The sequence below is a fragment of the Pan troglodytes genome, chromosome 9 (genome assembly GCF_028858775.2).
Source record: "Pan troglodytes isolate AG18354 chromosome 9, NHGRI_mPanTro3-v2.0_pri, whole genome shotgun sequence".
Classification (NCBI taxonomy): domain Eukaryota; kingdom Metazoa; phylum Chordata; class Mammalia; order Primates; family Hominidae; genus Pan; species Pan troglodytes.
In genome coordinates, this window is record NC_072407.2 from 3,692,776 (window position 1) to 3,764,864 (window position 72,089).

A 72,089-nucleotide genomic window follows, 5' to 3' on the forward strand; every position below is an offset into this window, starting at 1 on the left:
ATAACATCACATTATACCTCCGTAAATACATACAATTTTAATTTGTCAATTAACATTTTTTAAAAGAATAGTGTGGCCAGTTGGGGAGGTAGTTTTTTTTTTTTTTTCCTCTAGTCTCTACTCAGTCTCCAAGATCCCATTCCCCATAAAGTTCCTGTCACCCAGGTGGAGTGCAGTGGCACAATCATGGCTCACTGCACCCTCTCCCTCTTGGGCTCAAGCGATCCTCCCGCCTACAGGTACATGCCACCACGCCCAGCTAATTTTTGTAGTTTTTGTAGACATGGGGTTTCACCATGTTGCCTAGGCTGGTCTCGAACTCCTCAGCTCAATCAATCTGCCCACTTTAGCCTCCCACAGTGCTGGGATTACAGGTGGGAGCCACCAAGCCCAACCCATAAAGTTCCTAACTTTTTATCTCCCTGGGAGTGCACAGCCTACACACACCAGTTTCTCTTTAGAACATACTTAAGAGTCTTGGCTTAGCATCCAACAGACAGAACTTTAACACTTCTACGGATCTGTGCACCTGTCTATGGTGTGGGGTTTTTAAGATCTCTTTCTAATGACACTTTATTTTGCAAAGCAGGACAGTTTCATTCCCAGAAGAGCAGGTATGGTAAATCCTTTGTTCCAGTAACGAAGACAATGATCCAAACCCTAAGCCTCAGAGAAGCCCAGAAACCCTCCAGGCCTCCATCTCTCTGCTCCTAGCACCTGCCTCTCTCTTGACATCAACATCATTCTCCCCTCTCACAGCCCAGCTCCTTCCACAGACCCAGGGATTAGGCACCAGCACCTCAGACTAGATTTTAGAGAATTACCATTCAAGAGGCAATCCTCTTCCCTTGGTTCCAATTTCAAGGTTCTCAAAGACTGGAACAGGGCTAGTTTGAGGCAATGTGCCCCATCGCATAGCCAGAAAGAACCTTACAGTGAAAAGGAGAACAATTCTTCCAAAGTAAGGGGGTGCTGATCCCCAGAGGGAGGACAGATGGGCAACCAAACAGTAACCGGGCCACCACATGCTTCACACTCACTGATCAAGGATTTCTAAAACCACTTTTCTTTTCTCTGAATTTACATAGGACTTTGTATCACTCATAAAGGAATGTCTTATAGGCTGATAACACCTTTCTATTCATGCTTATACTTAACATTTAGGCTAGGATAATTTCCTAACCTCAGTGTCCTCACTATAAGATGGGAATTATTATAATCCCTACCTCATAAATTGTTGGGAGGATTAAAATACTTAGTAAAGTGCCTGACTAATAGAAAGGCATTCAATAAATGTTAGCTATTCATGGTGTCATCATCATTATATTTACCATTATTACTAATCTCCTGTATTGCAAGAATTACAGTTTATATTTTTGTAGACCATCACTGTAGCTAAAGGGTCTTTGGGCCATAGGTGATATTCCATAAAGGTTGGTTAAATTGATCTGTGGTTTTTGACTATGGAAACTCAGAACTCCCTCAAAATGTACAAAACAGATTTACCTGCTAAATAAATCTCTTCAAAGCTGACCCCAGGTTTAATTGAATTAATTCCAATGAATTTGTCACAATGATGGAGAAAGGAAACTTAGAGGGCCCCACAGTTGTTTGCTGGTAAAATGAGAAGTTTGGATTAGATCAATGTTTCCCAAAATATTTTCCTCAGAATGTTAGTGCCCCTCGAATCCTGCACAAAGCAAGAGTTTCATGACCAAGTAACTTTTAAAACTCCTGTACACTCTACTCCCATTCTTCACAATGCACACTTTCATATTAAAAGTTCTGAGAGGTCCTCAACAGAAGACATCACTTAACTTTTTTTTTTTTTTAAGACAGATTCTCACTCTGTCACCCAGGCTGGAGTACAGTGGCCACCACTCCTGGCCTAAAATTTTTTTAACCTGGTGCTTCCCAATCTAAACTCACAGGGACCAGTTTTCTTAATGAAAGAGAATCAGACTAGCTTGTAACCATAGCTGGTGACACTCCCCTGCCCCATTCCTTGTATGTCCTCAGTGGACTAGGTCAGGAATAAATAAATTTTCCTGATTCTCAAGGGCTGGTCACTCCTTTGCACTGAGCTCAAAGCTTCTCTGTAGCATGGGTCACAATGAATGATAGCCCTGATAGCCTAGAGTAGCCTTTCAGCCTTCTCTGAGCCTCTAAAGACTGAGGATCCCTGGCATGAAATGGAGCAACTGATATACCCTTGCTTCCCCTGGGGACTCTCTTGCTCTCAAAAAGGAATCAGCCATCATCTCCATCTAGAGAATATACTATCTGACTCAGCTTGACCAGCCTGTCCCAAAATGAGAATCTGGGTAAAATAAGCATTGAAACACTTCATTCCTTGTAGATTCACAAAACATATTAGCATATTAAAGACTATGAAGTTCTGCAGGAAAAAAAAACCTATTTAGCTTTAATCCAACATTGCCAAGTTTTATTTGCCCATGGAAGATTTTTCCAAAACACTTACAAACAGATCAAGGACATTATTCTTTCATGAAACACTAGATCCCCAGGGTCCTCTCCAGCTACATCATTCTGTGATTTTCTTTTTTATTTATGATGCATTAAAAGATTAATCTCTATCAGACTTCCATTTAGAAATTCACCAGAATGTGCAAAGGCAGCAGGTAAAACTGCTGAAGGGTATTATAAAAATACCCTCCAGTTATTTTTGAAACTTAAACTGAAATATTTATATAACTATATATTTCAGTTTGTATATTATATATATATGTATATACACACATATATATGTATGTATATACACACATATATATGTGTGTATATATATGTATACACACATATATATGTGTGTATATATATTGGTGTATGTATATCTATATCTATGTATATATGGCATTATATCCATTTTACAGATGCAGAAACTGAGCTTTAGAGGGGGTGAGCAATTGGTCCAAAGCCACACAGCACACAGGTAGTCATTGATAAAGGTAAAAACAAGAGTTGAAGCCTGAGGTGTAAGGACACAGAGACAACTACACAAATGTTTACAAGTTACACATATGACACGTGCCTTTAACATGAATTTCTTGAACATTCATTTAGAGGCCTTACAATGAAGACATCAGAGTGGCAGCAAGTTCTGTTGGAATCAGGGGAGCGTGTTCTTCTATAATCCCCTGGCTAACAGGAAAGCACACTGATTTGGCCCATGGTAGTTATACACTCCCATTGAGTCAGGGGCCACTTCTATGCACACAGGAGGTGCTAAAAATATGCTGTTGACTCATTGCCTCTAAGAGCAGAAGAAATGCCAAAAGTATAGGACAAGAGGCAGAAAAGCACACGGAAAAATGTCGTAGGGCAGTCCTCTGAGGAAGTGTTACATCCCTTTGAAATCTGTCCAAACACTTTCTTGTGCTGGGGAAAGTCAATTACATATTTCAAGCAACCCCACATGTCATACGAGTATCTTGTACGTGTTTGTGTACTCGTGTCTGTGAACTTACATCTCAGACTTCAACTTCTCGCTCCCCACCCTTATCAATGACTGCCTGCATGGCCTTGGGCAAGTTGCTTTCCCTCTTCAAAGCTCAGTTTCTGCATCTATAAAATGGACATAATGCTACCTACCTCATGGGGTTAGTGATCACATTTAAGGAGCTAATATGTGGAAATTGCTTACACAGTACCTATCACACAATAAGGGTTTAATAAGTGTTTGATGTAATTGTTTTGATTATTACTACTATTACTAAAATAATAATTACTACAATAATAATGATTCTTATTCTCTATATTAGTATTATCTTTGAAAATGGGCATGGATTATGTCTATGTAACACTTTTGGCACAATATCTAGCATTATATCACACACAAATTAGAGAATTCATGTTATTAAGGATGAAAAAATATTTTTACTGACCCTTAAATTCTTCGTAAGTAACTGCAAAAGAAGCCATTATCCCAACACATGAAATAAAAAAAAAAAAAATTCAGTTCCTCTGGAGTTTGTTTTTGGAGGTAGCCACAGGATACCTAATTTTTTTTTCTTTTCAGAGAGACCGAGGGGCTCACTAGGTTGACCAGGCTGGTCTTGAACTCCTGGTCTCAAGCCATCCTCCCACCTCAGCCTCCCAAAGTGCTGGGATTACATGCATGAGCCACCACATCCAGCCTACCTAAAATATTGAATGCTGTTAATAAATCTCCTGAGGCCAGCATAAGAAGGTGATGGGCAAAACTAATGCAGGTATGTTTTTCTGGCTTTTTCATGTATTGGGCCAAACTTTGAAAAGCACTTACTATTAATGGCTAACTTGCAAAATTTGTGATTTATTAAAAGCAGATTTTAATTGTTTTACCTAAAAATAATAGGCCTCTGATCTGCCAAAGATGAAGATTTAATTTCTAGGTGTTCCCCACAATACCTAGAAACATCAGTGGAATCGAGTATTAAACACTTTAGAACTATTCTCATCAAAGTTCTTTAATATATAATACAGCAAAAGAAAAGTTTCTTTTCTAAAGGCTTCTCTATACTTTTCTTAATAGTTGAATTTCATTTCTGAAGGCTCCTAAAAAGAATAGAATTTAGATCTTTATTAAAGAGGAAATATATTTTCCATGTTTAATTTAAATTACATTCCATCAGTCATTTGCAATCTTAGCCTACACGGAATTTCTTTTTTTGGTAGTTTTTATGTTTGGGCTTTAGGAGGGGATTCCCAATAATCTCTATATAAATATTTCTAATCTCTATATAAATATTTTAACATTTCAATGTAAATTAGTTTTTTAAAGCTATTTTATCCATAAAAATAATAAATTTGCATGGCTGAGGGTGAAATAATGTGTTACCAGGACCCCTCAGTTTTGGGGGTTGTGAGTAGATCCCATCTTCATGTTCCTCCAGCGCAGCCCAAGCCTGGCTCAGGGCCTCCTCCCCCATTTGCCAGGAACCACCATCCCCAGGGATTCTATGTGCCCTGCCTGACCAGTGTTCTCCATCAGAGTTTACCAATCTTTTGTTCATTCCCTCAGAGCACAGCTAAGCAAGAGTACACTAATTTGAAAATTAACTCAAGCAAATAGAGGAACAATATCCCCAACACATCGCATTTTAACATAGGGTTTCCTGGACACACTGTTTCAACCCAAGAGTTGGGCTAATAGTAGGAGTTCCATCTGCTAAAATACGGCTGTCAGCTTCAGAGGGAAATTCATGAACGTCTTCGTAGTTTGTTTTTACGTTTCACTTGGCACTGTTTCTAAAATTTCCTCTGAAGCCAAAAAATAAGTTATTTCCCAGCACACTGGGCACTTTTCATTTATCATTGGATTGATTTTTGTAACTTGCAGTAGGAGCTGAAATCGACCAGGGGGTTCTTATCCAACAGACAGCAGCAAAACTCTTTGTGTATCTGCGTTCCTTTCAACAAGCGTGACTTCCTCAATGGCATCATTCGTGAGCGTAACACAGAGCTCAGCAATAACGTTTCTTCACTAACCCTACCAGGTATCCAACATAGGATGTTACTTCCTTTCACTGTTTTCCGACTCCTGGCAGATATTAATCATTGGGATTTGGGAACAAGGAAATAGAATTTCTGAGAATGCTTGGGAATTCCCAAATTCATATGATTTTCATAACACTTCACTTACAAGTTTTTGAAAAATAATAAGTGACTATAATAACAAGCAAATAGTCGTTTTTTTCTGTAACAGGATTATATGAAAAGTTTTAGTAGTCTTCTGTTTTTAAAAGATATGATAACAAATGATGATTTCTTATTATTAGGAGCCAACATATTGTAACAAGATTATAAAATCCAATAGCATTAATAGAGAAAACATTAAAAAGAAATGAATATTATCACAAAATAAATGCTAAAGAAAAGTCCTTTAAAGATTGAAAGGTAACACCACAAATACTTAATGCTTTAATCGTTGTTTACATGACATTGTTAAACAAGGCATCAATCATCCCCTCCAATACCATTTAAATAACATAACATTCTGATCTCCTGGCAAGATGAATAGCACTAGAAAGAAGCAACTGTCAAAATTGCCGATTTAAGGGCATATTTTGTTTCTAAAACTTGGCATTTCTTAGAAAACCTCTCATAGGATTTGTAAAACATATACTATGCCTAGGAACACGTTAATATTTATTTGCAGAAATGGTTCACTGTTAGCAGTGGACAAGGCCATGAACACACACTTGTAACACAGCAACAGATACAAGAAAGTCTGACTGAGGCTCCTTTACTGCTCCTGTCCTGTTCACCTTAACTTTCATCTCCACATGTCAGTGCTTCCTCATCTTGCTTGACTTGAAGTCAGTGCATTTCTTCAAGCCAGTAAGTTCTCTATACTGACTATTAAGCTGTAATTTTCACAGGAAAATTAGAATGTTCCTTCCCATTTTCCTAATTTCTCAACTGATTTTTCTCAGAATTCAGAATCCATAAATATTGAAATGCCAGGAGAGAATTTCCAAATGGAAATGCTGTTCCCTTAGTCCATTTTCAGAAGAAACTGTAGGATAGTGTTATCCTTCTCTTCTCCAATTTTTTTTTTCCTGCAAACTTATGGTTATCACCTCTTTAAGTGAGTAGCTCATAATTTTGCCTCCCCTGCAAATGGTCCCAAAACAGTGAAGTGGGTCCTCTTTAGCTGTGTCTTTAGTACATAATCCTGCATTTCTGACCATATGCAGGGAGTGTGACCCAGGGAAGGATCCCTGACTCAATGGGATTTCTCTTGCTGTCTCTAGAATTTGAACACCGGAACCCAGACGTACAGAGGCTGGGAGCCATCGTGGTGTGCTATATTGATGACGGCAGCAGTGGGTGGTGTGGGGGCAGTTAATTGACAGCTACCTGTTGCTGACATCCCAGGAACTGCCTGAACCTCCTCTTTCCCAGTCATAAGATATCTAAGATTCTGCAGTATTCTTCATTAAATCCTAGCATGGTTTAAGCTAGCCAGAATTAGGTTCTGTTGCTTTCAATCAACAGAACCTTAGCTAATACGTTGTTATTTCCTGGTCTTTGTTCCTTTAATTTTCCAGGAAAAGAAGGGAAAATGGCTTATTGGTTTTAAAAAGAGACAAGGGACAACATACCATTTATGCAAAATTTAGAAGCACTCAAAGGAAACTCTGGAAAGTTCCTGAGACATATATATGTAGGATCAGCATAAAACTTGAACAGTGTATCTAGATCATGGTTGCCATGGTTGCCTTGACACAATGAACATCTGTATCAAGATCATATTTTCTTGGTGGGACAGAGAGAAGCACAAGGCGGGACTCACATTTACAGTAATCCTTGTTTTCCAGGGACCATACAACCCAGTTTGTCCAGAGCTGTTCATCTTAAGTTTGTTATCCCACCATAATTATAAATAGAACCTCCTTTTTCTCTCAAGAATATCCCACTTTGGATGATAATTTCTGTGACTACCCATTAACAATATTTAATAACTATAGGAAACTGCTTCTCTATATTTTTTGTATGTTTGAAACATTTTATAACAAAAATATCTTTAAAGTTATCACCTACACAGAATATAGCTGCCAAATGCTCCTACTCTGCTATTCTAACCATGAATCCCTCTGGGGCCCCTTCCTCCTACGGCGCTTGTGAGGATGAAATGAAATAAGCTCTATGAAGTGCCCAACAGTGACCAACACTGAATAAAATACAGCCACCATAGGTGGCCTTCCCTTATGTTCACCAAACTCCTGATAAGTTATTCGGTGATGTTTTAATCTTAATATTTTATGTAGATTATACATTCATCTGATTCAAAATGCAAAAGGTACAAAAGCGTATACAGTTAAAAGTTTCCCAACCCACTACCATTTATCTCCCTGGAGGCAACTGTTTCCAGATTTTTGAATATCCTTAAAGAATATCATATGTATGGAAAAGAAAGATTATATATTTATATGCATCTGTGTATGCATTTTCCTATGAGAGGCTCACAAAGTCTCCTTGAAGAGATATCATTATTACAAATACCCCTCAATTTACAATAGGGTTATATTCCAATAAACTTATGAAAATATTGTAAGCTGAAAATGCATTTAATACACTTAACCTACTAAACATCATAGCTTAGCTCGGCCTACCTTAAACACTCACATTAACCTACAGTTAGGCAAAATCATCTAACAGAAAGCCCATTTTATAATAAAGTGGGCTTTGAATATCTCATGTAATATAATGAATACTGTACTGAAAGTGGAAAACAGAATGGTTGTATGAGTACTCAAAGTACAGCTTCTGCTGAATGTGTATTGCTTTCAAACTATCTTAAAGTTGAAAAATCGTAAGTCAAAATATTCTAAGTCAGGGATTGTTTGTACTTCTACTTTACATGATGAAATTGAGCCTTGAAAAGATTAAGTGACTCGCCCAAGGTCACACTGGCAGATAAATAGTGAAACTTGGATCCAAATTGTTCAGTCACTACATGTATTGTCTTGAAATTTGAAAAAGTGGAAGAGGAATTAAACTACTAAGTTGAAGGACTATTTTAGGCATAGAAGAAGCAGATGCCTTCATGTCCAAGTGATTGTGAAAAGCCCACTTGCCCCAAAATATGTCTCCTGGTCATATGAAATTCCACCATTTCAGATGTTTACCTGGGGATTTAGAGTAATCTGCTGTTTTCCTAGAGCTCCCCTAAAATAGAAATAGAAAATTTTGGAAGGCTAAATATATGCTAACATTGGAAAACTCATTTTCTCCCCTTCGTAAGGCAAGGTACTGAAGGAGGGGGCCCTACGGGCCGTGCAGGGACATCCTGGAGGCATGGGGAGAAGAAACTGAAAGGCAAGTTTGTATGGAACAAAGAATACCGATCTCAGGATTCTCCCTTGAACCTGCCCTAACTTTGTTCAAATAGATTTAGCCACTGACCTGCTGTCAAAAGACCACAGCCAATCTGACTTGTTTTCAATATAATGATGAATATTGATTTGGTCCCTTCATCCAAAATTCTCAGCTGGATCTTTTTTGACCAAGGATATACATTACTAGGTGAGTACAGGCAGTTAATTCTTCCACACGGGACTTCGGAGTTTCTGAGTTAACCAGAATCACCCACCTTAACATCTGCCAGTTTATACCCCAAGTCCTGACCAGTGCCCCCTACCTGCTATGCCTCATGTTTTCAATAGAGCATAAAATCAGAAATGAAAGATGAAACATCATAGCCAATATCACAGAAATACAAAGGATCCTAAGAAACTGCTAGGTATAATTACACACTAACTAATTGGATCATCTAGAAGAAATGGATAAATTCCCAGACACATAAAACCTACCAAGATTGACTCATGAAGAAATTTAAAAATCTGAACAGACTAATAGCAAGCAAGGAGGTTGAATCAGTAAGAAAATGTCTCCTATCAATGAAAAACCCAAAACCAGATGGCTTCCCAGATTAATTCTACCAAATATTTTAAGAACTAATACCAGTCCTTCTCAAACTCTTCCAAAAAGCTGAAGTGGAGGGAATACTTCCAAACTCATCTTACAGGGTCAGCATTACCCTGATTCCAAAGCCAGACAAGAACACTACAAGAAAGGAAAATGACAGGCCAATATCCTTGATCTACATAGATGCAAAAATCCTCAACAAAATCCTAGCAAACCAAATTCAATAGCACATTGAAAGAATCATTCACCATGATCATGTCATGGTTCAACATAAGCAAATCAATACATATAATATACCATATTAGAAAAATAAAGGATAGAAACTATATGGCCATCACAATAGATATAGAAAAAGCTTTTGACAAAATTCGAAACCCTTTCATGGTGAAAAAAAAAAAACACCCAACAGATCACGTATTGAGGGACTGTATCCCAACAAAATAAAGGCCATATATGACAAACCCATAGCTAACACCATGAACAATGGTGAAAAGTTGAAACTTTTCCTCTACCATCAGGAACAAGACAAGGATGCCCACAGACACCACTTCTCAGGGTAATTAGGCAAAAGAAAGAAATAAAAGGCATCTTAATAGGAAAGGAAGAAGTGAAACTGTCTCTACTGACGGCATGATCTTGTTATATATAGAAAACCCTACAAACTTCACTAAAAAAAGGTTAGAACTCAACACAAAGAAGGGAACAATAGACACTGGGGGACTCCAAAGGTGGGAGGGAAGGATGGTGGGAGCAAGGGTTGAAAAACTACCTATCGATTACTATGCTCACTGATTGGGTGGTGGGATCATTAGAAGCCCAAACCTCAGCACCATGCAATATACCTGTTTAAGAAACCTGTACATCTACGCTCCTGACTCTAAAATGAAACATGCAATATTTAAAAAACAAAAACAAATACATAAAATTTGAAAACTGTTAGAACTGAACTGATAGGTGATATCAGTAAAGTTGTAGGATACAAAATCAACATATAGAGCCTTGAACACAGCAACATCCAGCTGTCTGACACGAAAGTCTCAGGGGCAATAAAACCTCTATATGAACTCAGAAACAATGAGCTAAGTTGTGTTTATGTCTGAAAGGATGTTAAGAACTTCATTCATGTTACATCAGAGCCAACAGAAAGAACCAACAGGAAACCTGTACCCAACAAACAGAAATGACAAGATGAAGGGAAAGCAGAGGTAAGGGCTTTCCTTAGAAAGGGCAAGTGATTAGCTCAATATACAATACAATGTTTGCTCCTGAGCCAAAAATTTGTACAATAATTTGGATATTACTTGCACAACCAGAAAAATCAGCCACTCATTAGGAAAATGTGTTTCTGTAGAAGTCTTAGGACTCAGCTATCTATAATAACATGAAAAGACAATATTTTCATGCAAAATGAGTATTTTTGTTTGTCTTGGCTTGTTATTCTAACGTCAACAGCCTCTAAATAAACTGTTGAAGTACATGATATAACCACCTCTTTCTCCATCTTTCCCATTGCTCCCATAGGGTTTCAGTTGTGCAATTTCACCATTAGCAAAGCTTTTTGCTGAAATCTGGCTTTTCAAAGGGAGAGTATCCAGAAACAGAAGATGCTGATCTGGGAGGCTCTTCCTAATAGAACTGCTGCTTCAGTTTAACTTGAAAAAGCCCACACCCAGTTCCTAATGACAAACATCTGAACACCAGGTCTTCCCCTGAGCAAGACCATGCTATGCCTCTTGCTCGCTCTGTTCTATAAGCAACCCACAGATTGCTCCCTGTGAAGAGGAGCCTGCCAGGGGAGCAGCATTCCACCAGACCCTGATTTAGCAAGATATTTCCGTATCATTCCCCCAACCAGCTGGAAGTCCTCCACTGCTCTTGTGTAAAAATCTAACTCATCTCGCTGAATTTCCTGATTTAAAAGTCTAATTCATTTCACCAAAAGTGTGACAGAAGGAAACCAAGTACACCATCTCTCTCTTACCAAACCAAAGCTATTGCATGTGCATTCTGGGGGGAAAACATGGTCCAAATATGTTATGGAGGGGGTGCCAGCCCAGTGTCATCCTCTTACTATTGCCATAGGATCTTGGCTGATGGCATCAGAGGAAAAACAAGTTTATCGATTACTTTCAACCATTAAGCTCACTCCTCCATGAAAAATAGGTCACAAGTCCAATGTCTCTTATTAAAATAAGCACTGCAAAATATAAAGGAGTCACAGTTTTAAAATGGGACACACGTTCTCTAAGCAGTGAACCATGTTAGAGGTGCACTGTTTACATTGTATAAAGTCCCCTGGAGCCAGGGTTAGGAAGCGCATCTGTTCTTTGGTGTTCTGGGATGAAGGAGAAAGGAAAATGTGCTGCCAGAAGTGAGTGGGAAGGAGCCCATGAGATAAAGGAAGTAAATCCATTTGCTGATTGCAATAATAATGGTAATACACGAAGCTATACATACATACATACATACATACATACATACATGCAAATTTTCACATTTTTTTAAAAAAAGAACTTAAGGCTTCCACTCATGTAATCAGCCCTTATGAACTCTCCTGATTAGCTGCAAGGAAAATCTTCCTTTCTCCTCTTTCTTGCACCATCCTGGGCTCCCTTTTGACTTGTTTTTTTTTTTTTTTAACTTATAAACGATCAGCTCATATTCTGAAGTTTGTAGTCCCCTCCCGCCCCCTCTCTCTCTATACGGCTCATTTACATTGGCAGCTGTCGTGCTGCTGGGCATCCTCAAACCCACAAGTTTCCCTTTAATGTTTGAGCAGACAAACATGATCATGCACTAGGCATCACTGTGCCACTCAAAATGCTTTTTTGTTTTTTTTATTGCATCTGAGAGAAATCTCAAGGTTGCAAACCTGGAGTCAGAATTGTCTCCATGTGTCTCAGTGGGAAGAGTATCGTGTGAAGAAACAAGTTGATTCTACTAATCAAAAGGAATTTTTTTTGATATCAGGTCATCCTCCGAATGAATTTATATTACCGAGTGGAGGGTCACATGAAGAAAATGGTCAAACAGCACCACCTAGAGCAAGAGCTGAGAAGTGCAGTGGAGCCGGGCTGTGTCAGGAAAGAAAAGCAAGCTGGGGCCTGGCTCAGCGCTCTCCCCTCTGCTCCTGTCTGCACGGAAAGATTAGGATGACAGTGGCAGGAAGCCTGTGCACCTAGTATGCATCACTTGAAGGGAACACACAGATTCCAGTAAACAGTTGGAAGGAAATGTTAATACCAGGCTCTGCTAAACAATATGAAATGACTCCTAGATGAGACAAGCGACTTTCATCAAAGTTCCCTGATACCTGAAAAGACAGCCCAGGGGATCCTGCACTACATGTGGTGTATGTAAATTAAGCGGGTTTTTTTCCCCTTTGTAATCAAGGCTCATACACAAACAAAATCACACTTTAGAAACGGCCTATTTCAACTTGTAACTAGCTTGCTTTCAGGGGCTCCAGGTCAAAAAGAAATAGAGCACAAAGACGCTTTCTCCTTAGGGATCATACACAAATTCACTCTGTCCGTTTCTTTCCCACATGGAGCAACAAAGCCGTCAGACCTCTCCATCCACACATCGGGTCCTTCCTGATTAAAGTGAGATAAATCACAGCCCTCTCTCTCTAGATGGCAGGCGACAAGAGGGGGATGCTTGCCTCAAGAAGTCCTCCCCATCCCTCTGCATTCATGCAAGCCCGAGCGGAGAGATGCAAGAAATTACGGATGCAATTTAATTCCCCAGACCCTGCAATTAAAAATGGAAATTTTTTGGCCACGCCTGTTGGCTCACGCCTGTAATCCCAGCACTTTCAGAGGCCGAGGTCGGCGGATCACCTGGGGTCAGGAGTTCGAGACCAGCCTGGCCAACATGGTGAAACCCTGTCTCTACTAAAAATACAAAAATTAGCTAGGAATGGTGGTGGGCACCTGTAGTCCCAGCTACTCGGGAGGATGAGGCAGGAGAATCACTTGAACCCGGGAGGCAAAGTTTGCAGTGAGCCAAGATCGCACCACTGCACTCCACTCTGGGTGACAAAGCAAGACTTCATCTCAAAAAATGTTTTTAAAAAATGGAAGTGTTGTTCTTTCATTTGTAAATGTGTTTTGGTAAAAGAGGGGCAGTTTAAGCAACCCTTTCTATTGTCTACATTGTTAAAATTCATCCGACATGGACTCTTGACTCCGTTTTGCCTGGGCAGACCCAATTCAAGCATTTACAACAGCTATAACCTCCTCAAATCAAAAAGAGGAATCAGCATTATTGCTAAGTCCAAATAAGGTCTTGTTTTATTTCATTTTTATTTTTGAATGCAGCCATTCCTCCATGTGCTGTCATCAGGTAAGATTGTCAGTCCTGATTAGGTAAAGGTATTATTACAAAATGCAATTCTTAAACATTCAGTGTCTAACTACACTTTTAATAAGCCTTTCCCCTTCCCCTATGTATTCTCCCTTAGACACCCCTTCTCAAATTTAAAATCACAGAAACTAAAATATGATGCCTAAAGAGAGCCTAGCGACTGCCCAGTCCTCTAATTTGATGAGTGGGAGTACTGAAGCCCAGAGGAGGTCAAGTAATTTGTTCCCAATGTCTTAGATAAGAAGAAAATGACCAGCTGGGAAATCCCACTCATGTCAAGGCAGAGGCACAGGGCCACAGACTGTGGTTGAATTGTGCCACACTCCTACATCCTTCTTTAGGAATCACAGAACATTCCTGTGTTGAGTCGGAGTCACTGACTTCGTTTTCAGGCTGATTGAGTTCTGTCCTTACAGGCTGCGACAAGAAGTTTTGGTATTATGCTACACCAAGACCATTTATCTAGTTCAAGAAATGCACAGTCCTTCGAGCCCAGCAACTTTCCCCATGTCCAGTAAATGTAGCTTCTCCATTAGAAGCTGTAAGAATGGAGCCTTCTGGCTCATCTTGATTTTGATTTGTGCAAGAATGAATGGTTGTGCTAAGACAGCTTTCCTAGCTGATAGAGAGCGAAACTTTTTTCTCATAATCTATAAAAAAATTAAATTAGAACTTTTTTCTCATAATCTGTGAAAAAATATTAAATTAAATCTGGCTCGTCTTGATTTTGATTTGTGCAAGAATGAATGGTTGTGCTAAGACAGCTTTCCTAGCTGATAGTGAGCAAAACTTTTTTCTCATAATCTATAAAAAATATTAAATTAGAAGCATAGAGTTTATTTCATGACTTTTATCTTCCTGCAATTTTCTTGTGGGCATAAATGATTTGTTTTTATCCTGCCTGCCCCCCAATCCCTTTTCCAAGAGACTAAAAGAGTATCTAGTGCAAAGTGGAGACTCAAATATTTTTTAATAAACAGTGATCCCAGCCACCCAGTGCATGTTGCCAAATGCCAACCCCATAAATAATCAAACACATCATCTCATTCAGCCAATCAAAATCAAGTGCTACCTATTTTTTTAAGTTTTCATAGACCTTGGGCATCTGCTTTCTCAGCATTTCCCAAACTTGAGTCATTCTCATCCTGCCTTCCTAATTTTGATCTGTCAATTACCTCTACTATTATTTATTTCATATATTTTTAAATAGACCCACTTTTGAAACTTAAATACACACCTTTTAAAAGGAAGCTTTCTTACTACTATACATCAAAAGCCATTATTACTTGTTCTAAGTACTCATAACAAGATGGTCACAACTATTAAAATTTACTAATGTGCATCCACATACTCTCTAAATTCATGGAGCATCTGCACACACTTTAAGAAACAATTCTGCATTACTCACTCAATTTTCTTGACATCCTTCTGAGGCAGGACAAACCTTGGGCCCAAAGAATTGAGGTAGGAGTCCAAGCAAGTTGCCAGCCACATAAAGGCAAACCTTGGCTCGGAAGTCAGGACTACCAGCCCCTAGGTTATGGTTCATGCTCTTTCCTCTGCTCTCCAGAACCTCCTATCTCCAAGTGTAGTTAGCAGCCCAGATGCAGCAGCATCCTCTAGAGACTTGTTAAAAATGCAGAAGCTCAGGCTCCACCCCAGGCCTATGCAGACTGAATCTGCATTTTAACAAGGTCCAGGTAATACACGTGCACATTAAGTTTGAAAAGGCCTGGTATAGATCAGCGGTTCTCTAACTTAGCAGCACATTAGAACCATCTGTAGAGACTTTAAAAATACCAGTGCCTGGGCTTCACCTCCCAGAGAATCTGACTTAAGTGTCTGGGGTTTGCCCTGAGTCTAGGTATTTTTAAAAACTCCTCAGCTTATACAAACCTGGCAGGGCCGGGCACAGTGGCTCATGCCTATAATCCCAGCAGTTCGTGAGGCCAAAGTGGGCAGATTGCTTGAGTCCAGGAGTTTCAGATTAGCCTGGGCTAAAACTCCATCCCTACAAAAAAAAAATACAAAAAGTAGTTGGGCATGGTGGTGGCACATACCTGTAGTCCCGGCTACTCAGGAGGCTGAGTCCTCACTTCAACCCAGGAGGTCACGGTCTGGTCAACAGAGCAAGACCCTGTATCAAAACAAACAAACAAGCAAACAAAAAATGCTAGCAGCTTACCAGCTAGGGAGGCCTGTAGAGGCAAGTTTTCCAAATGGGGCTACATTAGTTGTTCCAGAACTTTAGCTGCATCAAAACCACCTGGATGGCTTGTTCAGCTACAGAGGGTCTGGCCATGCCCCTAGAGTTTCCAGCTGAGGGTCTGGAATGAGGCCCGATGATTTGCATTTCTAACAATCTCCAGGTGATGCTGATGCTGTGGGTCCAGGGACCACATTTTGAGAATCTATGCTAAATGAATCGGAGAAGACCAAAGCTCAAACTTATTACAAGAACTTTTCAAGGCCCAGCTGCAAGTTGTAGTGGAAGTAAGCATCTAAGGGTGCAAAAAAGTTTCACTGTAGACTAAGGCCTTTTACCTGAGCTCTCAAATGTTCACATTTCTCTTATCCACCTAAATAACAAACAGAGAGAGGCTCTCCACAAGAAAAAGATATTGGTTTGGAAACAGAGCCTTGCAATAGAAACAGGCAAGCCAGAGTAAACTATATGCATATTCACGGAGGTAAAGGAAGACAAAAGAAAAAATGAGGAAGATTATATGATCATTTGGAAATGATTATCCTTGGCTACAAAGATCAATAACAAAGGTGATGCCAGGCCCAGGTTGGACAGGCAGTTGTTGGGCAAATATCCTTCAGAAGCATTGTTGTGTGCAACGTTGCAATGGGCTTTGTGCAAGATTGTGTTTTTTGCAGTCTTCTGTGATAAGTTTTTGTTATCAGGCATACAAGCCCAAGAATCCTTTATTGTATGGCCTTCCCTGGCTCTATTTGTCAGGGTTTTGGTTAGGGGAGGGGTATTTTTAACACTCTCAATGTAAAAAAATGCCATAAGGTAGGTACCCCAATTGCTTGTTTCGTCTTCATAAAATAACTTTTCCACCCGAACAAAGTCTACACATAAATTGTAAAAATACCCTGGCATGCAGTCCCTGGAAAAGTCTGGAGTCATTCTCGGGGTTCCCACCCAGGTGGGCAAGCGTAGCCACCACAGATAAACACAAAGTAGGGGTCCCCGCTGGGGTTCAGCGGCAGGCAGTGGCCCTGGTTCTGATATTTGGCTGAAAACACAGCTCCTCTTTGTCACCCTCAGGACATTTCAGCTATTTCCTAGATAATAATCTCACTTCACTCTGCACAAAACAGGCACATGATCATGTCACTCTGACCTGGTTTGAGTCCAAGGAGAATTTTGTTTTTAAAATAATTTAGGTTAGTAGTTAAAATATGAACTTTGGGCCAGGAGTGGTGGCCCATGCCTATAATCCCAGCAGTTCGTGAGGCCAAAGTGGGCAGATTGCTTGAGTCCAGGAGTTTGAGATTAGCCTGGGCTAAAACCCCATCCCTACAAAAAAAAAAAAAATACAAAAAGTAGTTGGGCATGGTGGTGGCACATACCTGTAGTCCCGGCTACTCAGGAGGCTGCGTCCTCGCTTGAACCCAGGAGGTCACGGTCTGGTCAACAGAGCAAGACCCTGTATCAAAACAAAGAAACAAACAAACAAAAAATGCTAGCAGCTTACCAGCTAGGGAGGCCTGTAGAGGCAAGTTTTCCAAATGGGGCTACATTAGTTGTTCCAGAACTTTAGCTGCATCAAAACCACCTGGATGGCTTGTTCAGCTACAGAGGGTCTGGCCATGCCCCTAGAGTTTCCAGCTGAGGGTCTGGAATGAGGCCCGATGATTTGCATTTCTAACAATCTCCAGGTGATGCTGATGCTGTGGGTCCAGGGACCACATTTTGAGAATCTATGCTAAATGAATCGGAGAAGACCAAAGCTCAAACTTATTACAAGAACTTTTCAAGGCCCACCTGCAAGTTGTAGTGGAAGTAAGCATCTAAGGGTGCAAAAAAGTTTCACTGTAGACTAAGGCCTTTTACCTGAGTTCTCAAATGTTCACATTTCTCTTATCCACCTAAATAACAAACAGAGAGAGGCTCTCCACAAGAAAAAGATATTGGTTTGGAAACAGAGCCTTGCAATAGAAACAGGCAAGCCAGAGTAAACTATATGCATATTCACGGAGGTAAAGGAAGACAAAAGAAAAAATGAGGAAGATTATATGATCATTTGGAAATGACTATCCTTGGCTACAAAGATCAATAACAAAGGTGATGCCAGGCACAGGTTGGACAGGCAGTTGTTGGGCAAATATCCTTCAAAAGCATTGTTGTGTGCAAAGTTGCAAAAGGCTTTGTGCAAGATTGTGTTTTTTGCAGTCTTCTGTGATAAGTTTTTGTTATCAGGCATACAAGCCCAAGAATCCTTTATTGCATGGCCTTCCCTGGCTCTATTTGTCAGGGTTTTGTTTAGGGGAGGGGTATTTTTAACACTCTCAATGTAAAAAATGACATAAGGTAGGTACCCCAATGACTTGTTTGGTCTTCATAAAATAACTTTTCATAAAATCTCTGTAAACGTGGAAATATCTACACCGCTATCTCTGTAAATGTGTAAACATTTACAACGCTATCTGTATAAACATGGAACTATTTACACCGCCGTCTCTATAAACATGGAAATATCTACACCGCTATCTCTAAAAACATGGAAATAACTACACCGCTATCTCTATAAACATGGAAATACCTACACCGCTATCTGTATAAACATAGAAATATCTACACTGCTGTCTCTATAAACATGGAAATATCTACACCTCTATCTGTATAAACATGGAAATATCTACACCACTGTCTCTATAAACATGGAAATATCTACAATGCTATCTCTATGAACACGCAAATATCTACATCACTGTCTCTATAAACATGAAAATATCTACACGGCTATCACTATGAACATGGAAATATCTACACCGCTGTCTCTAGAAACATGGAAATATCTACACCACTGTCTCTATAAACGTGAAAATATATACACCGCTATCTCTAAAAACATGGAAATATCTACACCGCTATCTTTATAAACGTGGGAACATCTACACCGCTAACTCTATAAACCTGGAAATATCTACACCGCTATAAGTATAAATGTGGAAATATCTACACCGCTATCTGTATAAACATGGAAATATCTACACCGCTATCTCTATAAACATGGAAATACTTACACCGTTATCTGTATAAACATGGAAATATTTACAAAGCTATCTCTATAAACATGGAAATATCCACACTGCTATCTCTAAAAACATGGAAATATCTACACCACTATCTGTAAAACATGGAAATATCTACACCGCTATCTGTATAAACATGGAAATATATACACAGCTATATGTTTAAACATGGAAATATCTACAAAACTGACTGTATAAACATGGAAATATCTACACCGCTATCTGTATAAACATGGAAATATCTACACCGCTGTCTCTATAAACATGGAAATATCTACACCGTTATCTGTATTAATGTGGAAATACCTACACCGCTATCTGAATAGACGCGGAAATATCTACATCGCTATGTCTACAAATGTGGAAATATCTACACCGCTATCTGAATAAACATGGAAATATCTATACCGGTATGTGTATAAACGTGGAAATATCTGCACTGCTATGTGTATAAACTTGGAAATTTCTACACCGCAATCTGTATAAAAGTGGAAACATTTTCACCGCTATCTGTATAAACGTGGAAATATCTACACCGCTATCTCTATAAACGGGGAAATATCTACACCGCTATCTGTATAAACGTGGGAATATCTACACCGCTATGCCTATAAACGTGTAAACATTTCCACGGCTATCTGTATAAACATGGAAATATTTACACCGCTATCTCTAAAAACATGGAAATATCTACACCACTATGTCTATGAACATGAAAATATTTACACCGCTATCTGTATAATCATGGAAATATGTACACCGCTATCTGTAAAAACTTGGAAATATTTACACCGCTATGTCTATAAAAATGGAAATATCTACACCACTATCTCCATAAACATGAAAATATCTACACTGTTGTTTGTATGAACATGAAAATATCTACACCGCTATCTCTATAAACATAGAAATATCTGCATTGCTGTCTGTATAAACATGGAAATATCTACACAGCTATCTGTACAAACATGGAAATATCTACACCGCTATCTGTATAAACATGGAAATATCTACAAGGAAAGCTGCATAAACATGGAAATATCTAGACAGTCATCTCTATAAACATGGAAATATCTATACCGCTATCAGTATAAACATGGAAATACCCACACCGCTATCTGTATAAACATGGATATACCCACACCGCTCTCTGTATAAAGATGGAAATATCTGCAACGCTATCTTTATAAACATGGAAATATCTGCAACTCTATCTGTGTAAACATAGAAATATCTACACGGCTATTTGTGTAAACATGGAAATATCTGCACCGCTATCTGTATAAAGATGGAAATATCTACATCACTATCTGTAAAACGCGGAAATATCTACACCGCTATCTGTATAAACAAGGAAATATCTACACCGCCATTTGTATAAACATGGAAATACCTATGCCGCAATCTGTATAAACATGGAAATATGTACAATGCTATCTCTGTAAACATGGAAATATCTACACAGCTATCTTTGTAAACTTTGAAATATCTACAAAGCTATCAGTGTAAATTTGGCTATAACTACAGCGCAATCTGTGCAAAGATGGAAATACCTACACCGCTATCTCTGTAAACATGGAAATATCTACACCGATATATGTATAAACATGGAAATATCTACACTGACATCTGTATAAACATGGAAATACCTACACCGATTTCTCTATAAACATGGAAATATGTACACTGCTATCTCTATAAACATGGAAATATCTACACCGCTATCTGTAGAAACATGGAAATATCTACATCACTATCTGTATAAACAGGGATATATATCCACCGCTATCTGTATAAACATGGAAATATCTACACCGCTATCTGTATAAACATGGAAATATCTACACCGCTATCTGTATAAACATGGAAATATCTACAACGCTATCTGTGTAAACATGGAAATATCTACACAGCTAACTGTGTAAACTTGGAAATATCTACACAGCTATCTGTGTATAAATGGAAATATCTACACAGCAATCTGTGCAAAGATTGAAATATCTAAACTGCTATATCTGTAAACATGGAAATATCTACAAGGCTATCTCTATAAACATGGAAATATCTATACTGCAGTCTCTATAAACTTGGAAATATCTCCACCGCTATCTGTATAAACATGGAAATACCAACATCGCTATCTGTATAAACTTGGAAATATCTACACCGCTATCTCTATAAACATGAAAATACTTACACCACCATCTCTATAAACATGGAAATATTTACACTGCTCTCCCTATAAACTTAGAAATAACTATACTGCCATCTCTATGAACATGGAAATATCTACACCGCTATCTGCATAAACATGGAAATATCTACACAGACATCTGTATAAACAAGGAATTATCTACACCGCCATCTCTATAAACATGAAAATATCTACACCGCCATCTTCAGAAACATGGATGTACCTACACCGCCATCTGTATAAACATGGAAATATCTATACCACTACCTGTATAAACATGGAAATATCTTCACTGCCATCTGTATAAATATGGAAATATCTATACCGCCGTCTGTATAAAGTTGGAAATATCTACACCGTGAGCTGTATAAACATGGAAATATCTACACCGCTATCTGTACAAACATGGAAATACCAACACCGTTATCTGTATAAACATGGAAATATCTACACCGCTATCTCTATAAACATGAAAATACTTACACCACCATCTCTATAAACATGGAGATATTTGCACCGCTATCTCTATAAACATAGAAATAACTACACAGCCATCTCTATAAACATGGAAATATCTACACCGCCATCTGCATAAACATGGAAATATCTACACAGACATTGGTATAAACATGGAAATATCTACACTGCCATCTGTATAAACTTGGAAATATCTACACTGACATCTGTAGAAAGATGGAAATGTCTACAAAGCGATCTGTATCAACATGGGAATTTCTACAACGCTACCTGTATAAACATGGAAATATCTACACCGCTATCTGTATCAACATGGAAATAACTAGACCGCAATCTGTATAAACATGGAAACATGTACAATGCTATCTCTGTAAACATGGAAATATCTATACAGCTATCTGTGTAAACTTGGAAATATCTACACCGCTATCTGTGTAAATTTGGAAATACCTACACCGCAATCTGTGCAAAGATGGAAATACCTACACCGCTATCTATGTAAACATGGAAATATCTACACCGATATCTGTATAAACATGGAAATATGGACACTGCCATCTGTATAAACATGGAAATACCTACACCGCTTTCTCTATAAACATGAAAATATCTACACTGCTATCTCTATATACATGGAAATATCTACACCTCCATCTCTATAAACATGAAAATATTTACCCCGCCATCTTCAGAAACATGGGTGTACCTACACCGCCATCTGTATAAACATGGAAATATCTACACCACTATCTGTATATACATGGAAATATCTTCACTGCCATCTGTATAAACATGGAAATATCTACACCGCCATCTGTATAAAGATGGAAATATCTACACCGCAATCTGTATAAATATGGAAATATCTACACCGCTATCTCTATAGACAAGGAAATATCTACACCGCTATCCATATAAATATGGAAATATCTACACTGCCATGTGTATAAAGATGGAAATATCTACACCGTGAGCTGTATAAACATGGAAATATCTACACCGTGATCTGTATAAACATGGAAATATTTACACCGCTATCTGTATAAACATGGAAATTTCTACACCGGTATCTGTATAAATATGGAAATATCTTCACCGCTATCTCTATAAACATGGAAATATCTACACCGCCATCTGTATATACATAGAAATACCTGTACAGTCATCTGTGTAAACATGGAAATATCTACACCACCATCTGTATAAACATGGAAATATCTACAATGCCATCTGTATACACATGGAAATATCTACACGGCAATCTGTGTATAGATGGAAACATCAACACCGCCATCTGTACAAACCTGGAAATATCTACACTGCTATATGTATAAACATGAAAATATCTACACTGCGGTCTGTATAAACATGGAAATATCTACACCGGTATCTGCATAAACATGGAAAAATCTACACCATGTTCTGTATAAACATGGAAATTTATACACCGCTTTCAGTATAAACATGGAAATACCTACACCGCTGTCTCTATAAACATGGAAATATGTACACCGCTATGTGTATAAACATGGAAATATCTCCACTGCTCTCTGTATAAACATGGAATTATCTCCACCGTTATCTGTATAAACATGGAAATATCTACACCGCGATCTGTATAAACATTGAAATATCTTCACCACGATCTGTATAAATATGGAAATATCTACACCGCTATCTGTATGAACATGGTAATATCTACACCACCATCTATATAAACACGGAAATATCTACACCGCCATCTGTATAAACATGGAAATATCTACAATGCCATCTGTAGAAAGATGGAAATATCTACACCGCAATCTGTGTAAACATGGAAATACCTACACCGATATCTGTAAAAACATGGAAATATCTACACCGCTATCTGTAAAAACATGGAAATATCTACACCGCGATCTGTATAAACATGGAAATATCTACAGCGCCATCTCTATAAACATTGAAATATCTACACTGCCATCTGTAAAAACATGGAAATATCTACACAGTCATCTGAATAAACATGAAATATCTACACCACCATCTGTATAAACATGGAAATACCTACAATACCATCTGTATACACATGGAAATATCTACACAGACATCTCTATAAATATGGAAATATCTACAACGTCATCTGTATCAACATTGATATATCTACACTGCCTTCTGTAGAAAGATGGAAATATCTACACCGCTATCTCTATAAATATGGAAATATCTACACCGCCATCTCTATAAACATGAAAATATCTACAATGCCATCTCCATAAACATGAAAATATCTACACTGCCATCTCCATAAAGATGGAAGTATCTACTCTGCCATGTGTATAAACACGGAAATATCTACACCACCATCTGTGTAAACATGAAAATATCTACACCGCTGTCTGTATAAACATGGAAATATCTACACCGCCATCTGCATGTCCATGGAAATATCAACGGCGCCATCTGTATAAACATGGAAATATCTACACGGCCATGTGTGTATAGATGGAAATATCAACGCCGCCATCTTTACAAACATGGAAATATCTACACCGCTATCTCTATAAACATGGAAATATCTGCACTGCCATCTGTAAAAACATGGAAATACCTATACAGTCATCTGTATAAACATGGAAATATCTACAATGCCATCTGTATACACATGGAAATATCTACACAGCCATCTGTATAAACATGTAAATATCTACACTGCTATCTCTATAAACATAGAAATATCTACACCGCCATCTCTATAAACATGAAAATATCTACACTGCCATCTCTATAAACAGGGAACTAACTACTCCGCCATCTGTATAAACATGGAAACCTCTACACCGCCATCTCTGGTAATAAGGACATATCTACAATGCCATCTGTATAAAGATATAAATATCTGCACCGCGAGCTGTATAAACATGGAAATATCTACATCGCTATCTGTATAAACGTAAAAATACCAACACCGCTATCGGTATAAACATGGAAATATCTACAACGCCATCTATATAAACATGGAAATACCTACACCGCTATGTCTATAAACATGGAAATACCTACACCGCTATCTATATAAACATGGAAATATCTACACCGCTATCTGAATAAACATGGAAATATCTACACCGCGATCTGTATAAACATGGAAATATCTTCACCACGATCTGTGTAAACATGGAAATATCTACACCACCATCTGTATAAACATGGAAATATCTACAATGCCATCTGTATACACATGGAAATACCTACAAGGCAATCTGTGTATAGATGGAAACATCAACACCGGCATCTGTACAAACTTGGAAATATCTACACTGCTATATCTATAAACATGGAAATATCTACACTGCGGTCTGTATAAACATGGAAATATCTACACCGTTATCTGTATAAACATGGAAATATCTACACCACGATCTGTATAAACATGGAATTATATACACCGCTATCTGTATAAACATGGAAATATCTGCACCGCTATCTCTATAGACATGGAAATATCTACAAAGCCATCTATATAAACATGGAAATACCTACACAGTCATGTGTAGGAACATGGAAATATCTACACTGCCATCTTTATAAACATAGAAATATCTACACAGCCCTCTGTATAAATATGGAGATATCTGCATAGGCATCTGTATAAACATGGAAATATCTGCACCGCTATCTGTATAAACATGGAAATATCTACACCGCTGTCTGTATAAAGATGGAAATATCTGCACCGCCATCTGCATGTCCATGGAAATATCTACGCCGCCATCTGTATAAACATGGAAATATCTACGCGGCCATCTGTGTATAGATGGAAATATCATCACCGCCATCTGTACAAACATGGAAATATCTACACCGCTATCTTTATAAGCATGGAAATATCTGCTCTGCCATCTGTAAAAACATGGAAATACCTATACATTCATCTGTATAAACATGGAAATATCTACAATGCCATCTGTATACACATGGAAATATCTACACAGCCATCTGTATAAACATGTAAATATCTATACTGCTATCTCTATAAACATGGAAATATCTACACCGCCATCTCTATAAACATGAAAATATCTACACTGCCATCTCCATAAACATGGAAATAACTACTCCGCCATCTGTATAAACATGGAAACATCTACACCGCCATCTGTGTGAATAGGGACATATCTACAATGCCATCTGTATAAAGATATAAATATCTGCACCGCGAGCTGTATAAACATGGAAATATCTACATCGCTATCTGTATAAACGTAAAAATACCAAGAATGCTATCGGTATAAACATGGAAATATCTACAACGCCATCTATATAAACATGGAAATATCTTCACCGCTATGTCTATAAACATGGAAATACCTACACCGCTATCTCTATAAACATGGAAATATGTACACCGCTACCTGTATAAACATGGAAATATCTACACCACGATCTGTATAAACATGGAAATATCTTCACCACGATCTGTATAAACATGGAAATATCTACACCGCTATCTGTATAAACATGGTAATATCTACACCACCATCTATATAAACATGGAAATATCTACGCCGCCATCTGTATAAACATGGGAATATCTACAATGCCATCTGTAGAAAGATGGAAATATCTACACCGCAATCTGTGTAAACATGGAAATGTCTACTCCAATATCTGTAAAAACATGGAAATATCTACACCGCTATCTGTATAAACATGGAAATATCTACACCGTGATCTGTATAAACATCGAAATATTTACACCACTATCTGTATAAACATGGAAATTTCTACACCATTATCTGTATAAATATGGAATTATCTACACCGCTATCTCTATAAACATGGAAATATCTACACCGCCATCTGTATAAACATTGAAATATCTATAAAGTCATCTGTGTAAACATGGAAATATCTACACCACCATCTGTATAAGCATGGAAATATCTACAATGCCATCTGTATACACATGGAAATACCTACACGGCAATCTGTGTATAGATGGAAACATCAACACCGCCATCTGTACAAACTTGGAAATATCTATACTGCTATCCGTATAAACATGGATATATCTACACTGCGGTATGTATAAACATGGAAATATCTACACCGGTATCTGTATAAACATGGAAATACCTACACCACGCTCTGTATAAACATGGATTTACATACACCGCTATCTGTATAAACATGGAAATATCCGCACCGCTATCTCTATAGACATGGAAATATCTACAAAGCCATCTGTATAAACATGGAAATACCTTCAGAGTCATGTGTAGGAACATGGAAATATCTACACTGCCATCTGTATAAACATAGAAATATCTACACAGCCCTCTCTATAAATATGGAGATATCTGCATAGGCATCTGTATAAACATGGAACTATCTGCACCGCTATCAGTATAAACATGGAAATACCTACACCGCTGTCTCTGTAAACATGGAAATATGTACACCGCTGTGTGTATAAACATGGAAATATCTCCACTGCTGTCTGTATCAACATGGAAATATCTCCACCGTTATCTGTTTAAATATGGAAATATCTACAGCGCCATCTCTATAAACATTGAAATATCTACACTGCCATCTGTAAAAACATGGAAATACCTACACAGTCATCTGAATAAACATGGAAATATCTACACCACCATCTGTATAAACATGGAAATACCTACAATATCATCTGTATACACATGGAAATATCTACACAGACATCTGTATAAATATGGAAATATCTACACCGCCATCTGTATAAACATGGAAATATCTACACTGCCATCTCTAGAAAGATGGAAATATCTACACCGCTATCTCTTTAAATATGGAAATATCTACACCGCCATCTCTATAAACATGAAAATATCTACACTGCCATCTCCATAAAGATGGAAGTATCTACTCCGCCATGTGTATAAACACGGAAATATCTACACCACCATCTGTGTAAACATGGAAATATCTACACCGCTATCTGTATAAACATGGAAATATCTACACCGCCATCTGCATGTCCATGGAAATATCTACGCCGCCATCTGTATAAACATGGAAATATCTACACGGCCATCTGTGTATAGATGAAATACCAACACCACCATCTGTACAAACATGGAAATATGTTCACCGCTATCCGTATAAACATGGAAATATCTGCATTGCCATCTGTAAAAACATGGAAATACCTATACAGTCATCTGTATAAACATGGAAATATCTACAATGCCATCTGTATACACATGGAAATATCCACACAGCCATCTGTATAAACATGTAAATATCTACACTGCTATCTCTATAAACATGGAAATCTCTACACCGCCATCTCTATAAACATGAAAATATCTACACTGCCATCTCCATAAACATGGAACTAACTACTCCGCCATCTGTATAAACATGGAAACATCTACATCGCCATCTGTGTGAATATGGAAATATCTACAATGCCATCTGTATAAAGATGAAAATATCTGCACCGCTATCTGTATAAACATGGAAATATCTACATCGCTATCTGTATAAACGTGGAAATACCAACACCGCTATCAGTATAAACATGGAAATATCTACAAGGCCATCCATATAAACATGGAAATATCTACCCCGCTATGTCTATAAACATGGAAATACCTACACGGCTATCTCCATAACCATGGAAATATCAACACCGCTATCCATATAAACATGGAAATATCTACACCGCTATCTGTATAAACATGGAAATATCTACACCGCGATCTTTATAAACATGGAAATATCTACACCGCGATCTGTATAAACATGGAAATATCTTCACCACGATCTGTATAAATATGGAAATATCTACCCCGCTATCTGTATAAACATGGTAATATCTACACCACCATCTATATAAACATGGAAATATCTACACCGCCATCTGTATGAACATGGAAATATCTACAATGCCATCTGTAGAAAGATGGAAATATCTACACCGCAAACTGTGTAAACATGGAAATATCTTCACCGATATCTGTAAAAACATGGAAATATCTACACCGCTATCTGTATAAACATGGAAATAGCTACACCGCGATCTGTATAAACATGGAAATTTCTACACTGCCACCTGTATAAACTTGGAAATATCTACACTGACATCTGTAGAAAGATGGAAATGTCTACCAAGCGATCAGTATAAACATGGGAATTCCTACACTGCTACCCGTATAAACATGGAAATATCTACACCACTATCTGTATCAACATGGAAATAACTACACCGCAATCTGTATAAACATGGAAATATCTAAAATGCTATCTCTGTAAACATGGAAATATCTACACAGCTATCTGTGTAAACTTGGAAATATCTACACCGCTATCTGTGTAAATTTGGCAATACCTAAACCGCAATCTGTGCAAAGATGGAAATATCTACACCGCTATCTCTGTAAACATGGAAATATCTACACCGCTATCTGTATAAACATGGAAATATCTACACTGCCATCTGTATAAACATGGAAATATCTACAGCGCCATCTGTATAAACATGGAAATACCTACACTGCCATCTGTACACGCATGGAAATATCTACACAGCCATCTATATAAACATGGAAATATCTACACCGCTATCTCTATAAACATGGAAATATCTACACCGCTATCTGTATAAACATGGAAATATCTACATCGCTATCTGTATAAACAGAAATATCTCCACCGCTATGTGTATAAACATGGAAATATCTACACCGCTATCTTTATAAACATGGAAATATCTACACCGCAATCTGTATAAACATGGAAATATATACAATGCTATCTGTGTAAACATGAAAATATTTACACAGCTGTCTGTGTAAACTTGGAAATATTTACACAGCTATCTGTTTAAAAATGGAAATATCATCACAGCAATCTGTGCAAAGATGGAAATATCTACACTGCTATCTCTGTAAACATGTAAATATCTTCTCCGCTATCTGTATAAACATGAAAATATCTATACCGCAGTCTCTATAAACATTTAAATATCTCCACCGCTATCTGTATAAACATGAAAATATCTACACCGCTATCTGTATAATCATGGACATATCTACACCGCAATCTGTATAAACATGGAAATATCTACTACGGTATGTGTGTAAACATGGAAATATATACACAGCGATCTGTGTAAACTTGGAAATATCTACAGAGCAATCTGCGTAAACATGGAAATATCTACACGGCAATCTGTGCAAAGATGGAAATAACTACACCGCTATCTCTGTAAACTTGGAAATATCTAAACCGCTACCTGTATAAACATGGAAATATCTACACCACTATCTGTATAAACATGGAAATATCTTCACTGCCATTTGTATAAACATGGAAATATCTACACCGCCATCTGTATAAAGATGGAAATATCTACACCGCAATCTCTATAAATATGGAAATAACTACACCGTTATCTCTATAGACATCGAAATTTCTACACCGCTATCTGTATAAACATGGAAATATCTACACTGCCATCTGTATAAAGATGGAAATATCTACACCGCGAGCTGTATAAACATGGAAATATCTACACCGCTATCTGTATAAACATGGAAATACCAACACCGCTATCTGTGTAAACATGGAAATATCTACACCACTATCTCTATAAACATGAAAATACTTACGCCACCATCTCTGCAAACATGGAAATATTTACACCGCTATCTCCATAAACTTAGAAACAACTATACCGCCATCTCTATGAACATCGAAATATCTACACCGCTATCTGCATAAACATGGAAATACCTACAAAGTTATCTGTACAAACATGGAAATATCAACACCGCCATCTGTATACACATGGAAATATCTACACAGCCATGCATATAAACATGGAAATATCTGCACCGCTATCTATATAAACATGGAAATAACTACACCGCTATCTGTATAAACATGGAATATCTACACTGCCATCTAAATATCCATAGAAATATCTGTGCCGCCGTCTGTAGAAACATGGAAATATCTACACGGTCATCTGTGTATAGATGGAAATATCAACACCGCCATCTGTACAAACATGGAAATATCTCCACCGCTATCTGTATAAACATGGAAATATCTACACCGCGGTCTGTATAAACATGGAAATATCTACACCGCTATCTGTATAAACATGGAAATATCTACACCGCTATCTCTATAAACATGGAAATATGTACACCATGATCTGTATAAACATGGAAATATTTACACCGCTATCTGTAAAAACATGGAAATATCTACACAGTTATCTGTATAAATATGGAAATATCTACACCGCTATCTCTACAAACATGGAAATATCTACACCACCGTCTGTATAAACATGGAAACATCTACACTGCTATCTCTATAAACATGGAAATATCTACAATGCCATCTGTAAAAACATTGAAATACCTATACAGTCATCTGTATAAACATGGAAATATGTACACCACCATCTGTATAAACATGGAAATATCTACAATGCCATGTGTATACACATGGAAATACCTACACGGCAATCTGTGTATAGATGGAAACATCAACATCGCCATCTGTACAAATATGGAAATATCTACACCGCTATCTCTACAAACATGGAAATACCTACAATGCGGTCTGTATAAACATGTAAATATCTAAACCGGTATCTGTATAAACATGGAAATATCTACACCACGATCTGTATAAACATGGAAATATTTACACCGCTATCTGTATAAACATGGAAATATCTGCATCGCTATCTCTATAAACATGGAAATATCAACAAAGCCATCTGTATAAACATGGAAATACCTACACCGTCATGTGTATAAATATGGAAATATCTACACCGCAATCTGTATAAACATGGAAATATCTACACCGCTATCTGTATAAATATGAAATATCTAAACCGCTATCTCTAGAAAAATGGAAATATCTACACCGCTATCTGTATAAACATGGAAATATCCTCACTGCTATCTCTATGAACATGGATATATCTACACCGCTATCTCTACAAACATGGAAATATCTACACCGCCATCTCTATAAACATGGAAATATCTACACCGCCATCTGTATAAACATGGAAATATCTACTGTGCTATCTATATAAACATGGAAATATCTACACCGCTATCTGTTTAAACATGGAAATATCTACAAAGCTATCTCTATAAACATGGAAATATCTACACCACCATCTGTATAAACATGGAAATACCAACAAAGTCATCTGTATAAACATGGAAATATCTACACACCCATCTGTATAAACATGGAAATATCTACACAGCCATCTGTATATACATGGAAATATCTACACCGCTATCTGTATAAACATGGAAACAACTACACCACTATTTGTATAAACAAGGAAATATCTACACCGCCATCTGTTTAAACATGGAAATATATACACAGACATGTGTTTATACATGGAAATATATACACCGCTATCTGTATAAACATGCTAATAACTACACCGCTATCTGTATAAATGTGGAAATATTTGCACCGCTATCCCTATAAACATGGTAATATCAACACCGTGATCTGTATAAACATGGAAATATCTACACCATGATCTGTATAAACATGGAAACATCTACACCGTGATCTGTATAAACATGGAAATTATCTACACCATGATCTGTATGAACATGGAAATATCTACACCGCGATCTGTATAAACATGGAAATATCTACACCGTGAACTGTATAAACACGGAAATATCTACACCGCCATCTCTATAAACATGGAAATATCTACACCCCTATGTGTATAAACATGGAAATATCCACACAGCTATCTCTATAAACATGGAAAAATCAACACCGCTATCTCTATGAACATGGAAATATCTACACCGCCATCTCTATAAACATGGAAATATCTACACCGCGATCAGTATAAACATGGAAATATCTACACCGCTATCTGTATAAACATGGAAATATCTGCACCGCTATCTATATAAACATGGAAATATCTACAAAGCCATCTGTATAAACATGGAAATACCTACACAGTCATGTGTATAAACATGGAAATATCTACACCACAATCTGTATAAACATGGAAATATCTACACCGCTATCTGTATAAATATGAAATATCTAAACCGCTATCTCTATAAAAATGGAAATATCTTCACTGCTATCTGTATAAACATGAAAATATCCTCACTGCTATCTCTATGAACATGGATATATCTACACCGCTGTCTCTATAAACATGGAAATATCTACACCGCCATCTCTATAAACATGGAAATATCTACACCGCCATCTGTATAAACACGGAAATATCTACAGCGCTATCTGTATAAACATGGAAATATCTACACCGCTATCTGTATAAACATGGAAATATCTACAATGCGATCTGTATAAAAATGGAAATATCTACACCGCGATCTGTATAAACATGGAAATATCTACACCGCTATCTGTATAAACATGGAAATATCTTCACAGCTATCTCTATAAACATGGAAATATCTACGCCGCCATCTCTATAAACATGGAAATACCTACAAAGTTATCTGTATAAACATGGAAATATCTACACAGCCATCTGTATAAACATGGAAATATCAACACAGCCATCTGTATATACATGGAAATATCTACACCGCTATCTGTATAAACATGGAAGTAACTACACCGCTATTTGTATAAACAAGGAAATATGTACACGGCCATCTGTTTAAACATGGAAATATATACACAGACATCTGTTTACACATGGAAATATCTACACCGCTATCTGTATAAACATGCTAATAACTACACCGCTATCTGTATAAATGTGGAAATATTTGCACCGCTGTCCCTATAAACATGGTAATATCAACACCGCGATCTGTATAAACATGGAAATATCTACACCATGATCTGTATAAACATGGAAACATCTACACCGTGATCTGTATAAACATGGAAATATCTACACCATGATCTGTATGAACATGGAAATATCTACACCGCGATCTGTATAAACATGGAAATATCTACACCGTGATCTGTATAAACACGGAAATATCTACACCGCCATCTCTATAAACATGGAAATATCTACACCCCTATCTGTATAAACATGGAAATATCCACACAGCTATGTCTATAAACATGGAAAAATCAACACCGCTATCTCTATGAACATGGAAATATCTACACCGCCATCTCTATAAACATGGAAATATCTACACCGCGATCAGTATAAACATGGAAATATCTACACCGCTATCTGTATAAACATGGAAATATCTGCACCGCTATCTATATAAACATGGAAATATCTCCACTGCTATCTCTATAAACATCGAAATATCTACACCGCCATCTGTAGAAACATGGACATACCTACAAATTTATCTGTATAAACATGGAAATATCTACACTGCCATCTGTATAAACATGGAAATATCTACACAGCCATGCGTATATACATGGAAATATCTACACCGCTATCTATATAAACATGGAAATATCTGCACCGCTATCTGTATAAACTTGGAAATATCTACACCACCATCTACATATCCATAGAAATATCTGTGCCGCCATCTGTATAAACATGGAAATATCTACAAGGTCATCTGTGTATAGATGGAAATATCAACACCGCCATCTGTACAAACATGGAAATATTTGCACCGCTATCTGTATAAACATGGAAATATCTACACCGCGGTCTGTATAAACATGGAAATATCTACACCATGATCTGTATAAACATGGAAATATTTACACCGCTATCTGTATAAACATGGAAATATCTACACAGTTATCTGTATAAATATGGAAATATCTACACCGCTATCTCTATAAACATGGAAATATCTACACCGCCATCTGTATAAACATGGAAATATCTACAATGCTATCTCTATAAACATGGAAATTTCTACAATGCCATCTGTAAAAACATGGAAATACCTTTACAGTCATCTGTATAAACATGGAAATATCTACACCACCATCTGTATAAACATGGAAATATCTACAATGCCATCTGTATACACATGGAAATACCTACTTGGCAATCTGTGTATAAATGGAAACATCAACATCGCCATCTGTACAAACATGGAAATATCTACACCGCTATCTCTATAAACACGGAAATACCTACAGTGCGGTCTGTATAAACATGTAAATATCTACACCGGTATCTGTATAAACATGGAAATATCTACACCACGATCTGTAGAAACATGGAAATATTTACACCGCTATCTGTATAAACGTGGAAATATCTGCACCGCTATCTCTACAAACATGGAAATATCTACAAAGCCATCTGTATAAACAAAGAAATACCTACACAGTCATGTGTATAAACATGGAAATATCTACACCGCAATCTGTATAAACATGGAAATATCTACACCGCTATCTGTATAAATATGAAATATCTAAACCGCTATATCTATAAAAATGGAAATATCTACACTGCAGTCTGTATAAACATGGAAATATCCTCACTGCTATCTCTATGAACATGGATATATCTACACCGCTATCTCTATAAACATGGAAATATCTACACCGCCATCTCTATAAACATGGAAATATCTACACCGCCATCTGTATAAACATGGAAATATCTACAGCGCTATCTGTATAAACATGGAAATATCTACACCACTATCTGTATAAACATGGAAATATCTACACCGCGATCTGTATAAAGATGGAAATATCTACACCACTATCTGTATAAACTTGGAAATAACTACACCGCGTTCTGTATAAACAGGGAAATATCTACACCGCTATCTGTATAAACATGGAAATATCTACACAGCTATCTGTATAAACTTGGAAATATCTACACTGCCCTTTGTATAAACATGGAAATACCTACAAAGTCATCTGTATAAACATGGAAATATCTACACAACCATCTGTATAAACATGGAAATATCTACACAGCCATCTGTATATACATGGAAATATCTACACCGCTATCTGTATAAACATGGAAATAACTACACCGCTATTGGTATAAACAAGGAAATATCTACACCGCCATCTGTTTCAACATGGAAATATATACACAGACATCTGTTTATACATGGAAATATCTACACCGCTATCTGTATAAACATGCTAATATCCACACAGCTATCTCTATAAACATGGAAAAATCCACACCGCTATCTCTATGAACATGGAAATATCTACACCGCCATCTATATAAACATGGAAATATCTACACCGCGATCAGTATAAACATGGAAATATCTACACCGCTATCTGTATAAACATGGAAATATCTCCACTGCTATCTGTATAAACATGCAAATATCTACACCGCCATCTGTATAAACATGGAAATATCTACACAGCCATGCGTATATACTTGGAAATATCTACACCACTATCTATATATAGATGGAAATAACTACACCGCTATCTGTATAAACATGGAAATATCTACACCGCCATCTACATATCCATAGAAATATCTGCACCGCCATCTGTATAAACATGGAAATATCTACACGGTTATCTGTGTATAGATGGAAATATCAACACCACCATCTGTAGAAACATGGAAATATCTGCAACGCTATCTGTATAAACATGGAAATATTTACACCGCGGTCTGTATAAACATGGAAATACCTACACCGCGGTCTGTATAAACATGGAAATATCTACACCGCTATCTGTATAAACATGGAAATATATACACCGCTATCTCTATAAACATGGAAATATCTACACCGTGTTCTGTATAAACATGGAAATATTTACACCGATATCTGTATAAATATGGAAATTTCTACTCCGTTATCTGTGTAAATATGGAAATATCTACACCGCTATCTCTATAAACATGGAAATATCTACAACGCCATCTGTATAAACATGGAAATACCTATACAGTCATCCGTGTAAACATGGAAATATCTACACCAGCATCTGTATAAACATGGAAATATCTACAATGCCATCTGTATACACATGGAAATACCTACACGGCAATCTGTGTATAGATGGAAACATCAACACCGCCATCTGTACAAACATGGAAATATCTACAATGCTATCTCTATAAACATGGAAATATCTACACTGCGGTCTGTATAAACATGGAAATATCTACACCGGTATCTGTATAAACATGGAAATATCAACACCACGATCTGTATAAACATGGAAATATCTGCACCGCTATCCCTATAAACATGGAAATATCTACAAAGCCATCTGCATAAACATGGAAATACCTTCAGAGTCATGTGTAGGAACATGGAAATATCTACACTGCCATCTGTATAAACATAGAAATATCTACACAGCCCTCTGTATAAATATGGAAATATCTGCATAGGCATCTGAATAAACATGGAAATATCTGCACCGCTATCTGTATAAACATGGAAATACCTACACAGTCATCTGTATAAACCTGGAAATATCTACACTGTCATCTATATAAACATGGAAATATCTACAGAGATCTCTGCATAAACATGGAAATATCGGCACAGCCATCTTTATAAACATGGAAATATCTACACCGCTATCGGTATAAACATGGAAATATCTACACCGCTATGTGTATTCACGTGGAAATATCTCCATTGCTATCTGTATAAACATGCACATATCTCCACCGCAATCTGTGTAAACATGAGAATATCTACACCGCTATCTCTATAAACATGGAAATATCTGCACTGCCATCTGTACAAACATGGAAATATCTACACAGTCATCTGTAGACATATGGAAATATCTACACCGCTATCTCTATAAACATGGAAATAACTACACCACTATCTCTATAAACATGGAAATATCTACACCGCCATCTCTATAAACATGGAAATCACTACACCGCCATCTGTATAAACATGGAAATATCTACAGCGCTATCGGTATAAACATGGAAATATCTACACCGCTATCGGTATAAACATGGAAATATCTACACCGCGATCTGTATTAACATGCTAATAACTACGCCGCTATCTGTATAAATGTGGAAATATTTGCACCACTATCTCTTTAAATATGGTAATATCAACACCGCGATCTGTATAAACATGGAAATATCTACACCATGATCTGTATAAACATGGAAACATCTGCACCGTGATCTGTATAAACATGGAAATATCTACACCGCCATCTCTATAAACTTGGAAATATCTACACCCCTATCTTTATAAACATGGAAATATCCACACCGCTATCTCTATAAACATGGAAAAGTCAACACCGCTATCTCTATGAACATGGAAATATCTACACCGCCATCTCTATAAACATGGAAATATCTACACCGCGATGAGTATAAACATGGAAATATCTACACCGCTATCTGTATAAACATGGAAATATCTCCACTGCTATCTCTATAAACATCGAAATATCTACACCGCCATCTATATAAAGATGGAAATACTTACAAAGTTATCTGTATGAACATGGAAATATCTACAACGCCATCTGTATAAACATGGAAATATCTACAAAGCCATGTGTATATACATGGAAATATCTACACCACTATCTATATAAACATGGAAATAACTACACCGCTTTCTGTATAAACATGGAAATATGTACACCGCCATCTACATATCAATAGAAATATCTCCGCCGCCATCTGTATAAACATGGAAATATCTACACGGTCATCAGTGTGTAGATGGAAATATCAACACCGCCATCTGTAGAAACATGGAAATATCTGCAACGCTATCTGTATAAACATGGAAATATTTACTCCGCGGTCTGTATAAACATGGAAATAACTACACCGCGGTCTGTATAAACATGGAAATATCTACACCGCCATCTACATATCCATGGAAATATCTGCGCCGCCATCTGTATATACATGGAAATATCTACACGGTCATCTTTATATAGATGGAAATATCAACACCGCCATCTGTACAAACATGGAAATATCTGCACCGCTATCTGTATAACATGGAAATATCTACACCACGGTCTGTATAAACATGGAAATATCTACACCACTATCTGTATAAACATGGAAATATCTACACCGCTATCTCTATAAACATGGAAATATCTACACCGTGATCTGTATAAACTTGGAAATATTTACACCGCTATCTGTATAAACATGGAAATTTCTACACCGTTTTCTGTATAAATATGGAAATACCTTCACCGCTATCTCTATAAACATGGAAATACCTACACGGCAATCTGTGTATAGATGGAAACATCAACACCGCCATCTGTACAAACCTGGAAATATCTACACTGCTATCTCTATTAACATGGAAATATCTACACTGCGGTCTGTATAAACATGGAAATATCTACACCGGTATCTGTATAAACATGGAAATAACTACACCATGATCTGTATAAACATGGAAATATATACACCGCTATCTGTATAAACATGGAAATATCTACACCGCAATCTGTATAAACATGGCAATACCTACACCGCTATCTCTATAAACATGGAAATATCTAAACCGTGATCTGTGTAAACATGGAAATATTTACACCGCTATCTGTATAAACATGGAAATTTCTACACCGTTATCTGTATAAATGTGGAAATATCTTCACCGCTATCTCTATAAACATGGAAATATCTACACCGCCATATGTATAAACATGGAAATACCTATACTGTCATCTGTGTAAACATGGAAATATCTACACCACCATCTGTATAAACATGGAAATATCTACAATGCCATCTGTATACACACGGAAATACCTACACGGCAATCTGTGTATAGATGGAAACATCAACACCGCCATCTGTACAAACTTGGAAATATCTACACTGCTATCTCTACAAACATGGAAATATCTAAACTGCGGTCTGTATAAACATGGAAATATCTACACCGGTATCTGAGTAAACATGGAAATAACTACACCACGATCTGTATAAACATGGAAATATATTCACCGCTATCTCTATAAACATGGAAATATCTGCACCGCTATCTCTATAGACATGGAAATATCTACAAAGCCATCTGTATAAACATGGAAAGACCTACACAGTCATGGGTAGGAACATGGAAATATCTACACTGCCATCTGTATAAACATAGAAATATCTACACAGCCCTCTGTATAAATATGGAGTTACCTGCATACGCATCTGTATAAACATGGAAATATCTGCACCGCTATCTCTATAGACATGGAAATAGCTACAAAGCCATCTGTATAAACATGGAAATACCTACACAGTCATGTGTAGGAACATGTAAATATCTACACTGCCATCTGTATAAACATAGAAATATCTACACAGCCCTCTGTATAAATATGGAGTTATCTGCATAGGCATCTGTATAAACATGGAAATATCTGCACCGCTATCTGTATAAACATGGAAATACCTACACCGCTGTCTGTATAAACATGGAAATATGTTCACTGCTATGTGTATAAACATGGAAATAACTCCACTGCTGTCTGTATAAACATGGAAATATCTCCACCGTTATCTGTATACACATGGAAATATCTACAGCGCCATCTCTATAAACACTGAAATATCTAAACTGCCATCTGTAAAAACATGGAAATATCTACACAGTCATCTGAATAAACATGGAAATATCTACACAACCATCAGTATAAACATGGAAATAACTACAATATCATCTGTATACACATGGAAATATCTACACAGACATCTGTATAAATATGGAAATATCTACACCGCCATCTGTATAAACATGGAAATATCTACACTGCCATCTGTAGAAAGATGGAAATATCTACACCGCTATCTCTATAAATATGGAAATATCTACACGGCCATCTCTATAAACATGAAAATATCTACACTGCCATCTCCATAAAGATGGAAGTATCTACTCCGCCATGTGTATAAACACGGAAATATCTACACCACCATCTGTGAAAACATGGAAATATCTACACCGCTATCTGTATAAACATGGAAATATCTACACCGCCATCTGCATGTCCATGGAAATATCTACGCCGCCATCTGTACAAACATGGAAATATCTACACCGCTATCTCTATATACATGGAAATATCTGCACTGCCATCTGTAAACACATGGAAATACCTATACAGTCATCTGTATAAACATGTAAATATCTACACTGCCATCTGTATAAACCTAGAAATATCTACACAGCCCTCTGTATAAATATGGAGTTATCTGCATAGGCATCTGTATAAACATGGAAATATCTGCACCGCTATCTGTATAAACATGGAAATACCTACACCGCTGTCTGTATAAACATGGAAATATGTTCACTGCTATGTGTATAAACATGGAAATATCTCCACTGCTGTCTGTATAAACATGGAAATATCTTCACCGTTATCTGTATAAACATGGAAATATCTACAGCGCCATTACTATAAACATTGAAATATCTACACTGCCATCTGTAAAAACAGAAATATTGTCACAGTCATCTTAATAAACATGGAAATATCTACACAACCATCTGTATAAACATGGAAATACCTACAATATCATCTGTATACACATGCAAATATCTACACAGACATCTGTATAAATATGGAAATATCTACACCGCCATCTGTATAAACATGGAAATATCTACACTGCCATCTGTAGAAAGATGGAAATATCTACACCGCTATCTCTATAAATATGGAAATATCTACACCGCCATCTCTATAAACATGAAAATATCTACACTGCCATCTCCATAAAGATGGAAGTATCTACTCCGCCTTGTGTATAAACACGGAAATAACTACACCACCATCTGTGAAAACATGAAAATATCTACACCACTATCTGTATAAACATGGAAATATCTACACCGCCATCTGCATTTCCATGGAAATATCTACCCCGCCATCTGTATAAACATGGAAATATCTACACGGCCTTCTGTGTATAGATGGAAATATCAACACCGCCATCTGTACAAACATGGAAATATCTACACCGCTATCTCTATAAACATGGAAATATCTGCACTGCCATCTGTAAAAACATGGAAATACCTATACTGTCATCTGTATAAACATGGAAATATCTACAATGCCATCTGTATACACATGGAAATATCTACACAGTCATCTGTATAAACATGTAAATATCTACACTGCTATCTCTGTAAACATGGAAATATCTACACCGCCATCTCTATAAACATGAAAATATCTACACTGCCATCTCCATAAACATGGAAGTAACTACTCCGCCATCTATATAAACATGGAAACATCTACACCACCATCAGTGTGAATAATGAAATATCTACAATGCCATCTGTATAAAGATATAAATATCTGCACCGCGACCTGTATAAACATGGAAATATCTACATCGCTATCTGTATAAACGTGGAAATACCAACACCGCAATCGGTATAAACATGGAAATAACTACAATGCCATCTATATAAACATGGAAATATCTACACCGCTATGTCTATAAACATGGAAATATCTACACTGCCATCTCTATAAACATGGAAATATCTACACCGCGATCAGTATAAACATGGAAATATCTACAACGCTATCTGTATAAACATGGAAATATCTCCACTGCTGTCTCTATAAACATCGAAATATCTACACTGCCATCTGTATAAACATAGAAATATTTACAAAGTTATTTGTATAAACATGGAAATGTCTACACCGCCATCTGTATAAACATGGAAATATCTACACAGCCAAGCCTATATACATGGAAATATCTACACCGCTATCTATCTAAACATGGAAATAACTACACCGCTATCTGTATAAACATGGCAATATCTACACCGCCATCTACATATCCATGGAAATATCTGCGCCGCCATCTGTATAAACATGGAATTATCTACCCGGTCATCTGTGTATAGATGGAAATATCAACACCGCCATCTGTACAAACATGGAAATATCTGCACCGCTATCTGTATAAACATGGAAATATCTACACCACGGTCTGTATAAACATGGAAATATCTACACCGCTATCTCTATAAACATGGAAATATCTACACAGTGATCTGAATAAACATGGAAATATTTACACCGCTATCTGTATAAACATGGAAATTTCTACACCGTTATCTGTATAAATATGGAAATACCTTCACCGCTATCTCTATAAACATGGAAATACCTACACGGCAATCTGTGTATAGATGGAAACATCAACACCGCCATCTGTACAAACCTGGAAATATCTACACTGCTATCTCTATTAACATGGAAATATCTACACTGCGGTCTGTATAAACATGGAAATATCTACACCGGTATCGGTATAAACATGGAAATATCTACACCATGATCTGTATAAACATGGAAATATATACACCGCTATCTGTATAAACATGGAAATATCTACACCGCTCTCTGTATAAACATGGAAATATCTACACCGCTATCTCTATAAACATGGAAATATCTACACCGTGATCAGTATAAACATGGAAATATTTACACCGCTATCTGTATAAACATGGAAATTTCTACACAGTTATCTGTATAAATATGGAAATATCTTCACCGCTATCTCTATAAACATGGAAATATCTACACCGCCATCTGTATAAACATGGAAATACCTATACAGTCATCTGTGTAAACATGGAAATATCTACACCACCATCTGTATAAACATGGAAATATCAACAATGCCATCTGCATACACATGTAAATACCTACACGGCAATCTGTGTATAGATGGAAACATCAACACCGCCATCTGTACAAACTTGGAAATATCTACACTGCTATCTCTATAAACATGGAAATATCTAAACTGCAGTCTGTATAAACATGGAAATATCTACACCGGTGTCCGAATAAACATGGAAATAACTACACCACGATCGGTGTAAACATGGAAATATATACACCGCTATCTGTATAAACATGGAAATATCTGCACCGCTATCTCTATAGACATGGAAATATCTACAAAGCCATCTGTATAAACGTGGAAATATCTACACGGTCATCTGTGTATAGATGGAAATATCAACACCGCCATCTGTACAAACATGGAAATATCTGCACCGCTATCTGTATGAACATGGAAATATCTACACCACGGTCTGTATAAACATGGAAATATCTACACCGCTATCTGTATAAACATGGAAATATCTACACCGCTATCTCTATAAACATGGAAATATCTACACCGTGATCTGTATAAACATGGAAATATTTACACCGCTATCTGTATAAACATGGAAATTTCTACACCGTTATCTGTATAAATATGGAAATATCTTCACCGCTATCTCTATAAACATGGAAATATCTACACCGCCATCTGTATAAACATGGAAATACCTATACAGTCATCTGTGTAAACACGGAAATATCTACACCACCATCTGTATAAACATGGAAATATCTACAATGCCTTCTGTATACACATGGAAATACCTACACGGCAATCTGTGTACAGATGGAAACATCAACACCACCATCTGTACAAACTTGGAAATATCTACACTGCTATCTCTATAAACATGGAAATATCTAAACTGCGGTCTGTATAAAAATGGAAATATCTACACCGGTATCTGAATAAACATGGAAATAACTACACCACTATCGGTATAAACATGGAAATATATACACCGCTATCTGTATAAACATGGAAATATCTGCACCACTATCTCTATAGACATGGAAATATCTTCAAAGCCATCTGTATAAACATGGAAATACCTAAACAGTCATGTGTAGGAACATGGAAATATCTACACTGCCATCTGTATAAACATAGAAATATCTACACAGCCCTCTGTATAAATATGGAGTTATCTGCATAGGCATCTGTATAAACATGGAAATATCTGCACCGCTATCTGTATAAACAAGGAAATACCTACACCGCTGTCTGTATAAACATGTTAATATGTTCACTGTTATGTGTATAAACATGGAAATATCTCCACTGCTGCCTGTATAAACATGGAAATATCTCCACCGTTATCTGTATAAACATGGAAATATCTACAGCGCCATTCTATAAACATTGAAATATCTACACTGCCATCTCTAAAAACATGGAAATATCTACACAGTCATCTGAATAAACATGGAAATATCTACACAACCATCTGTATAAACATGGAAATACCTACAATATCATCTGTATACACATGGAAATATCTACACAGACATCTGTATAAATATGGAAATATCTACACCGCCATCTGTATAAACATGGAAATATCTACACTGCCATCTGTCGAAATATGGAAATATCTACACCGCTATCTCTATAAACATGGAAATACCTACAATGCGGTCTGTATAAACATGTAAATATCTACACCGGTATCTCTATAAACATGGAAATATCTACACCACGATCTGTATAAACATGGAAATATTTACACCGCTATCTGTATAAACATGGAAATATCTGCACCGCTATCTCTATAAACATGGAAATATCTACAAAGCCATCTGTATAAACATGGAAATACCTACACAGTCATGTGTATAAATATGGACATATCTACACCGCAATCTGTATAAACATGGAAATATCTACACCGCTATCTGTATAAATATGAAATATCTAAACCGCTATCTCTATAAAAATGGAAATATCTACACCGCTATCTGTATAAACATGGAAATATCCTCACTGCTACCTCTATGAACATGGATATATCTAAACTGCTATCTCTACAAACATGGAAATATCTACACCGCCATCTCTATAAACATGGAAATATCTACATCGCCATCTGTATAAACATGGAAATATCTACAGCGCTATCTGTATAAACATGGAAATATCTACACCGCTATCTGTATAAACCTGGAAATATCTACACCGCGATCTGTATAAACATGGAAATATCTACACCGCTATGTGTTTAAACATGGAAATATCTACAAAGCTATCTCTATAAACATGGAAATATCTTCCCCGCCATCTGTATAAACATGGAAATACCTACAAAGACATCTGTATAAACATGGAAATATCTACACACCCATCTGTACAAACATGGAAATATCTGCACCGCAATCTGTATAAACATGGAAATATCTACACCGCGTTCTGTATAAACATGGAAATATCTACACCGCTATCTGTATAAACATGGAAATATCTACACCGCTATCTGTATAAACATGGAAATATCTACACCGCCATCTGTATAAACATGGAAATATCTACACTGCTATCTCTATAGACATGGAAATATTCACAATGCCATCTGTAAAAACGTGGAAATACCTATACAGTCATCTGTATAAACATGGAAATATCTACACCACCATCTGTATAAACATGGAAATATCTACAATGCCATCTGTATACACATGGAAATACCTACATGGCAATCTGTGTATAGATGGAAACATCAACATCGCCATCTGTACAAACATGGAAATATCTACCCCGCTATCTCTATAAACATGGAAATACCTACACTGCGGTCTGTATAAACATGGAAATATCTAAACCGATATCTCTATAAACATGGAAATATCTACACCACGATCTGTATAAACATGGAAATATTTACACCGCTATCTGTATAAACATGGAAATATCTGCACCGCTATCTCTATAAACATGGAAATATCTACACCGCCATCTGTATAAACATGGAAATACCTACAAAGTCATCTGTATAAACATGGAAATATCTACACAGCCATCTGTATAAACATGGAAATATCTACATAGCCATCTGTATATACATGGAAATATCTACAGCGCTATCTGTATAAACATGGAAATAACTACACCGCTATTTGTATAAACAAGGAAATATCTACACCGCCATCTGTTTAAACATGGAAATATATACACAGACATCTGTTTATACATGGAAATATCTACACCGCTATCTGTATAAACATGGAAATATCTACACCGCTATCTCTATAAACATGGAAATATCTGCGCCATCATCTGTATAAACATGGAAATATCTACACCACCAACTGTATAAACATGGAAATATCTACACCGCTATCTATATAAACATGGAAATAACTACACCGGTATCTCTATAAACATGGAAATATCTACACCGCCATCTACATATCCACAGAAATATCTGTGCCGCCATCTGTATAAACATGGAAATATCTCCACGGTCATCTGTGTATAGATGGAAATATCAACACCGCCATCTGTACAAACATAGAAATATCTGCACCGCTATCTGTATAAACATGGAAATATCTACACTGCGGTCTGTAAAAACATGGAAATATCTACACCGCTATCTGTATAAACATGGAAACATCTACACCGCTATCTCTATAAACATGGAAATATCTACACCATGATCTGTATAAACATGGAAATATTTACACCGCTATCTGTATAAACATGGAAATATCTACACAGTTAATTGTATAAATATGGAAATATCTACACCGCTATCTCTATAAACATGGAAATATCTACACCACCACCTGTATAAACATGGAAACATCTACACTGCTATCTCTATAAACATGGAAATATCTACAATGCCATCTGTAAAAACATTGAAATACCTATACAGTCATCTGTATAAACATGGAAATATGTACACCACCATCTGTATAAACATGGAAATATCTACAATGCCATGTGTATACACATGGAAATACCTACACAGCAATCTGTGTATAGATGGAAACATCAACATCGCCATCTGTACAAACATGGAAATATCTACACCGCTATCTCTATAAACATGGAAATACCTACACTGCGGTCTGTATAAACATGTAAATATCTACACCGGTATCTGTATAAACATGGAAATATCTACACCACGATCTGTATAAACATCGAAATATTTACACCGCTATCTTTATAAACATGGAAATATCTGCACAGCTATCTATATAAATGGAAATATCTACAAAGCCATCTGTATAAACATGGAAATACCTACACAGTCATGTGTATAAATATGGAAATATCTACACCGCAATCTGTATAAACATGGAAATATCTACACCGCTATCTGTATAAATATGAAATATCTGATCCGCTATCTCTATAAAAATGGAAATATCTACACCGATATCTGTATAAACCTGGAAATATCCTCACTGCTATCTCTATGAACATGGATATATCTACACCGCTATCTCTACAAACATGGAAATATCTACACCGCCATCTCTATAAACATGGAAATATCTACACCGCCATGTGTATAAACATGGAAATATCTACAGCGCTATCTGTATAAACATGGAAATATCTACACCGCTATCTGTATAAACCTGGAAATATCTACACCGCGATCTGTATAAACATGGAAATATCTACACCGCTATCTGTATAAACATGGAAGTATCTACACAGCTATCTCTATAAACATGGAAATATCTACACGGCCATCTGTATAAACATGGAAATACCTACAAAGTCATCTGTATAAACATGGAAATATCTTCAAAGCCATCTGTATATACATGGAAATATCTTCACAGCCATCTGTATATACATGGAAATATCTACAACGCTATCTGTATAAACATGGATACAACTACACCGCTATTTGTATAAACAAGGAAATATCTACACCGCCATCTGTTTAAACATGGAAATATATACACAGACATGTGTTTATACATGGAAATATCTACACCGCTATCTGTATAAATGTGGAAATATTTGCGCCGCTATCCCTATAAACATGGTAATATCAACACCGTGATCTGTACAAACATGGAAATATCTACACCATGATCTGTATAAACATGGAAACATCTACACCGTGATCTGTATAAACATGGAAATATCTACACCATGACCTGTATGAACATGGAAATATCTACACCGCGATCTGTATAAACATGGAAATATCTACACCGTGATCTGTATAAACATGGAAATATCTACACCGCCATCCCTATAAACATGGAAATATCTACATCCCTATCTGTATAAACAAGGAAATATCCACACAGCTATCTCTATAAACATGGAAAAATCAACACCGCTATCTCTTTGAACATGGAAATATCTACACCGCCATCTCTATAAACATGGAAATATCTACACCGCCATCTGTATATACATGGAAATATCTACACTGCTATCTCTATAAACATGGAAATATCTACAATGCCATATGTAAAAACATGGAAATACCTACACAGTCATCTGTATAAACATGGAAATATGTACACCACCATCTGTATACACATGGAAATATCTACGCAGCCATGCGTATATACATTGAAATATCTACACCGCTATCTATATAAACATGGAAATAACTACACCGCTATCTGTATAAACATGGAAATAACTACACCGCTATCTACATATCCATAGAAATATCTGCGCCGTCATCTGTATAAACATGGAAATACCTACACGGTCATCTGTGTATAGATGGAAATATCAACACCGCCGTCTGTACAAACATGGAAATATCTGCACCGCTATCTGTATAAACATGGAAATATCTACACCGCGGTCTGTATAAACATGGAAATATCTACACTGCTGTCTCTATAAACATGGAAATATCCACAATGCCATCTGTAAAAACGTGGAAATACCTATACAGTATTCTGTATAAACATGGAAATATCTACACCACCATCTGTATAAACATGGAAATATCTACAATGCCATCTGTATACACAAGGAAATACCTACACGGCAATCTGTGTATAGATGGAAACATCAACATTGCCATCTGTACAAACATAGAAATATCTACACCGCTATCTCTATAAACATGGAAATACCTACACTGAGGTCTGTATAAACATCTAAATATCTACACCGCTATCTCTCTAAACATGGAAATATCTACACCAAGATCTGTATGAACATGGAAATATTTTCACCGCTATCTGTATAAACATGGAAATATCTGCACCGCTCTCTATATAAACATGGAAATATCTACAAAGCCATCTGTATAAACATGGAAATACCTACACAGTCATGTGTATAAACATGGAAATATCTACACCGCAATCTGTATAAACATGGAAATATCTACACCGCTAGCTATATAAATTTGAAATATCTAAACCGCTATCTCTATAAAAATGGAAATATCTACACTGCTATCTGTATAAACATAGAAATATCCTCACTGCTATCACTATGAACATGGATATATCTACACCGCTAACTCTACAAACATGGAAATATCTACACCATCATCTCTATAAACATGGAAATATCTACACCGCCATCTGTATGAAAATGGAAATATCTACAGCGCTATCTGTATAAACATGGAAATATCTACACCGCTATCTGTATAAACCTGGAAATATCAACACCGCGATCTGTATAAAAATGGAAATATCTACACCGCGATCTGTATAAACATGGAAATATCTTCACCGCGATCTGTATAAACATGGAAATATCTACACCGCTATCTGTATAAACATGGAAATATCTACACAGCTATCTCTATAAACATGGAAATATCTACACCGCCATCTGTAGAAACATGGAAATACCTACAAAGTCATCTCTATAAACATGGAAATATCTACACAGCCATCTGTATAAACATGTTAATATCTACACAGCCATCTGTATATACATGGAAATATCTACAACGCTATCTGTATAAACATGGAAACAACTACACCGCTATTTGTATAAACAAGGAAATATCTACACCACCATCTGTTTAAACATGGAAATATATACACAGACATGTGTTTATACATGGAAATATCTACACCGCTATCTGTATAAACATGGTAATAACTACACCGCTATCTGTATAAATGTGGAAATATTTGCACCGCTATCCCTATAAACATGGTAATAACAACACGGCGATCTGTATAAACATGGAAATATCTACACCATGATCTGTATAAACATGGAAACATCTACACCGTGATCTGTATAAACATGGAAATATCTACACCATGATCTGTATAAACATGGAAATATCTACACCGCGATCTGTATAAACATGGAAATATCCACACAGCTATCTCTATAAATATGCAAAAATCAACACCGCTAGCTCTATGAACATGGAAATATCTACACCGCCATCTCTATAAACATGGAAATATCTACACCGCGATCAGTATAAACATGGAAATATCTACACCGCTATCTGTATAAACATGGAAATACCTCCACTGCTATCTCTATAAACATCGAAATATCTACACCGCCATCTGTATAAACATGGAAATACCTACAAAGTTATCTGTATAAACATGGAAATATCAACACCGCCATCTGTATACACATGGAAATATCTACACAGCCATGCATATAAACATGGAAATATCTGCACCGCTATCTATATAAACACGGAAATAACTACACCGCTATCTGTATAAACATGGAAATATCTACACCGCCATCTACATATCCATAGAAATATCTGTGCCGCCGTATGTATAAACATGGAAATATCTACACGGTCATCTGTGTAAAGATGGAAATATCAACACCGCCATCTGTACAAACATGGAAATATCTGCACCGCTATCTGTATAAACATGGAAATATCTACACCGCTATCTCTATAAACATGGAAATATCTACACCATGATCTGTATAAACATGGAAATATTTACACCGCTATCTGTATAAACATGGAAATATCTACACAGTTATCTGTATAAATATGGAACTATCTACACCGCTATCTCTATAAACATGGAAATATCTACACCACCACCTGTATAAACATGGAAACATCTACACTGCTATCTCTATAAACATGGAAATATCTACAATGCCATCTGTAAAAACATTGAAATACCTATACAGTCATCTGTATAAACATGGAAATATGTACACCACCATCTGTATAAACATGGAAATATCTACAATGCCATGTGTATACAAATGGAAATACCTACACGGCAATCTGTGTATAGATGGAAACATCAACATCGCCATCTGTACAAACATGGAAATATCTACACCGCTATCTCTATAAACATGGAAATACTTACACTGCGGTCTGTATAAACATGTAAATATCTACACCGGTATCTGTATAAACATGGAAATATCTACACCACGATCTGTATAAACATCGAAATATTTACACCGCTATCTTTATAAACATGGAAATATCTGCCCAGCTATCTATATAAACATGGAAATATCTACAAAGCCATCTGTATGAACATGGAAATACCTACACAGTCATGTGTATAAATATGGAAATATCTACACCGCAATCTGTATAAACATGGAAATATCTACACCGCTATCTGTATAAATATGAAATATCTGATCCGCTATCTCTATAAAAATGGAAATATCTACACCGCTATCTGTATAAACATGGAAATATCTACACAGCCATCTGTATATACATGTAAATATCTACACCGCTATCTGTATAAACATGGAAATAAATACACCTCTATTTGTATAAACAAGGAAATATCTACACCGCCATCTGTTTAAACATGGAAATATATACACAGACATCTCTTTATACATGGAAATATCTACACCGCTATCTGTATAAACATGCAAATAACTACAACGCTATCTGTATAAATGTGGAAATATTTGCACCTCTATCCCTACATACATGGTAAAATCAACACCGCGATCTGTATAAACATGGAAATATCTACACCATGATCTGTATAAACATGGAAACATCTACACCGTGATCTGTATAAACATGGAAATATCTACACCGCCATCTCTATAAACATAGAAAAGTCAACACCGCTATCTCTATGAACATGGACATATCTACATCGCCATCTCTATGAACATGGAAATATCTACACCGCGATCAGTATAAACATGGAAATATCTACACCGCTTTCTGTATAAACATGGAAATATTTACACCGCCATCTACATATCCATAGAAATATCTGCTCCGCCATCTGTATAAACATGGAAATATCTACACGGTCATCTGTGTATAGATGGAAATATCAACACCGCCATCTGAACAAACATGGAAATATCTGCAACGCTATCTGTATAAACATGGAAATATTTGCACCACGGTCAGTATAAACATGGAAATATCTACACCGCTATCTGTATAAACATGGAAATATCCTCACTGCTATCTCTATGAACATGGATATATCTACACCACCATCTAAATAAACATGGAAATATCTACACTGCTATCTCTATGAACTTGGATATATCTACACCGCTATCTCTACAAACATGGAAATATCCACACCGCCATCTCTATAAACATGGAAATGTCTACACCGCCATCTGTATGAACATGGAAATATCTACAGCGCTATCTGTATAAACATGGAAATATCTACACCGCTATCTGTATAAACCTGGAAATATCTACACCGCGATCTGTATAAACATGGATATATCTACACCGCGATCTGTATAAACATGGAAATATCTACACCGCCATCTGTATAAACATGGAAATATCTACACCGCGATCTGTATAAACATGGAAATATCTACAAGGCTATCTCTATAAACATGGAAATATCTACACAGCTATCTGTATAAACATGGAAAAAACTACACCGCTATTTGTATACACAAGGAAATGTCTACACCGCCATCTGTTTAAACATGGAAATATATACACAGACATCTGTTTATACATGGAAATATCTACACTGCTATCTGTATAAACATGCTAATAACTACACCGCTATCTGTATAAATGAGGAAATATTTGCACCGCTCTCCCTATAAACATGGTAATATCAACACCGTGATCTGTATAAACATGGAAATATCTACACCATGATCTGTATAAACATGGAAACATCTACACTGTGATCTGTATAAACATGGAAATATCTACCCCATGATCAGTATAAACATGGAAATATCTACACCGCGATCTGTATAAACATGGAAATATCTACACCGTGATCTGTATAAACATGGAAATATCTACACCCCTATCTGTATAAACATGGAAATATTTGCACCGCGGTCTGAATAAACATGGAAATATCTACACCGCTATCTGTATAAACATGGAAATATCTACACCGCCATCTCTATAAACATGGAAATATCTACACCGTGATCTGTAGAAACGTGGAAATATCTACACCGCGATCTCTATAAACATGGAAACATCTACACCGTGATCTGTATAAACATGGAAATATCTACACCGCCATCTCTATAAACATGGAAATATCTACACCCCTATCTGTATAAACATGGAAATATCCACACAGCTATCTCTATAAACATGGAAAAATCAACACCGCTATCTCCATGAACATGGAAAAATCTACACCGCCATCTCTGTAAACATGGAAATATCTACACCGTGATCAGTATAAACATGGAAATATCTACACCGCTATCTGTATAAACATGGAAATATGTCCACTGTTATCTCTATAAACATCGAAATATCTACACCGCCATCTATATAAGCATGGAAATACTTACAAAGTTATCTGTTTAAACATGGAAATATCTACACCGCCACCTGTATAAACATGGAAATATCTACACAGCCATGTGTATATACATGGAAATATCTACACCGCTATCTATACAAACATGGAAATATCTACACCGCTATCTGTATAAACATGGAAATATCTCCACTGCTATCTCTATAAACATCGAAATATCTACACCGCCATCTGTATAAACATGGAAATACAAAGTTATCTGTATAAACATGGAAATATCTACACTGCCATCTGTATAAACATGGAAATATCTACACAGCCATGTGTACATACTTGGAAATATCTACACCGCTCTCTATGTAAACATGGAAATTACTACACAGCTATCTGTATATACATGGAAATATCTACACCGCCATCTACATATCTATAGAAATATCTGCGCCGACATCTGTATAAACATGGAAATATCTACACGGTCATCTGTATAAACATGGAAATATCTACGCCACGATCTGTATAAACATGGAAATATCTTCACGACGATCTGTATAAACATGGAAATATCTACACAACTATCTGTATAAACATGGTAATATCTACACCACCATCTATGTAAACATGGAAATATCTACACTGGGACCTGTAAACATGGAAATATCTTCACCACGATCTGCATAAACATGGAAATATCTACACCTGTATCTGTATAAACATGGTTATGTCTACACCACCATCTATCTAAACATGGAAATATCTACACCGCCATCTGTATAAACATGGAAATATCTACAATGCCATCTGTAGAAAGATGGAAATATCTACACCGCAATCTCTGTAAACATGGAAATATCTACACCGATATCTGTAAAAACATGGAAATATCTACACCGCTATCTGTATAAACATGGAAATATCTACACCATGATCTGTATAAACATGGAAATAACTACAATGCCATTTGTATAAACATGGAAATATCTACACAGTTATCTGTAGAAACATGGAAATATCTACACCGCTATCTCTATAAACATGGAAATAACTACACCGCTATCTCTATAAACATGGAAATATCTACACCGCTATCTCCATCAACATGGAAATATATACACCAACATCTCTTTAAACATGGAGATATCTACAATGCCATCTACATAAACAAGAAAATATCTACACTGCCATCTATATAAACATGGAAAATCTACACCGCCATCTCTATAAACATGAAAATATCTCCACTGCCATTTGTAGAAAGATGGAAATATCTACACCGCCATCTGTATAAACGTGGAAATATCTACACCGCTATCTCTATAAACATTTAAATATCTACACCGCATTCTGTATAAACATGGAAATATCTACACCGCTATCTGTATAAATATGAAATATCTAAACCGCTATCTCTATAAAAATGGAAATATCTACACTGCTCTCTGTATAAACATGGAAATATCCTCACTGCTATCTCTATGAACATGGATATATCTACACCACCATCTATCTAAACATGGAAATATCTACACCGCCATCTGTATAAACATGGAAATATCTACAATGCCGTCTGTAGAAAGATGGAAATATCGACACCGCAGTCTCTGTAAACATGGAAATATCTACACCGATATCTGTAAAAACATGGAAATATCTACAGCGCTATCTGTATAACCATGGAAATATCTACACCGCGATCTGTATAAACATGGAAATATCTACAATGCCATTTGTACAAACATTGAAATATCTACACAGTTATCTATAGAAACATGCAAATATCTACACCGCAATCTCTATAAACATGGAAATAAAAAACACCGCTATCTCTATAAACATGGAAATATCTACACCGCTATCTCCATCAACATGGAAATATATACACTGCCATTTCTTTAAACATGGAGATATCTACAATGCCATCTACATAAACAAGAAAATATCTACACTGCCATCTATATAAACATGGAAATATCTACACCGCCATCTCTATAAACATGGAAATATCTACACCGCTCTCTGTATAAATATGAAATATCTAAAGCGCTATCTCTATAAAAATGGAAATATCTGCACTGCTTTCTGTATAAACATGGAAATATCCTCACTGCTATCTCTATGAACATGGATATATCTACACCGCTATCTAAATAAACATGGAAATATCTACACTGCCATCTCTATAAACATGGACTTATCTACACCGCCATCTGTATAAACATGGAAATATCTACACCGCTATCTGTATAAACATGGAAATATATACACTGCTATCTGTATAAACATGGAAATATCTACACCGCCATGTGTATAAACATGGAAATATCTACACCGCGATCTGTATAAACATGGAAATATCTATACCGCTATCTGTATAAACATGGACATATCTCCACTGCTATCTGTATAAACATGGTAATATCTACACAACCATCTATATAAACATGGAAATATCTACACCGCCATCTGTATAAACATGGAAATATCTACAATGCCATCTGTATAAAGATGGAAATATCTACACAGCAATCTCTGTAAACATGGAAATATCTACACCGATATCTGTAAAAACATGGAAATATCTACACCGCTTTCTGTATAAACATGGAAATAACTACACCGTGATCTGTATAAACATGGAAATATCTACACCGCGGTCTGTATAAACATGGAAATATCTACACCGCTATCTGTATTAACATGGAAATATCTACACCGCTATGTGTATTAACGTGGAAATATCTCCATTGCTATCTGTATAAACATGGACTTATCTCAACCGCAATCTGTATAAACATGAAAATATCTACACCGCTATCTCTATAAACATGGAAATATCTACAATGCCATCTGTACAAACATGGAAATATCTACACAGTTATCTCTAGAAACATGGAAATATCTACACCGCTATCTCTATAAACATGGAAATATCTACACCGCTATTTCCATCAACATGGAAATATATACACCGCCATCTCTTTAAACATGGAGATATCTACAACGCAATCTACATAAACAAGAAAATATCTACACTGCCATCTATATAAACATGGAAACATCTACACCGCCATCTCTATAAACATGGAAATATCTACACTGCCATTTGTAGAAAGATGAAAATATCTACACCGCCATCTGTATAAACGTGGAAACATTTACACCGCTATCTGTATAAAAATGGAAATATCTACACCGCAATCTGTATAAACATGGAAATATCTACACCGCTATCTGTATAAATATGACATATCTAAACCGCTATCTCTACAAAAATGGAAATATCTACACTGCTATCTGTATAAACATGGAAATATCCTCACTGCTATCTCTATGAACATGGATATATCTACACCGATATCTAAATAGACATGGAAATATCTACCCTGCCATCTCTATAAACATGGTATTATCTACATCGCCATCTGTATAAACATGGAAATATCTACACCGCTATCTGTATAAACATGGTAATATCTACACTGCTATCGGTATAAAGATGGAAATATCTACACCCCTATCTGTATAAACATGGAAATATCCACACCGCTATCTCTATAAACATGGAAAAATCAACACTGCTATCTCTATGAACATGGAAATATCTACACCGCCATGTCTATAAACATGGGAATATCTACACCGTGATCAGTATAAACATGGAAATATCTACACCGCTATCTGTATAAACATGGAAATATCTCCAGTGCTATCTCTGTAAACATCGAAATATCTACACCGCCATCTGTATAAACATGGAAAAACTTAGAAAGTTATCTCTATAAACATGGAAATATCTACACCGCCATCTGTATAAACATGGAAATATCTACATAGCCGTGTGTATATACATGGAAATATCTACACCGCTATCTCTATAAACACGGAAATAACTACACCGCTATCTGTATAAACATGGAAATATCTACACCGCCATCTACATGTCCATGGAAATATCTGCGCCGCCATCTGTATAAACATGGAAATATCTACACGGTCATCTGTGTAGTGATGGAAATATCAACACCGCCATCTGTACAAACATGGAAATATCTGCACTGCTATATGTATAAACATGGAAATATCTACACCGCTATGTGTATTAACGTGGAAATATCTCCATTGCTCTCTGTATAAACATGGACATATGTCCACCTCCATCTGTACAAACATGGAAATAACTTCACCGCTATCTGTATAAACATGGAAATATCTACACTGCGGTCTGTATAAACATGGAAATTTCTACACCGGTATCTGTATAAACATGGAAATATCTACACAGCTATCTCTATAAACATGGAAATATCTACACTGCAATCTGTATAAACATGGAAATACCTACAAACTCATCTGTATAAACATGGAAATGTCTACACAGCCATCTGTATAAACTTGGAAATATCTACGCAGCCGTCTGTATATACATGGAAATATCTACACCGCTATATGTATAAACATGGAAATAAATACACCGCTATTTGTATAAACAAGGAAATATCTACACCACCAACTGTTTAAACATGGAAATATCTACACAGACATCTGTTTATACATGGAAATATCTACACCGCTATCTGTATAAACATGTTAATAACTACACTGCTATCTGTATAAATGTGGAAATATTTGCACCGCTATCCCTATAAACATGGTAATATCAACACCGCGATCTGTATAAACATGGAAATATCTACACCATGATCTGTATAAACATGGAAATATCTACACCACGATCTGTATAAACATGGAAATATCTACACCGTGATCAGTATAAACATGCAAATATCTACAGTGCCATCTCTATCAACATGGAAATATCTACACCCCTATCTGTATAAACATGGAAATATCCACACCGCTATCTCTAAAAACATGGAAATATCAACACCGCTATCTCTATGAACATGGAAATATCTACACCGCCATCTCTATAAACATGGGAATATCTACACCACGATGAGTATAAACATGGAAATATCTACACCGCTATCTGTATAAACATGGAAATATCTCCACTGCTATCTCTATAAACATCGAAATATCTACACCGCCATCTGTATAAACATGGAAAAACTTACAAAGTTATCTGTATAAACATGGAAATATCTGCACAGCCATCTGTATAAACATGGAAATACCTACACCGCTATCTGTATAAACATGGAAATATATACACCGCTATGTGTATTAATGTGGAAATATCTCCATTGCTATCTGTATAAACATGGACATATCTCCACCGCAATCTGTATAAACATGAAAATATCTACACCGCTATCTCTATAAACATGGAAATATCTACATCGCCATCTGTATTCACATGGAAATATCTACACCGCTATCTGTATAAACATGGTAATATCTACACTGCTATCTGTATAAACATGGCAATATCTACACTGTGATCTGCATAAACATGGAAAATCTACACCGCGATCTGTATAAACATGGAAATATCTACACCGCGATCTGTATAAACAGGGAAATATCTACACCGCGATCTGTATAAACAGGGAAATATCTACACCGCGATCTGTATAAACATGGAAATATCTTCACCACGATCTGTATAAACATGGAAATATCCACACCACTATCTGTAAAAAGATGGTAATATCTACACTACCATCTATATAAACATGGAAATATTTACACCGCCATCTGTATAAACATGGAAATATCTTCACAGCCATGTGTCAATACATGGAAATATCTACACCGCTATCTACATAAACATGGAAATAACTACACCGCTATCTGTATAAACATGGAAATATCCACACCGCCATCTACATATCCATGGAAATATCTGCGCCTCCATCTGTATAAACATGGAAATAACTACACGGTCATCTGTGTAGAGATGGAAATATCAACACTGCCATCTGTACAAACATGCAAATATCTGCACCGCTATCTCTATAAACATGGAAATATCTACACCGCTCTCTCTATAAACATGGAAATATATACACCTCTATCTGTATAAACATGGAAATATCCACGCAGCTATCTCTATAAACATGGAAAAATCAACACCACTATCTCTATGAACATGGAAATATCTACACCGCCGTCTCTATAAACATGGAAATATCTACACCACGATCTGTATAAACATGGAAATATCTACAACGCTATCTGTATAAACATGGAAATATCTCCACTGCTATCTCTATAAACATCGAAATATCTACACCGCCATCTGTATAAACATGGAAATATCTACACCGCCATGCGTATATACATGGAAATATCTACACCACTATCTATATAAACATGGAAATAACTACACCGCTATTCGTATCAACATGGAAATATCTACACCGCCACCTACATATCCATAGAGATATCTGTGCCGCCATCTGTATAAACATGGAAATATCTAGACGGTCATCTGTGTTTAAATGGAAATATCAACACCGCCATCTTTATAAACATGGAAATGTCTGCACCGCTATCTGTATAAACATGGAAATATATACACCGCGGTCTGTATAAACATGGAAATATCTACACTGCTATCTCTATAAACATGGATATATCTACACCGCTATCTCTATAAACATGGAAATATCTACACCATGATCTATATAAACATGGAAATATTTACACCGCTATCTGTATAAACATGGAAATATCTACACAGTTATCTGAATAAATATGGAAATATCTACACCGCTATCTCTATAAACATGGAAATATCTACACGGCCATCTGTATAAACATGGAAATATCTACACTGATATCTCTATAAACATGGAAATATCTACAATGCCATCTGTAAAAACATGGAAATAAATATACAGTCATCTGTATAAACATGGAAATATCTACACCACCATCTGTATAAACATGGAAATATCTACAATGCCGTCTGTATAAACATGGAAATACCTACACGGCAATCTGTGTATAGATGGAAACATCAACACCGCAATCTGTACAAACTAGGAAATATCTACACTGCTATCTCTATAAACATGGAAATATCTACACTGCGGTCTGTATAAACATGGAAATATCTACACCGGTATCTGTATAAACATGGAAATATCTACACCACGAGATGTATAAACATGGAAATATATACAATTCTACCTGTATAAACATGGAAATATCTGAACCGCTATCTCTATAAACATTGAAATATCTACAAAGCCATCTGTATAAACATGGAAATACCTACAAAGTCATGTGTAGGAACATGGAAATATCTACACTGCCATCTGTATAAACATAGAAATATCTACACAGCCCTCTGTATTAATAAGGAAATATATGCATAGGCATCTGTATACACATGGAAATATCTGCACCGCTATCTGTATAAACATGGAAATACCAACACCGTTGTCTCTAAAAACATGGAAATATGTACACCGCTATGTGTATAAACATGGAAATATCTCCACTGCTCTCTGTATAAACATGGAAATATCTCCACCGTTATCTGTATCAACATGGAAACATCTACAGCGCCATCTCTATAAACATTGAAATATCTACACTGCCATCTGTAAAAACATGGAAATACCTACACAGTCATCTGAATAAACCTGGAAATATCTACACCGCAATCTGTATAAACATGGAAATATCTACACCGCTATCTGTATAAAGATGGAAATATCTACACCGCTATCTCTATAAACATGGAAATATCTACACAGCCATCTGTATAAACATGGAAATATCTACACTGCTATCTCTATAAACATGGAAATATCTACACCGCTATCTGTATAAATATGGAAATATCTACATCGCTATCTGTATAAACATGGAAATATCTCCACCGCTATCTGTATAAACATGGAAATATCTACACCGCTATCTGTATAAACATGGAAATATCTACACCGCTATCTGTATAAACATGGAAATAGCTACAACGCTATCTGTGTAAACATGGAAATATCTACACAGCTGTCTGTGTAAAGTTGGAAATATCTACACAGATATCTGTGTAAAAATTGAAATGTCTACACGGCAATCTCTGCAAAGAGGGAAATATCTACACCGCTATCTCTGAAAACATGGAAATATCTACACCGCTATCTGTATAAACATGGAAATATCTACACCGCTATCTGTATAAACAAGGAAATATCTACACCGCCATATGTAGAAACATGGAAATATCTACACCGCCATCTGTATAAACATGGAAATACCTACACCGCTATCTGTAGAAATATGGAAATATCTACACCGCTATCTCTATAAACATGGAAATACCAACACCGCTTTCTCTATAAACATGAAAATATCTACATTGCAATCTCTATAAACATGGAAATATCTACACCGCCATCTCTATAAACATGAAAATATCTACACTGCCGTCTTCAGAAACATGGCTGTATCTACACCGCCATCTGTATAAACATGGAAATATCTACACCACTATCTGTATAAACATGGAAAAATCAACAATGCCATCTGTATAAAGATGGAAATATCTGCACTGCGAAGTGTATAATCATGGAAATATCTACACCACTATCTCTATAAACACGGAAATACCTACAACGCCATCTCTATACACATGGAAATATCTACACCGCTATCTCTATAAAAATGGAAATATCTTCACAGCTATCTGTATAAACCTGGAAAGATCTACACAGCTATCTGTATAAATATGGAAATATCTACAACGCTGTCTCTTTAAACATGGAAATGTCTACACCGCTATCTGTATAAACATGGAAATATCTACATCGTTATCTCTACAAACATGAAAATATCTACACTGACATATGTATAAACATGGAAACAACTTCACAGTCATCTGTATAAACATGGAAATATCTACACCACCATCTGTATAAACATGGAAATATCTACACGGAAAGCTGTATAAACATGGAAATATCTAGACAGTCATCTCTATAAACATGGAAATATCTATACCGCTATCTGTATAAACATGGAAATACCCACACCGCTATCTGTATAAACATGGAAATAGCCACACCGCTATCTGTATAAACATGGAAATGTCTGCACCGCTATCTTTATAAACATGGAAGTATCTGCAACTCTATCTGTGTAAACACAGAAATATCTACACGGCTATTTGTGTAAACATGGAAATATCTGCACCGCTATCTGTATAAAGATGGAAATATCTACACCAGTATCTGTAAAACGTGGAAGTATCTACACCGCTCTCTGTATAAACCTGGAAATATCTACACCATGATTTGTGTAAACAAGGAAATATCTACACCGCCATCTGTATAAACATGGATATATCTACACCGTGATCTGTATAAACATGGAAATATCTATACCGCCATCTCTATAAACATGGAAATAACTACACCCCTATCTGTATAAACATGGAAATATCCACACAGCTATCTCTATAAACATGGAAAAATCAACACCGCTATCTCTATGAACATGGAAATATCTACACCGCCATCTCTATAAACATGGAAATATCTACACCACTATCAGTATAACCATGGAAATATCTACACTGCTATCTGTATAAACATGGAAATATCTCCTCTGCTATCTCTATAAACATTGAAATATCTACACCGCCATCTGTATAAACATGGAAATACCTACAAAGTTATCTGTATAAACATGGAAATATCTACACCGCCATCTGTATACAGATGGAAATATCTACACAGCCATGCGTGTATACATGGAAATATCTACACCACTATCTATATAAACATGGAGATAACTACACCGCTATCTGTATAAACATGGAAATATCTACACCGCCATCTACATATCCATAGAAATATCTGTGGACCATCTGTATAAACATGGAAATATCTACACGGTCATCTGTGTATAGATGGAAATATCACCACCGCCATCTGTACAAACGTGGAAATATCTACACCGCTATCTGTATAAACATGGAAATATCCACACAGCTATCTCTATAAATATGTAAGAATCAACACCGCTATCTCTATGAACATGGAAATATCTACACCGCCATCTCTATAAACATGGAAATATCTACACCGCGATCAGTATAAACATGGAAATATCTACACCGCTATCTGTATAAACATGGAAATACCTCCACTGCTATCTCTATAAACATCGAAATATCTACACCGCCATCTGTATAAACATGGAAATACCTACAAAGTTATCTGTACAAACATGGAAATATCAACACCGCCATCTGTATACACATGGAAATATCTACACAGCCATGCATATAAACATGGAAATATCTGCACCGCTATCTATATAAACATGGAAATAACTACACCGCTATCTGTATAAACATGGAAATATCTACACTGCCATCTAAATATCCATAGAAATATCTGTGCCCCCGTCTGTAGAAACATGGAAATATCTACACGGTCATCTGTGTATAGATGGAAATATCAACACCGCCATCTGTACAAACATGGAAATATCTGCACCGCTATCTGTATAAACATGGAAATATCTACACCGCGGTCTGTATAAACATGGAAATATCTACACCGCTATCTGTATAAACATGGAAATATCTACACCGCTATCTCTATAAACATGGAAATATGTACACCATGATCTGTATAAACATGGAAATATTTACACCGCTATCTGTATAAACATGGAAATATCTACACAGTTATCTGTATAAATATGGAAATATCTACACCGCTATCTCTACAAACATGGAAATATCTACACCACCATCTGTATAAACATGGAAACATCTACACTGCTATCTCTATAAACATGGAAATATCTACAATGCCATCTGTAAAAACATTGAAATGCCTATACAGTCATCTGTATAAACATGGAAATATGTACACCACCATCTGTATAAACATGGAAATATCTACAATGCCATGTGTATACACATGGAAATACCTACACAGCAATCTGTGTATAGATGGAAACATCAACATCGCCATCTGTACAAATATGGAAATATCTACACCGCTATCTCTACAAACATGGAAATACCTACAATGCGGTCTGTATAAACATGTAAATATCTACACCGGTATCTGTATAAACATGGAAATATCTACACCACGATCTGTATAAACATGGAAATATTTACACCGCTATCTGTATAAACATGGAAATATCTGCATCGCTATCTCTATAAACATGGAAATATCAACAAAGCCATCTGTATAAACATGGAAATACCTACACCGTCATGTGTATAAATATGGAAATATCTACACCGCAATCTGTATAAACATGGAAATATCTACACCGCTATCTGTATAAATATGAAATATCTAAACCGCTATCTCTATAAAAATGGAAATATCTACACCGCTATCTGTATAAACATGGAAATATCCTCACTGCTATCTCTATGAACATGGATATATCTACACCGCTATCTCTACAAACATGGAAATATCTACACCGCCATCTCTATAAACATGAAAATATCTACACCGCCATCTGTATAAACATGGAAATATCTACTGCGCTATCTGTATAAACATGGAAATATCTACACCGCTATCTGTATAAACCTGGAAATATCTACACCGCGATCTGTATAAACATGGAAATATCTACACCGCTATCTGTTAAAACATGGAAATATCTACAAAGCTATCTCTATAAACATGGAAATATCTACACCACCATCTGTATAAACATGGAAATACCAACAAAGTCATCTGTATAAACATGGAAATATCTACACACCCATCTGTATAAACATGGAAATATCTACACAGCCATCTGTATATACATGGAAATATCTACACCGCTATCTGTATAAACATGGAAACAACTACACCACTATTTGTATAAACAAGGAAATATCTACACCGCCATCTGTTTAAACATGGAAATATATACACAGACATGTGTTTATACATGGAAATATATACACCGCTATCTGTATAAACATGCTAATAACTACACCGCTATCTGTATAAATGTGGAAATATTTGCACCGCTATCCCTATAAACATGGTAATATCAACACCGCGATCTGTATAAACATGGAAATATCTACACCATGATCTGTATAAACATGGAAACATCTACACCGTGATCCGTATAAACATGGAAATATCTACACCATGATCTGTATGAACATGGAAATATCTACACCGCGATCTGTATAAACATGGAAATATCTACACCGTGAACTGTATAAACACGGAAATATCTACACCGCCATCTCTATAAACATGGAAATATCTACACCCCTATGTGTATAAACATGGAAATATCCACACAGCTATCTCTATAAACATGGAAAAATCAACACCGCTATCTTTATGAACATGGAAATATCTACACCGCCATCTCTATAAACATGGAAATATCTACACCGCGATCAGTATAAACATGGAAATATCTACACCGCTATCTGTATAAACATGGAAATATCTGCACCGCTATCTATATAAACATGGAAATATCTACAAAGCCATCTGTATAAACATGGAAATACCTACACAGTCATGTGTATAAACATGGAAATATCTACACCGCAATCTGTATAAACATGGAAATATGTACACCGCTATCTGTATAAATATGAAATATCTAAACCGCTATCTCTATAAAAATGGAAATATCTTCACTGCTATCTGTATAAACATGAAAATATCCTCACTGCTATCTCTATGAACATGGATATATCTACACCGCTGTCTCTATAAACATGGAAATATCTACACCGCCATCTCTATAAACATGGAAATATCTACACCGCCATCTGTATAAACACGGAAATATCTACAGCGCTATCTGTATAAACATGGAAATATCTACACCGCTATCTGTATAAACATGGAAATATCTACAATGCGATCTGCATAAAAATGGAAATATCTACACCGCGATCTGTATAAACATGGAAATATCTACACTGCTATCTGTATAAACATGGAAATATCTACACAGCTATCTCTATAAACATGGAAATATCTACGCCGCCATCTCTATAAACATGGAAATACCTACAAAGTCATCTGTGTAAACATGGAAATATCTACACAGCCATCTGTATAAACATGTTAATATCTACACAGCCATCTGTATATACATGGAAATATCTACACCGCTATCTGTATAAACATGGAAACAACTACACCGCTATTTGTATAAACAAGGAAATATCTACACCACCATCTGTTTAAACATGGAAATATATACACAGACATGTGTTTATACATGGAAATATCTACACCGCTATCTGTATAAACATGGTAATAACTAAACCGCTATCTGTATAAATGTGCAAATATTTGCACCGCTATCCCTATAAACATGGTAATAACAACACGGCGATCTGTATAAACATGGAAATATCTACACCATGATCTGTAAAAACATGGAAACATCTACACCGTGATCTGTATAAACATGGAAATATCTACACCATGATCTGTATAAACATGGAAATATCTACACCGCTATCTGTATAAACATGGAAATATCTACACCGTGATCTGTATAAACATGGAAATATCTACACCGCCATCTCTATAAACATGGAAATATCTACAACCCTATCTGTATAAACATGGAAATATCCACACAGCTATCTCTATAAATATGTAAGAATCAACACCGCTATCTCTATGAACATGGAAATATCTACACCGCCATCTCTATAAACATGGAAATATCTACACCGCGATCAGTATAAACATGGAAATATCTACACCGCTATCTGTATAAACATGAAAATACCTCCACTGCTATCTCTATAAACATCGAAATATCTACACCGCCATCTGTATAAACATGGAAATACCTACAAAGTTATCTGTACAAACATGGAAATATCAACACCACCATCTGTATACACATGGAAATATCTACACAGCCATGCATATAAACATGGAAATATCTGCACCGCTATCTATATAAACATGGAAATAACTACACCGCTATCTGTATAAACATGGAAATATCTACACTGCCATCTAAATATCCATAGAAATATCTGTGCCGCCGTCTGTAGAAACATGGAAATATCTACACAGTCATCTGTGTATAGATGGAAATATCAACACCGCCATCTGTACAAACATGGAAATATCTCCACCGCTATCTGTATAAACATGGAAATATCTACACCGCGGTCTGTATAAACATGGAAATATCTACACCGCTATCTGTATAAACATGGAAATATCTACACCGCTATCTCTATAAACATGGAAATATGTACACCATGATCTGTATAAACATGGAAATATTTACACCGCTATCTGTATAAACATGGAAATATCTACACAGTTATCTGTATAAATATGGAAATATCTACACCGCTATCTCTACAAACATGGAAATATCTACACCACCATCTGTATAAACATGGAAACATCTACACTGCTATCTCTATAAACATGGAAATATCTACAATGCCATCTGTAAAAACATTGAAATACCTATACAGTCATCTGTATAAACATGGAAATATGTACACCACCATCTGTATAAACATGGAAATATCTACAATGCCATGTGTATACACATGGAAAGACCTACACGGCAATCTGTGTATAGATGGAAACATCAACATCGCCATCTGTACAAATATGGAAATATCTACACCGCTATCTCTACAAACATGGAAATACCTACAATGCGGTCTGTATAAACATGTAAATATCTAAACCGGTATCTGTATAAACATGGAAATATCTACACCACGATCTGTATAAACATGGAAATATTTACACCGCTATCTGTATAAACATGGAAATATCTGCATCGCTATCTCTATAAACATGGAAATATCAACAAAGCCATCTGTATAAACATGGAAATACCTACACCGTCATGTGTATAAATATGGAAATATCTACACCGCAATCTGTATAAACATGGAAATATCTACACCGCTATCTGTATAAATATGAAATATCTAAACCGCTATCTCTAGAAAAATGGAAATATCTACACCGCTATCTGTATAAACATGGAAATATCCTCACTGCTATCTCTATGAACATGGATATATCTACACCGCTATCTCTACAAACATGGAAATATCTACACCGCCATCTCTATAAACATGGAAATATCTACACCGCCATCTGTATAAACATGGAAATATCTACTGTGCTATCTATATAAACATGGAAATATCTACACCGCTATCTGTTTAAACATGGAAATATCTACAAAGCTATCTCTATAAACATGGAAATATCTACACCACCATCTGTATAAACATGGAAATACCAACAAAGTCATCTGTATAAACATGGAAATATCTACACACCCATCTGTATAAACATGGAAATATCTACACAGCCATCTGTATATACATGGAAATATCTACACCGCTATCTGTATAAACATGGAAACAACTACACCACTATTTGTATAAACAAGGAAATATCTACACCGCCATCTGTTTAAACATGGAAATATATACACAGACATGTGTTTATACATGGAAATATATACACCGCTATCTGTATAAACATGCTAATAACTACACCGCTATCTGTATAAATGTGGAAATATTTGCACCGCTATCCCTATAAACATGGTAATATCAACACCGTGATCTGTATAAACATGGAAATATCTACACCATGATCTGTATAAACATGGAAACATCTACACCGTGATCTGTATAAACATGGAAATTATCTACACCATGATCTGTATGAACATGGAAATATCTACACCGCGATCTGTATAAACATGGAAATATCTACACCGTGAACTGTATAAACACGGAAATATCTACACCGCCATCTCTATAAACATGGAAATATCTACACCCCTATGTGTATAAACATGGAAATATCCACACAGCTATCTCTATAAACATGGAAAAATCAACACCGCTATCTCTATGAACATGGAAATATCTACACCGCCATCTCTATAAACATGGAAATATCTACACCGCGATCAGTATAAACATGGAAATATCTACACCGCTATCTGTATAAACATGGAAATATCTGCACCGCTATCTATATAAACATGGAAATATCTACAAAGCCATCTGTATAAACATGGAAATACCTACACAGTCATGTGTATAAACATGGAAATATCTACACCGCAATCTGTATAAACATGGAAATATCTACACCGCTATCTGTATAAATATGAAATATCTAAACCGCTATCTCTATAAAAATGGAAATATCTTCACTGCTATCTGTATAAACATGAAAATATCCTCACTGCTATCTCTATGAACATGGATATATCTACACCGCTGTCTCTATAAACATGGAAATATCTACACCGCCATCTCTATAAACATGGAAATATCTACACCGCCATCTGTATAAACACGGAAATATCTACAGCGCTATCTGTATAAACATGGAAATATCTACACCGCTATCTGTATAAACATGGAAATATCTACAATGCGATCTGTATAAAAATGGAAATATCTACACCGCGATCTGTATAAACATGGAAATATCTACACAGCTATCTGTATAAACATGGAAATATCTTCACAGCTATCTCTATAAACATGGAAATATCTACGCCGCCATCTCTATAAACATGGAAATACCTACAAAGTTATCTGTATAAACATGGAAATATCTACACAGCCATCTGTATAAACATGGAAATATCAACACAGCCATCTGTATATACATGGAAATATCTACACCGCTATCTGTATAAACATGGAAGTAACTACACCGCTATTTGTATAAACAAGGAAATATGTACACGGCCATCTGTTTAAACATGGAAATATATACACAGACATCTGTTTACACATGGAAATATCTACACCGCTATCTGTATAAACATGCTAATAACTACACCGCTATCTGTATAAATGTGGAAATATTTGCACCGCTGTCCCTATAAACATGGTAATATCAACACCGCGATCTGTATAAACATGGAAATATCTACACCATGATCTGTATAAACATGGAAACATCTACACCGTGATCTGTATAAACATGGAAATATCTACACCATGATCTGTATGAACATGGAAATATCTACACCGCGATCTGTATAAACATGGAAATATCTACACCGTGATCTGTATAAACACGGAAATATCTACACCGCCATCTCTATAAACATGGAAATATCTACACCCCTATCTGTATAAACATGGAAATATCCACACAGCTATGTCTATAAACATGGAAAAATCAACACCGCTATCTCTATGAACATGGAAATATCTACACCGCCATCTCTATAAACATGGAAATATCTACACCGCGATCAGTATAAACATGGAAATATCTACACCGCTATCTGTATAAACATGGAAATATCTGCACCGCTATCTATATAAACATGGAAATATCTCCACTGCTATCTCTATAAACATCGAAATATCTACACCGCCATCTGTAGAAACATGGACATACCTACAAATTTATCTGTATAAACATGGAAATATCTACACTGCCATCTGTATAAACATGGAAATATCTACACAGCCATGCGTATATACATGGAAATATCTACACCGCTATCTATATAAACATGGAAATATCTGCACCGCTATCTGTATAAACTTGGAAATATCTACACCACCATCTACATATCCATAGAAATATCTGTGCCGCCATCTGTATAAACATGGAAATATCTACAAGGTCATCTGTGTATAGATGGAAATATCAACACCGCCATCTGTACAAACATGGAAATATTTGCACCGCTATCTGTATAAACATGGAAATATCTACACCGCGGTCTGTATAAACATGGAAATATCTACACCATGATCTGTATAAACATGGAAATATTTACACCGCTATCTGTATAAACATGGAAATATCTACACAGTTATCTGTATAAATATGGAAATATCTACACCGCTATCTCTATAAACATGGAAATATCTACACCGCCATCTGTATAAACATGGAAATATCTACAATGCTATCTCTATAAACATGGAAATTTCTACAATGCCATCTGTAAAAACATGGAAATACCTTTACAGTCATCTGTATAAACATGGAAATATCTACACCACCATCTGTATAAACATGGAAATATCTACAATGCCATCTGTATACACATGGAAATACCTACTTGGCAATCTGTGTATAAATGGAAACATCAACATCGC